The sequence below is a fragment of the Salmo salar genome, chromosome ssa03, assembly GCF_905237065.1.
Source record: "Salmo salar chromosome ssa03, Ssal_v3.1, whole genome shotgun sequence".
Lineage (NCBI taxonomy): Eukaryota > Metazoa > Chordata > Actinopteri > Salmoniformes > Salmonidae > Salmo > Salmo salar.
Genome location: NC_059444.1, coordinates 50,945,106 through 51,004,376, shown reverse-complemented (window position 1 = coordinate 51,004,376; position 59,271 = coordinate 50,945,106). Strand labels below are relative to the sequence as shown.

General features: G+C 41.6%; 4 protein-coding genes and 1 long non-coding RNA gene across 10 annotated transcripts in view; 2 read left to right on the top strand and 3 right to left on the bottom strand.

Annotated features, from left to right (window-relative positions):
• mmp25a (matrix metallopeptidase 25a) overlaps nucleotides 1-2,269 on the bottom strand; it is a 37,649-nt gene extending 35,380 nt beyond the window's left edge. The window contains exons 1-2 of the mRNA XM_014192270.2: nucleotides 1,006-2,269; nucleotides 173-305 (exon numbers count right to left, since the gene is read on the bottom strand). Coding sequence (XP_014047745.1) covers nucleotides 173-305; nucleotides 1,006-1,107 — 235 coding nt within the window. The 5' untranslated portion in view covers nucleotides 1,108-2,269. The remainder of the gene's footprint in view (nucleotides 1-172; nucleotides 306-1,005) is intronic.
• Nucleotides 2,270-9,223: 6,954 nt separating this feature from the next.
• si:ch73-248e21.7 (uncharacterized) lies at nucleotides 9,224-17,693 on the top strand. Of its 3 annotated transcripts, XM_045716116.1 has the most exons (3): nucleotides 9,224-9,447; nucleotides 9,805-10,499; nucleotides 15,584-17,693. In XM_045716116.1, exon 3 carries the CDS (start codon nucleotides 16,152-16,154, stop codon nucleotides 17,469-17,471), a length of 1,320 nt encoding a protein of 439 aa, XP_045572072.1. In that variant the 5' UTR covers nucleotides 9,224-9,447; nucleotides 9,805-10,499; nucleotides 15,584-16,151; the 3' UTR covers nucleotides 17,472-17,693. The 3 variants fall into 3 exon arrangements, with proteins under 3 accessions (XP_045572072.1, XP_014047753.1, XP_014047754.1); XM_014192278.2 differs by lacking the exons at nucleotides 9,224-9,447; nucleotides 9,805-10,499 and adding an exon at nucleotides 14,640-14,992; XM_014192279.2 differs by lacking the exons at nucleotides 9,224-9,447; nucleotides 9,805-10,499 and adding an exon at nucleotides 14,640-14,996.
• A 938-nt stretch (nucleotides 17,694-18,631) lies between these two features.
• tspan4b (tetraspanin 4b) lies at nucleotides 18,632-27,385 on the top strand. 2 transcript variants are annotated; one of them, XM_014192305.2, is made up of 8 exons: nucleotides 18,633-19,150; nucleotides 20,152-20,221; nucleotides 21,357-21,548; nucleotides 21,745-21,819; nucleotides 22,098-22,193; nucleotides 25,110-25,223; nucleotides 25,616-25,699; nucleotides 26,558-27,385. In XM_014192305.2, the coding sequence occupies exons 2-8, from the start codon at nucleotides 20,153-20,155 to the stop codon at nucleotides 26,624-26,626; spliced, it is 699 nt and encodes a 232-aa protein (XP_014047780.1). In that variant the 5' UTR covers nucleotides 18,633-19,150; nucleotide 20,152; the 3' UTR covers nucleotides 26,627-27,385. The 2 variants fall into 2 exon arrangements, with proteins under 2 accessions (XP_014047782.1, XP_014047780.1); XM_014192307.2 differs by lacking the exon at nucleotides 25,110-25,223 and having other exon boundaries at nucleotides 18,632-19,150.
• Nucleotides 27,386-27,740: 355 nt separating this feature from the next.
• Nucleotides 27,741-49,990, bottom strand: bcl2l12 (BCL2 like 12). Of its 2 annotated transcripts, none has more exons than XM_014192281.2 (8): nucleotides 49,410-49,990; nucleotides 37,506-37,689; nucleotides 37,065-37,323; nucleotides 33,717-33,930; nucleotides 29,419-29,553; nucleotides 29,274-29,347; nucleotides 28,812-29,078; nucleotides 27,741-28,072 (listed from the first exon to the last, which is right to left on the bottom strand). In XM_014192281.2, the coding sequence occupies exons 2-8, from the start codon at nucleotides 37,685-37,687 to the stop codon at nucleotides 28,031-28,033; spliced, it is 1,173 nt and encodes a 390-aa protein (XP_014047756.1). In that variant the 5' UTR covers nucleotides 37,688-37,689; nucleotides 49,410-49,990; the 3' UTR covers nucleotides 27,741-28,030. The 2 variants fall into 2 exon arrangements, with proteins under 2 accessions (XP_014047756.1, XP_014047757.1); XM_014192282.2 differs by lacking the exon at nucleotides 49,410-49,990 and adding an exon at nucleotides 48,805-49,087.
• An 8,143-nt stretch (nucleotides 49,991-58,133) lies between these two features.
• LOC106600729 (uncharacterized) overlaps nucleotides 58,134-59,271 on the bottom strand; it is a 2,293-nt gene continuing 1,155 nt past the window's right edge. The window contains exons 2-3 of one of the 2 annotated variants that reach the window (XR_001327886.2): nucleotides 59,221-59,271; nucleotides 58,134-58,581 (exon numbers count right to left, since the gene is read on the bottom strand). The exon at nucleotides 59,221-59,271 is cut by the window's right edge and continues 82 nt beyond it. This is a non-coding gene — a long non-coding RNA (uncharacterized lncRNA). The other variant, XR_006769392.1, reaches the window with a different exon arrangement.

The window sequence follows — 59,271 nt, the reverse complement described above, 5'->3', positions numbered from 1 at the left end:
TGAAAATGGGAACGATTTTTTTTCAAAATGCGCTGTGGCGCCCCCTATCCTAGGGTATCCTCAAGAGGTTAATAACATTTAGGTATTTTGTCCATTTAGCAATAATAAATAAAAAATTCTCCAATTAAACATAATTAGACTCAGGGATGCAAAAGTATGCTAAAGAGTTTACCCAGTGTTCCTGTCTCTTCTAGCCCAGCAAACCTCTGCATCTGGCGGAGAGCTTTCTGTATGCCCTCCCTGGTCTGGAGCCTCTCTGTGCGGGGGTCCGGAGGGGGCAGGTACCCATACCGACTCAGCCAGTCCTCCACAGAAAGAGAGAGACACACACACATGCACAGAGTGATTCCTAATTCCTTTATATATTACAGAATATTTTCCACAATAATGTGAAGAAAGCATTTTTTAAAAGAAGTGATTGAGTGCGTTTGTGTGTGTATATGTGGAAGAAACAAAAAGACAGCTCAAGAATGACACCATACACACACACATGCATGTACACACTTTGTATACACACTCTCTCACACACACACACACTGTGAAACTATCTCCAGTATGCATATACACTGGCCTCAGTTCCAAGGAATATTGTAAACATGCATAACTTTATGCAATTTATTGCTAAACATTAGCCAGCCCACATTTATTTGAGTCTAATGAGCTTTTCTTTTGTTTAAAACACATAACTAACATGAGTTTTCTTTACATTTAAAACACATAACTGAAACATAACATTTACGGGCAACACCACAGTCAAATAATTCATTGCAAATGGCAGTATGGATCTAGTGTAAATCATTAGTAGGGTCCCAATACTAGCATTGAACATAGTATGCCAATCTGGATATTTGAACAATGCCTATGTATAAAAACGTATTTAATATCTAATGTGTACATCTTACATGTCATATGAATCTGAGGGAATGTCATAAATGCAAATAATGAAGGTTATTAAATTGGTTGTCATTATTGGACTGGAAAAAGAGTGCAGGGTTTCCTACTTACCACTCCACGAGAGTACTGGTCAGCCGTTGGGGCACACAGCCCGATGGAGATTGTTAGAAGGAGCCCTGCTCCGCTCACCAAGAGCAGACGATTATAACACATAACTAACCTGAAAATGCGTTTGCTCACCACGATCTCTCGTAAAGATGGGCTACACAGGATGTCCGTTTCATTCCACAGAGTGTGTGACCACTTAAGCAGTCAAATGCTTGGCTCATAACCGCTGGCTTCTCGTAGGCTACTCAACCTGAAACCTTTGCAGCTCTCTGGATAACTCTGATGAATCAAATAAATAAATAGATATAAAAAACCTTTTTCCAGAGTAAGCAGAGAAAGCACAAGATGGAGAACAGTTCCTCAGAATAGTTGAAGATGCTTCTTTAGCAGAGCTCTGTCTCTGTCTGTTTTTCTCTTGCAACATCCCCTGAGACTAGGCTGGGCCTGCGCATGGATGGACATACTGTATAGATCAATAGGACGCACTTATAGTCAGTCAGCAGCCCCACCCCACCCTTTTTTTTCTGGGTTCATTTTCTCATCCACTCCATTCTGGTAAACACACACACATACACTTTCTGTTTCCTCTCACTCTGCAGAGCACTTGTTTAGAAGGTGGACATGTAAACAGCTTGTCCTGTATATTGCTCTTTATACCCCATCCTGAAAAGGAGCTGTCCCACACTGCATCGAACCCATACCCCGCCTCTGATCTGGGGATGATAAGTTCAAGAGTTCAAACATCTTCATAGAGTATGTCCAAATTGATGTCAAACGATGATATCATCGGCGTACAGAGGCGACGGCAAACCGGCAAGAGAACTGACCCTGTGTCATACACATACCCGCATGAATTCAGCAGAACCCACGACACAGACAGTAACAGTATTCACCACGCATTTTTCATTCAAAGCAGAGAGATGTGTATCTTTTTGTGTCACCGCTGTAAAGGGCCAGACGAGATGAAGGAGAGAGGAGGGATGGAATGTAAGAAATAATCAATAGAGGGTCTGAGAGAGGATATGAATGGGGGCGAAGTATGGAAAGTGGGGGGGTGATGAGGTCCTGAAACAGTGGGTTCCACTCCTTCCTGTTTGCTGGGACTGATGTTTGACACCCCCTGGGAGAATTCCAACCTGTTGAGTATTGTGTTTCTAAAAATAGATTAGATAGAGGATGTTTATGAGGAAGATTAAAACAGAGGAAGACAGCTGGGGATTTACGGAAAGAGAGAACGCAATACATACACTACATGACCAAAAGTATGTGGACACCTGCTTGTCAAACATCTCATTTGAAAAATAATGGGTTTTTATGGAGTTGGTCCCCCCTTTCCTGCTATTACAGCCTCCACTCTTCTGCGAAGGCTTTCCACTAGATGTTGGAACATTGCTGCAGGGACTTGCTTCCATTTAACCACAAGCGCATTAGTGAGATCGGGCACTGATGTTGGGTGATTAGGACTGGCTCACAGTTGGCATTCCAATTCATCCCAACGGTGTTTGATGGGGTTGAGGTCAGGGCTCTCTGCAGGCCAGTCAAGTTCTTCCACACCGATCTCAACAAACCATTTCTGTATAGACTTTGCCTTGTGCACGGGGCATTGTCATGCTGAAACAGGAAATGGCATTCCCCAAACTGTTGCCATAAATTTGGAATCACAGAATCGTCTAGAATGTCATTGTACGCTGTAGCGTTAAGATTTCCCTTTACTGGAACTAAGGGCCCGAGCCCGAACCATGAAAACAGCCCAAGACCATTATTCCTCCTCCACCAAACTTTACAGTTGCAACTATGCATTCGGGCAGGTAGCGTTCTCCTGGCATCTCATGTTGCTCAAATAAACAGCAAATTTGGTTTAAAAAAAAACAGATAAAGCAACACATCATGGCAAAACGCCTCTCCACTATTTGACCAAAATAGTTTCTGTGTATGCATTGATATGTAGGCTGTGTGCCTTTACATTTTTTTTATGTAGTTCTGTCCTTGAGCTGTTCTTGTCTATTCATGTTTTGTATTATGTCATTCTGTATTATGTTTTATGTGAACCCCAGGAAGAGTAGCTGCTGATGGGGATCCTAATAAAATACCAAACCCAGATTTGTCTGTCGGACTGCCAGATGGTGAAGCGTGATTCATCACTCCAGAGAACTTGTTTCCATTGCTACATAGTCCAATGGCAGTGAGTTTACACCACTTCAGCCGACGCTTGGCATTGCGCATGGTGATGTTAGGCTTGTGTGCGGCAAATCGGCCATGGAAACACATTTCATGAAGCTCCAGTCTGCATGTGTGTTTGTATTTAATATCTTATTCTAGAACACAAATGGAAAATTTTAATTGGAATAAGAATCAACCACCTTTATGCCTATAATTTGATTTCCATGTACTGTACCTTACTGAACTCTCGAGCAGGTGACTTGATGGTTTGGTGTGCTATGTTTAGGGATAAAAAAAACGACCTCCTATGCCACTGACTCTAGAGCACAGCAGTGTGTATGTGTGTGTGCATTAGGGATGCAACAGTACAGTGGGCTCACGGTTCGGTATGTATCACGATTTGTGGGCCACGGTAACGGTACGGTATCTTTATATTTAAGAAAAAAGAACACATCACCCTTTAAACAATGAACTCTTTATTTTTCCTATAGACAAATAAAACTTTCCATTCAGAAAATGGCAGCGTGACTGGCTAGGGGAGTCAAGGGGAGAAAAACAAAATTAAAAGTGCTTCTTAGCTTTGACAACCTGTAGGTGCTTTGCCTTCTCTATTTTAAATAAACAGGGTACATACTTGTATAGGCAATACAATCTTTGGCTGTGAATACTCACACTGCTTTTGTTATTTCTTTATGTTTTGTTGTTGGAAGGCAGCAGCGAGAGATTGTTGTGTTTTCGCTAACGAGTGGACTCCCCTTGCTCCAGCTCCACCTGCAAGGGATACGGCCGGGTGAGGGCGACGTAAACGACACATCATGCTAGAAGTGTTTCCACTCGAGTAGCCGACAGTGGCAAAGCAATGCTTGCAGACTGTATTTTGTTTGTTTACGGTCTTCTTACCCTCGTCATCGTATTGAACGCTGAATCCAAAATGTTCCCACACAGCGGATTTGAAAGACGACAGTGCTTCTTCAAATTTACTTCTCTCGGTCTCGCTAGCGCTCAACATTATCACCTTGTAGCTGAGAGAATATTCGTTTTTAGTTTCCCATTTCTTCATGGGGCCCATTTAGGGAGGTTTCTTACTGAGATGTCATTGCAAATCGTCCATTGGTTGTTTAATTATGGGGGGTTGCCACATTTTGAGACATTGCTGTGGATTAAAGTTTGTCAGCCCTCAGGAGCCCCATAACGGCTTGGTGTCCCAAGCAGTTGCCTGCCAAGCCTGTTCACAAGCTGCAAGTCTAGTTATGTGGATTTGAATGTACAACGTGCGGGTAGTCTGCAACGCAATAAACACATTTTGGTAATTATAGGAAAATGACAGGCATATCGTAATTCCGCGGTTCACATGTGCGTATTGAACCATAGGGGGCGTACCGAACCGTTTGACAACATACTGTGTACCGTTGCATCCCTAGTGAGCATGCATATATATGTGCCTCCATGTCTGCCTCCAGGTCAGGTAGACTGTAGATGTGTTCACAGGTGTTCCTGCTGTAGGGGTTGCAGTAGCCGATCTCAAAGTCAAAAGGTCTTGAGGATCAGGTCTCTGAAGTCGTGCCTCTCTATCAGACGAAACAGCTCACTACCCTGCTGCCCACCGTAAACTCTAGTCTGAGAGAGAACGCCAGACAGACGTTAATATACACACAGAGCTTAGACATACAGTACAGTCGTTCACAGTCACATGCAGGCAAACACAATTTCAGCTACATCATCAGTACTTACATTAACACAATGTTCACTCCTACATTAACACAAACACTCATAACAAAACACATACACATGCTCACATAGACGCATCCACATCTCACATTGATTAACTGCTACTTGAATGAGTCATTATTCACTCATTTTACAGATATAAAAGTCAATATCAAAGGGATAGACTTATGTTGCTCCTATCTCCCTTAGGGTCAGAAAATGTGCGGTGAAACGATACTGCATGAATCTCCTTGGATCAAATTCCATCAAGTCTTACATTTCTGGCAGTGAGAGAAAGTGAGAAAAAGATAGAGAGAGAAAGAGATGTGGATAGAAAGAGATTGTTTAAACTTGAATGTAGCAAGAACCATTGAATAACCAAAAATACTTTACATTACATTATTTAAGTAATAAAAAACTATTTCAGTAATACTTCAAGAATTGGAAATTGTTTTTATTGTCCCAATTCCCTACTTCCCTTCACTACCATCCTATCTTCTCTGTATCATTCCAATTTCATTTTTTCGCACAGTGTGAGAACAAAAAGGAACACTTCACATATTAATTGGTGGTTGCACACCAGTCATAATTTTCCTGCATACTTGACTCATAACCCGCAGTCCCCAAGGTTATATCCGCAGGGCGGCAGATTTAGGGTCATAAAATATTGTGTTGATGAAGGGTGGGTGGGTGGGTGGCGGGAGGATTGAATAAAGAGAGAACAATACCTTAAATACATAAATATATCTATAGGCTACGGGTTATAGGTTTTTCTTTCATTATTTTAGGCTATCTCGCATTAGTGCGGTAAGCCTAAGCTTTAGGGCCTGACATAGGCTTACAAGTGCCAAATAGCCTACCCAATCGCCAAATGCTTTGTGGAATGGTTAGAAAAAGTTAATGTTATCCACTGAGGCAAAAAGGACAATGTCAGTGGTTAATTCAAGAGAAAAGCTGCAAATGGAGAGTTAAAAATAGAGAGAAGGGAGGGCCAGAAAAGTCATGTTTGGGAAAGATTTGGTAAAGTGGTAAAAGAGGATGATAGAAGCACCGGTACCGGTAGAAGCACCGGTGTGCTGGTACGTCAAGGGAACTGTTGCTTACTGTTCAGATGTGTTAAATGGAAACTGAAATCTAGACACTGACTGTGGGTCTATAACCTCTTTCAAAATACAGAAATCATCTCCGTATGAGCAATTTGCATCATATGATGCAAAACGCAGCATCATATGGCGCAAAATGCATCATACTGGATCATTTCTGTATTTTGAAAGTTACATATCTTGACAACTTGATTGCTGATAAGCCCAAGAAAAAGGGGACTACGTCAACAATGGACTAATGAAACAAATACCAAAAGATTTTTGAGGTGGAGTTTTCCTTTAATATTAACTTTTGCAGAGTTAAGCATTTCACGCAGTAAAAGAATATGTCGTGGAAAATTGTCTTAAGAATAACACTTCTTACAAGAATTTGTAAATTCAATATAGACTTTAATACAGAGTAATAAAGCCGAGCCGGTCCGCGGACAACAACTGCCTTCCTTAGGCCCCGGCTCTGCTTTTATGCATATACAATACATAGGTCCATCCTTTATGTAAATGAAGTAAAACCTCCTATGCGTTCTGCCACCTTTTTCTTTCAACCCAATGGATAACGCCCATATCGGCTTTTAGCTCTAGCATATTGATGGCTAGACTCTCCTCATATGGATATGAAAATAATGCATGCATTGCAGGCTTACGCATGGCATATATTTAGTCATGGCCATACATACAGCTTGCCTGGCCGTTCCGTGGTTCCTACTTGGGGATGTATGGCCACCTGTTTTCTCCACTCAGGGTCAGCTGTCAGTCTCCTCTTTTGTTAGCTAATGTATTTCTATTTTTCTTCCCTCAGCAAGTCTACCTTTCTCCCACAGATACACCAAATGTAGGCAACATTTTTACTCAGGAACAGGAATGGAGAAATATGATTTAATACTTTCAGCATCTTGAGAGAATGCGAATGTGCTGTAGATACCATCTGTAGAGGTGCTATCTTTATCAGCATGATAAAAGCTGATATGATGAGACACGAGGTCAGTTGTTCACATGTGAAACCATGTTCACATGTTTTCAAATACCTTCAGAAAGTATTCACACCCCTTGACTTTTTCCACATTTTGTTGTGTTACAGTGGGATTCAAATACATGGAATTGTCTTTTTCTTGTCAATGATCTACACAAAATACTTTGTAATGTCAAAGAGAAAGAAAAGAAAAATCAAACAGTAATATATATTGACTAGATAAGTATTTAACCAACTGAGTCAGTCAATACATGTTAGAATCACTTTTGGCAGCAATTACAGCTGTGAGTCTTTCTGGGTAAGTCTCTAAGAGTTTTCCCCATCTGAATTGTGCAACAATTGCGCATTATTCTTTTCAAAATTCTTCATGCTCTTTCAAATTGGTTGTTGATCATTTTCAGGTCTTGCCATAGATTTTCAAGCAGATTTAAGTCAAAACTGTGACTCGGCCACTCAGGAACATTCACTGTCTTCTTGGTAAGCAACTCCAGCCTTGTGTTTTAGGTTATTGTCCTAATGAAAGGTGAATTAATCTCCCAGTATCTGGTGCAGAGCAGACTGAACCAGGTTTTCCTCTAGGATTTTGCATGTGCTTAGGAAGTGTACGTTATTTATAATAAGGGTTACCTGGAAAAAATCAGATCTCTGAAATTAAAATGGTTGGCCCTCCCTTCAGCAAAATATATTTTAACTAAACCCTCCATGAACACTTGAAAAAAACAAGTGACCCTCCCCTATACCCAAAATAATGAAAACATACAGTGCATTCAGGAAAGTATTCAGACCCCTTCACTTTTTGTTACATTACAACCTTAGTTTAAAATGGGTTACATTTTTTATTTTATTTAACCTTTATTTAACCAGGTAGGCCAGTTGAGAACAAGTTCTCATTTACAACTGCAACCTGGCCAAGATAAAGCGAAGCAGTGCGACAAAAACAACAACACAGAGTAACACATAAACAAACATACAGTCAATAACACAAAAGAAAAGAGAAATAGAAAAATATATGTACAGTGTGTGCAAATGTAGAAGAGCAGGGAGTTAGGCAATAAATAGGCCCTAGAGGCAAAAATAATTACAATTTAGCATTAATACTGGAGTGATAGATGTGCAGATGATGATGTGCAAGTAGAGATACTGGGGGGCAAAAGAGCAAGAGGGTAAGTAACACTATGGGGATGACTTAGTCTGGTGTGCTATTTACAGATTCACTGTACCTGTACATGTACATAGCCATCGGTAAGCTGCTCAGACAGCTGATGCTTAAAGTTAGAGAGGGAGATATAAGACTCCAGCTTCAGAGATTTTTGCAATTTGTTCCAGTCATTGGCAGCAGAGAACTGGAAGGAAAGGCGGCCAAAGGAAGTGTTGGCTTTGGGGATGACCAGTGAAATATAGGACACAAATGACCGAGTCACCCGCTGGTTCCTGTCCTTACAGCGATTCTCTTTCTCTGTCATCCACAGGTCGAGGGCCCAGCACGGCAATGCGGACGCCCTATCCTGGAGGGATGCAAAACTAGCCCTTAGCATGCCCCCCTCCAAGTCAGGGCTAAGGGGGGTGGGGGTGGGGGGTATCCCAGGAGGTCTATCCCGGGGGATGGTAATAGAGGGGAGGTACGTGAGGCGACGTTGGCTCCCTCTGCTGGGAATACGGGAGCTGGGCACCCCGACACGGACAGCTCTAAGTGGAGGTAATTAGAGGAAAGTGCCAACCAGCCGTGGAGGCCAAATAAAAGGAGCACAGTGGCACATCGCGAGAGAGACCGACACCAAGCCACAGTAGAGAAGAACGACCGAGCCAAACCTAAGTGATTTTCTTTGTTAAGTTTATTTTCTGTGTTAGTAAAGTTGTTTTTGCGGACTAAAGCCTCCCAGTCTGTGTCAATTTCTGCACGCTCAACCCAACACCCCACGGTTTACCACAAATGTAATTTACACATCCTGTATACGTATGTTTATAAATTCATCATCCATGGAAAATCATTTTACAGATGACCATGATGGTGTTAAAAAAAATCCCCTAATCTGCACTGGATACTTTTTTTGTCAAGCAGGCATGATGAATAATCAGTATGTTTAAATCACTTTACATTATGAGTAAAGTGTTTGACATCACTGTTGACCTCAATGGCAAAAAAACGATAATTACAGACTTGAATGCTGTCTATCACTTTTCGCGCCAAACGTTCACTCATCACTTTGAATCTGTAACGTGTGAGATGAATTGAGTCAACAGGAAGCGGGGTGTAACTCGTGTTTTTATTCCAAACTGCCATCTAAGGGGACTGAGCATTGGAGGATTGGCCATGTCATACCACATCATCATACCACAACTTGCACCATATAGCTCTGTTGCCACGGCAATCAAACAGACCATTTCCTCATGTCAACTTCGAGTGGGAGGCTTGTGGTTAGAGCAGGGTGCGATGATGAGTGGCGCCGTAGAAGAGGAAATCGCGGATAAAGGGGAAGAGGCAGTGAGATGAGAAAGCTGGACAATTAGGTACGTGTACTTTTCTGTTTATTTGCATAGATATTTTATTATCCATGTTGAGCAGAGTTATTGGTTTCTAATTGTATGAAATCGCTAGATGCACAACTTTTTCATTGAGAACTGACAACTTACTGGGTATGAGACTGAGTGGCAATGGGAAGCAATGGGAGAGTTTTAAAAAGTGTGCTACAGTACTACAAGCAAAACAAAGTCATCTGATTAGCTGGATGCCTCTGTCTCTCTCTCGTTTTCACTCTCTCTCTCACACTGTCTTTTTTTCTAATTTTCTTTCTCTCTCCCTCTCTCTATTACTCTCTCTTTCCCACTATTTATATCTTTCTCTGTCCCCCTCTGTCTCGCACACAGACATGATGAGAGGGACTCTGATTTCCCTTGCCCTGTGCCTTCCATTCCACCATTGTGGCTTCACCGAGCGCCACAGAAACCACAACAACAGTTCTAGACCTTAGTATCAGCACTCCAACGTCAGACCCCCTGATGCTTCCACTCTCCACAACTGAAAACCACCCTGGTAGGACTAGCGGCACGTTCAAAACACAATTGAAGAAAAGCACTAGCTTAGCAGCTGTCAACAACTCAGGCAGAACGACTCAAGGAAGAGGCATTCTCAGAACAGGAACTGCCACTTACGCCACCACAGCCGTACAGAAGAGCAACAGGCACACAACTGCAGGAGACTTGAGGAAGGAAACAGAGAGCCACAATCACCATGAGACTCTTCCCTTCAGCAGACACACAGCCTCACCCACAACTGACCACCCCAGCACCACCACTCTCCCCAAGCAGGAAGGGACTGAGTATCATGACAGCAGCAACACTGAAATAGCCAGAGAAACTGAACACACCAAATTTCATAGAGACATGGGCTGCTGACACCAGTAATGACTCCAGGCTAGCGAAGCCACACTTAAACAGGTCACAAGCAGCAGACCAGCACACTGCTACACAAGGACTAGAGACTGCTTCAGGAGATTACTACACAACAAAGAGAGACTTCTTCACAATCACCCCAACTAGTAGAGTGACAGGTTTGAACAGAGGTAAACAAAGTAAGGCCTACAGCGTCGCAACAATAACGATGGTTTCACCTACGTACACAGTCACATATCCTGGTTTGTATGAGCACATGACCGTGACTTACAGGGCTACTAGCTACAAAACACAACCTGACGACACAAGCCAGTCTAAGGACAACGCCACAGTTTCAATCCCCCATGCTGACAATAGCACAACTCCATATATAAATGCAAACACATTTACAGATAACATAGACAACTACACAAACACACTTTCATACAGTAATACCACAACCTCTAATAATCGTAACACAACAGTACATTTGAATAAGAAAACTCATACTCATTCACTCAGACACAACCACACAGTCTCAGGCTATGACAACAGGCTGAACAACACAACTGAAAACAATGTGCATTATCGTCCTGAGTGCGGAGAGGCAGATGAAAGGTCCCCATCATTGCCTCCTGGCTCTACTAGACTGGTCTGTTTCATTGTTCTGTGGGCTCTGGGATTAACTGCTTCAGTCTTCCTTGGTCTCACTGTCTTCCTATCGGTGCGTTTGTCAGTCCAGAGAGAGAGGGAAAGGAGAGCGAGGAGAGGAGGTGTCAGGGGTGAATCTGGAGAACCTGTGGGTTGACCAGATATTATCGGTGGAGGAGAGGGTGGAATTGTGGTACGCCAACGGCTCCACCATGGGACCTGACCATAAACGGAGGGAGAGAGGGAGGGAGAGGGTGAAGGAGAGGGTGAGGAGGGAGCAGCGGAGGCAGAAAGGGATAGAGTGTGACAACCTGTGGATTCAACCCAAAGTGACACTGGAGGACATCACTTATTTCTGGTATGCAAATGGTAGCGCGGTACCAGAAGAAACTACAGACCAAACATTGTTGGAGACCTGCGTATGATTTAGTTTTTTGTACTACAGTACTACAATTTACCTGGAATTACTTTGGAGAGAAATGTTCATACTTAGTTTACCAATTCCATGGCAGATTTGAAAACTATAATCCTGACAGAGTTTAAACATTTACAATATGAATTGATAATCTGTATGTTTATTGGCTGTAACAAAAGTATAAGATCTACATAAGTCTACTGAAAGACAGATTAAGCCTGGGTCTGATCAGAGAGAAAGAGAGAGAGGAATAGAGACAGAGATTAGAACAACATGTCTAACTGGAAATAACACTTGATAAGAGAGTTCCCATTTTAAGACAATTCAGACCTTGTTAGTGACACATCATCGTCATGTGTCAAACAGCAACGAGGAGAAAGGTGCCATTTCTACAAACACACTGAGACAAATACTGTTGACTCCTAATACTGTACATGCACTGTTATCAGGAGCTCGTCAAATAAAAAGGATTGGTGAACTGCACTGGGCGTAAACAATTTAGCTTAATTTATCTGACTGACCACGTTTACATGCGTACTGTATTCCAGATAATAGCTCATATCCTAGTTAAGGTCTTATTATAGATAAGCTGTTTAAATACAACTTTATTTGATTTGAAAGGTGTATGTCACATTCACGTGTTTAGCAGATGTTATTGCAGGTATAGCGAAATGCTTGTGTTTCTAGTTCCAATAGTGCAGTAATATCTAACAAGTAATATCTAACAATACACACATTCTAAGGTAAAGGAATGGAATGAAGAAAATATAAATATTTGGAGTGGTATAGACTAAGATACAGTAGAATATGATAGAATATAGTATTTACATATGAGATGAGTAATGCAAAATATGTAAACATTATTAAAGTGGCTAGTGCGGGGGGGAAGGGGGATGCTCCCATGCTCTCTATGCTGTTTCCTGAAGTCCGCGATCAGCTTATTGGTTCTGTTGACGTTACGTGAGAGGTTATTTTCCTGGCACCACACTCCCAGGGCCTCCACTTCCTCCCTGTAGGTTGTCATGGGTGAACAGGGAGTACAGGAGGGGGCTGAGCACGCATCCTTGTGGAGACCCAGTGTTGAGGATCAGCGAAGTGGAGGTGTTGTTTCCTACCTTCACCGCCTGGGGGCAGCCCGTCAGGAAGTCCAGAACCCATTTGCACAGGGCGGGGTTCAGACCCAGGGCCTCAAGCTTAATGATGAGCTTGGAGGGTACTATGGTGTTGAATGCTGAGCTATAGTCAATGAACAGCATTCTTACATAGGTATTCCTCTTGTCCAGATGGGATAGGGCAGTGTGCAGTGCGATGGTGATTGTACCGTCTGTGGACCTATTAGGGCGGTAAGCAAATTGAAGTGGGTCTAGGGTGTCAGGTAAGGTAGAGGTGAAATGATCCTTGACTAGTCTCTCAAATCACTTCATGATGACAGAAGTGATTGCTACGGGGCGATAGTCATTTAGTTCAGTTACCTTTGCTTTCTTGGGTAGAGGAACAATAGTGGACATCTTGAAGTATGTGGGGACAACCGACTGGGATAGGGAGAGACTCACTATGTCCATAAACACTCCAGCCAGCTGGTCTGCCCATGCTCTGATGACGCGGCTAGGGATGCCGTCTGGGCCGGCATCTCCTATACACTTCATGATAATCCCAGTCACCCTATCAGTGTATTCGTCTATGTTGTTCTCGGAGGCTACCTGGAACATGTCCCAGATTCTGATTGGTCAGACCAGCGTTGAATAGTCCTTAGCACGTGTACTTCCTCTTTCAGTTTCTGCCTATAGGAAGGGAGGAGCAAAATGGAGTCATGATCAGATTTGCCGAAGGGAGTACGGGGGAGGGCCTTGTAGGCATCCCGGAAGTTGGAGTAGCAGTGGTCGAGTGTTTTACTACAGGCGATGTGTTGATAGAACTTCGGTAACGTTTTCCTCAAATTTGCTTTGCTAAAATCCCCAGCTACAATAAATGTGGCCTCAGCATATGTGGTTTCCAGTTTGCATAAAGTCCAGTGAAGTAATTTGAGGGCCGTCGTGGTATCGGCTTGAGGAGGAATATACACGGCTGTGACTATAACCAAAGACAATTCTGTTGGGAGGTAATACGGTTGGCATTTGATTGTGAGGTATTCTAAGTTGGGTAAACAAAAAGACTTGAGTTCCTGTATGTTATCACAATTACACCATGAGTAATTAATCATGAAACATACCCTTCTTCTTCCCGGAGAGATCTTTATTCTTGTCTGCGCGATGAACTGAGAACCCAACTGGCTGAACGGACTCAGAGAGTATATCCCGAGAGAGTCATGAATATGTTACAATCCCTGATGTCTCTCTGGAAGGAAATCCTTGACCTGAGCTCGTCAACTTTATAATCCAGAGACTAAACATTAGCAAGTAATATACTCAGAATCGGTGGGTGGTGTGTGCGCCTCCTGAGTCGAACTAAAAGTCAGCTCCGAGTATCTCTTTTCCGCCAGCGGAGTTTTGTAACAGCCTCTTGGATCAGTTCAATTGCCCTGAGGGCTACAAACAAAGGATCCGATTTGATATTTTATACTGCAAAGTTTCCTAAGAACTTGAAGCACGACAGCCCTATCCGTCTATCCGCCGCTTACGATTATCCCTGTATAAACAGAATATTCCTAAATTTAACCATGATACTATGCGAAACTGAGCCTGTACAAATCATGTAAAACAACAGTGAACGGAATAAGATGTTTACATGCCACATTATCCCATCTACGATCAGCATATCCCAGGCATCTTAACTGGGTTTCTCATAACTGGGATACAAGTTTATTCGGGTTATTGTAAACAGGAATACTTGAGTATCCCAAATAATAACGGAATATTGGTGTGCATCTGAACATGGTAACTGGAATCGACTATAGGCCTACCTCACAATTGATAATGGATCGGGCCATTTGATCAATAATGTATAGCTGTAAATACAGTAGAAAATCTACCCCTTTTGAATGTAATACCTGACCAGCTGAAGTTTGACATATAATGTCCCAAGACGTGAAAACAACATGGACTGACATAATAAAATGGCATTTTCATCATACTCTGTCTACTTTGAATTCTCACGCTTTGACAACCTACGCCCTTTGACTGCCAGCTCCCCGCACACACAGAAACACATGCACACCGTCAAACACACACACATCCAAGTAGGCCTGTGTGTAGGCGTGCAAACGCACCCAGGCTCAAACATTTCAACACACACACAGATTCTTCATAGGACCAACTTCTCCTTTTTCCTCAAGAAAACAAGCACATGACACAGCAACCAAAATTAAGCTACTCTTAAGTTACTTGGCATCTCTCCAACCCCACCTATCCACCTATCTCTCTTTTGTAGTTAACAAAACTGTTTTATGAAGAATTTGATACTCTGAAGGGAAGAGATAGAGAGAGCCAACTAGAGAGAATAAGGGAGGGGTTAGAGAAAGAAGGGAGTGAACAGGAGGGAGGGACGGAGGAAGAGAGCGAGAGAAAGGTGTTTTATACATGCACTAGTGCAGGAGACGTCATCCACACAGTACAGGAGTTAAAGCCTATGCCTTTATGGTGGATTCATAACTTCAACCCAACCGTTCTCTCCAAGAAACATGTGGGTAAGTAAGATTGAAAATCTCATGGCACACATTGATATATGTCTGATCTTAACAGACACTGATCTGGATAATAATAGACAGAATATGACTTTGTAACGGTGACTGTGTAAGGAGACAAGAAAAAGGAGGGAAAGAGATGTTTCAAAAATACAATCAGAGGAACTTTCATAGGCTTGTGTTACATTTACTGACATGCTCTTGTAGTAAGAGGGTCCTCCTAATGTATCTCTTCATAATTCCTTTTAAATACATTTTTCAATTTCTTAAATATGTTTTTTTTTAAGTCTTCATTTATTTATAATTTTTAAGACAGGCCTACTTGCTTTTAGACACTAATTTAGAAATAAAATTTCAATGGATGGTGACATCGCGGACAAGAATAAACAACATGAAGTAGTGTTGGTAACTTCCTTAATTTTGTAGGCGTGTACTAAGCAAGCATTTTACATCTACAGCGGTCCAGACAGTGGATGCTGTGAGGAGGTAAATGTATTATACAGCACATGTGGGAATGTACGCATAAAATAACCTCTTCATTCCTTCTTCCATTTCTTCCTTTACCCTTCAATCTATCCTTTTCTCTATAGGTCTCGTGACTTTTTTGGTTCACCATTGCTGCAATCTCTTACGCTGCACCTGAAATAGACAGCTGATATACAGAAAAGTAGAGTGAAGTGCAGGGGAGGAGAAAACGGAAGAGCGAGAGAGGAAGAGAAGGCTTGTGTCTTTCCGGCCTATTTGCACACAAGTACACCCTAGTTAACCACAAGCCCAGCAACCAGGAGAGACAGCAAGAGAACAAAAGTTTGACTACGTAAATGCACTTCTAATGCTTAACACTCAGTCAAACCTTAGATTTTTAACAAGAGCAAGGCCTGAAAGAAAGGGAAAATCTGAGAGCAGTGAAGATCAAAGCCCGACACTTAATCCTAGTCAAACCAAGAACCCCGGTAGCTGATGACGGATACTGCTTTTCTTTTCTAGAATGTGCATTTTTCTGCTCTAGACTTGTAAAACAAACCTCCAATACCTTTCAAGCCACAAGGCTGTCGCTGACGCACCTCAGAGAGAGGAAGACAAACGTAATCTGAGAGAGGTCAGCAAAACCCTTTAGTGACGGTTGACCTCCGTGACCCCTCTCAGTTCTTGCCCAGTATGGAGTGGGTACGACTGATGCTCGGGGCTCTACTCCTCTCCCTCTCTCTACGCAGTCTCCCTGCCCAAGATAATGTCCCCATACCTGAAAATGTCAGCATGGCAGCACCAACTACTGAGGACGGCACGATGGCAGCCTCTTCACCTGAGGCCACCACCAAGACAACGACTGCTCCTGTGATTGTCACTACAGCACAGCCTGTCACTGAAATCACCCCGGTAACTTCTGTTCCAGTATTTACCATAGATGCCATCACTATAGTAATAACAGACCCTGAGATCACAACCATTCAGGAGCCCACCTCTGATGCACCAACTACTACTTCAGAGGCTGAGACGATGACACCATCCCCTGTGATCACTGAAGGGCCTGTAGATACGACCACTCCACCTGGTCCTAAACCCATCCTCTCCCAAGACGTCCTGACTACCACCTCTTATCTCCCAACCACATCCCAGGACCACCTGACTTCTGTTATCCCAGTCTGGCCCCTCCACACCACCCCTCGTCTGACCAAGGACTCCTTTCCTACACTTGAACCTATCCACACTGCCTCAGAGAGTACTGACAGCCACACAGAGGGACTTACCCCTGCACCCACCTCCCCATCAGTCAACAGCACTCCCAGCCATTTCACAACCCCTGCTACGACCCACACCTCCACAGATCCAGACTCTACGGCGGGCAGGGTCGAGCGAAGTCCGCTCAGCTTGTTCTGGGTCATCATCGTCGGTCTCCTGGTCTGGGTTATATGCCTGGGAATGGTCTACTGCATATATCTGGGCGTCAGACGAAAGAGGCAGTGCCGCACCGAGTACTTTGGGTCCAGCGTCCGGAACGGGAAGAGTTCCAAGCGGAAGAAAGGAGCAGAGGACGATGCCTGGGCGGGGCCAGTGAAGCTAGGGGGTGGGGACAGGGAGGAGGGTGAGGGCGGGGAGGAGGGAGGGAGCCCAGAGGATAACAAGAGAGAGGGGGCTGGAACAGATGTGGTGCTAAGCACATTCATAGCCAACGAGACTGAGGGAGAGAGGGGTGGGCCTGATGGGGCAGTTGGAGTGGCTGGGAGCAAGGAGGCGGAGAAATGGGAGGAGAAGGAGCCTCTGTTGTACATTGATGAGGGAGTGGAGGAGGGGCTGGAGAAAATGACTCCTCCTTCCCTTTCAAAATCTAACTCTGAGAAAAAGGTAGGAGGGGGCAACAGAGAGGGGGAAAGTGAAAAAGAGATGGAGAGGGGAGAAGGGAATGGAAAGAAAGAAAATGAGAGTGAAAGAGGTGAGCAGAATGGAGGAGCATCATTCTGTCTAACCACTGCCGTTTAAAAAAAAAGTTTTTCCATAAAAAAAGTTTTTCTATGTGATAATTGTAAAGGTTTCTAATATTTTTGTACTACTGAAAAGGCCTTTAACATTGTATTGATCTGTGATTGTGTGCTCTATCAAAATAACTAATGGTTGTGTGTATAGCCATAAGTTTTACCAGTTGTATTTTGTATGGTGTTTTTTCTTAACTGTTTGCAGTTTAATAAAGTTTTAGGATGTGGAGAGAATGTGCTAGAATGAAGTTGTTGAACGTGACAGAATATGAATACTTTTTGCTTAATCATTTGCTCTCCGCAAATGCACTTTACTTCTGGAACTGCTTGACTCAATAGCACTCAATTCATAGGGAGGAATCTTAACTTCCACTGAAGTTGAATATTCACTTAGTCTCCCATTGACATCAATGCATGATTAAGTGAATATTCGACTTCAGTAGAAGTTAGGATTTGTCCCATAGTTAGGCTTTGATTTTATGTGTTGCCGGTTATGGCCACTAGGTTGTGCCCTTTCCCTATCTTTATGATCAGAGAACAGTTCAATTATGTGACCTGCAGTAAAGAGCTGGTGTGGTGGTGACGCACAGGTCTTCCGTTCTATTGGTCTGTTTTGCTCAGTTGCATCTGTTGCAAACATCTAGCAGAAAAACAACAGGTACCTCAAGCAGAGATCAAACACAGTTTTTCAGGCAAACAGCTAAATCAGGGAATGTCATGTGATGTGATCACACATGAAACCTAGATATAACAACAAGCACTTTTACTAAGATTGATCACTGTAAAGGCAATGTCCTTGGTAGGACATGTTACGTACGTAAGCCAAAATGTTATATTTTATCCTGGTCATAACTCCACTACACCCCTCAACCTCCCTCGACCATTTGTTCAGGAAGGGGAGGAAGTGTGTGTGTGTGTGTGTGTGTGTTGGGGGGAGGGGGGTGCATACAACAGAATCAGAGGAAAAGGAAGAGAAAAAACTGTTTCTATGGCAAATGAATGCCTTAAATGTCTCTCTGCTGAATAGGATAATCTGACAGAGAATGTTTGTTTAGAGAGGGAGAATGAGTGTGAGAGAGGAAGGGAGGGCGAGAGAGAGATATGTTGTGAGTAAGGGGATGGGGGTGAGGAGGAAGAGGCGATGGAGGAGGGACGGCAAAAATAATGAGGGGAGGAGGGGGAGCGAGCGAGAGAGAATAGAGAGCGGCAACAACACAGTCACATCTGGAAGTTATTGAGAAGAGAAAGAACTGCATTGTAATAGAAAAGAGGGAGAAAGGATAAACAAACTCTAGATGTAGGGATAGACTTATTAAATGTATCAACTGAGTTAAAGATTTAAGGGAGGACAGTTTATCTAAAGGTTGACAAGAATTCTACAGTGGACAGAGAGAAAGGAATTGAGGAAAAGAAAGAGAGAGCGCAAGAAACTGGAATTCTATCCTAAGAACAATCCATACCGAGGCGGGGAGGACGACAAAGAGGGAAAACTCAAATGTAGCTTTCTAATCTGGAGGACCATTTAAAACAGAACAAAGGGGACTGAATCCAAACATATGTTATTGAGTTGAAATAAAATCAACTCAACAAAGAAGAAGAGCCAAGAGAACAAAAGAGGATTCCTAGCCTGGAATTCTTCTACTCATTTGTTTGTATATCAAGCCTGTGGAGCCAACCGTCTTACAGGTACAGTAGTCTTAATTAAAACACACACACGTTAAAAGTCTCCGCCATGGCAGGTATGCCTTGACTGTGTATGCATGAATCCTAGTAATGCCGTATATTGATTTATGACAATTTGGTTGTCTAAGACTGAATAATTTATATTTAAAATAATTTACAGCAGAACTTAAGCCAAAGTAGTTTTCTTCTTCTTCTGTAAGCCTGCCTCCATTTATGTCCATTCTAAGTGGTGAACAAGTAATAACGCATAAAATACTTTGGCATTGTTCACACTGCCAACATCAATGTCGTTTCGCTTGATCAAGAATTCTTCCCCATTTTCAAAGACCGCCACTTATTGTACATCTATTAACAAAAGAAGCACTCCTCTGTTTCATTCTGTTATTTTTAAGTATATTCTACCACACTATTCTGCACTCTAGCATCAGCATGCCTTTAGAATGAGCTCCACTTCTAGTTGTGTTATGAGTCATGTTTATCCTGTCTGTGGCTGGTCATGGTAACCTTCCACGACCGCCCCACATGAGTTCAATTAGCAAGCACACACACAATTAGCAGTCCAGCAGGAGAAGGGAGGTTCCTTCCTGTGCTCTGACAAACTGACTTCCTGTGTGTGGAACAGGTCACTTGATTCCACCACAGTGACTGTGTGACTTATCCGACCCACAGGCTAGAGAGCAAGTCCACCATACAAACTGTACTGGCTGGCTAAGAACACTACAACACAGGCACAGACTCCACCCCCCCCCCACACACACACAAACACACACACACACACAAACTAACCACAGACACGCCATATTAAATACCTTAACAACAAAACTAACCACAATGCACAAAACCATCTGCCACCACAATCACACCTCGAATGTGCTATATTCCCAAGGTATACTTGAGTGGAGTTAAGTCGATTAAACTTCTCAAGTCTTGTCCTGAACTTGTTATAACCCAATTAGCTTGAACTTGATATTAGTGTATAGAATACTTTGTTCTCTCTCTGTCAGGATGTCAGCCTCTCGGAGGTGCCTGTGCTGCGTGAAATACCTCATGTTCGTCTTCAACCTCATCTTCTGGGTCAGTACCTTTCCATCTCTGTCCTTTGGCATGCCTCAGTTTTTTAAAGGCACAATCTGTATGATTTTCTGCTGCCCAATAGTCATTGAAATAAATGACATACAGTACGCTATACCCATTGTTTGAATCTTGAAGAATATAGATTACCAAACAAAGCGGGAGGGTCAGGCTGTTTGAAATCACAGATTGGGCTTTTAAGCTCCGATTCCAGTTCTGATCTGTTTCTGGTCTTTGTCTAGTCCTGTTTGTGTGGTTCTATTGCGGTGTTCTTCTAGCTCTCTTCTTGTCCTGTTCTGGCTCAGTTCTGATCTGTTCTGGCCTGTTCCATTCTACATACCATAAGAGATTGTACATTCTGGTCTTAAACTAGTCTGATTCCAATCTGACCTTGTTCTAGTTTTGTTGTGGTCCTGTTTCTATTATGTTCAAGTTTGGTCTATTTATTTGTCTCCCAAATGAATATATTTGTGATCCCAGATTAACGTGAACGTGACCTTAGGCTGGGGAACAAGTTCACCATGCACCACACGTAATGTACAGTATGGGCTAACAACGCTAGGATGTGAATACAAACTCTGAACTAGATATCATAAAGTGCAAAGTCATAACGGGCCATGGAGTTAAAAAAAGAGAAAAAGGGTCATGATAAAGCCTCTGGTTGGCGGCACCAAGACATAAAACGACACTCCAATAACTCTGGACATATGTTAGTTGGTAGGAACATATGGAAACACGCTCAACAGTAAGACTCCAAATCTCGACTTATGTAGGTCAAGCATGCAGCATTGATGATTTTGCTCTGTTTTAGCTTTTAAAATGCACAACTTAAAACACAGGGTAGCCTTGTCCCATCTGTAAGTGCTTTTACACATGTAAACACATACAGATCTGGGACCAGTCACAAAAGGCAGGGTGAGTCCCAATGCAAAAACTTGCTTCCTTTCCCATGTCCTATCTTCTAACTATGGAGGCAACTACCTCTGACAGTTCACTCGGAAATCTAAGTTTGTCCGACAAATAGATGACTTTTGAGGACTATAAAACATGGTTCAAACTTTGATTTAGGAATAAACTACCACTTTACGTATTGAGATTCACCGTAAGTCACCTTTTGTGTCTCCTGTCTCCTCTGTAGCTGGGAGGGTGTGGCCTGTTTGGAGTGGGAGTGTGGCTATCATTCACCCAGTCCGAGTTCTCCTCCCTCCCGCTGTCTTTTCCCTCACTCTCCGCAGCAAACCTACTTCTGGTCGCTGGAGGCGTCACCATGGTGACAGGCTTCCTGGGTTGCCTTGGTGCCCTGAAGGAGCAGCGCTGCCTGCTGATGACGGTGAGTCCCCATGACATCACAAAACATGGGTCCACCTCAACCATGTTAAATACCTTTACAAGTCAACTTACCACAACACAGAAAACCACACACACGCACAGGTCCAAAGGATTAAACATCTAACCCATCCCTCTCTCCCATCTCTCTCTCTCTCTTTCCCATCCCTCTCTCTCTCTCCCTCCCTCCCTCCACACAGTTCTTTGTAATCCTTTTGCTCCTGGTCTTGACAGAGGTGACTCTAACCCTGGTCCTCCATATCTTTCACAAAGAGGTGAGTCCAGTCTACCATCCATCTACAAACCTCCTGGCCACTCATAAAGATCCAGTTTCACCTACTGATGTTTAACAACCCCAAATGAGGGTCATTAGTAAAGTTTTACCACTATATTACCACTAAATTAACAACCAGTGTTTAAAAAAAAGTATATACAAGTACAGTCTACATTATAGAAGCCTTCTGTACATCTACATTATCCCCTATATCTGTCTCATCTGCTGCAAGTATATCAAGGCCCACACTTCATCTTCATCTCTATCTCTCTCACACAGCTGGACACGAAAGCGCAGGATGAGTTAAAGGAGGGGATGAAGGATTACTTGACAGACGAAGGACTGAAGAAGTCATGGGACAATGTGCAGAAAATGGTAGAGGGGGGATGGGGGTTAGGGGAAACCCACCAATCTCTAGTCTGTTACCTTATATGGTGCTTCTGTCTGTTCAGTGTGGATTTTGTGATAAATCACTTAAACTGACTGACGATGATAGTAAGGACTTACTGATCATACAAAACATTAATAACACCTGCTCGTTCCATGACATAGACTGACCCGGGGAATCGAAGGGGATGAGACAGGTTAAAGGAAGATTTTTAAGCCTTGTATGTGTGCCAGTCAGAGGATGAATGAGGCAAGAAAATATTTAAGTGCCTTTGAACGGGGTATGGTAGTAGTTGCCAGGCGCAGCGGTTTGTGTCAAGAACTGCAATGCTGCTGGGTTTTTCACACTCAAAAGTTTCCCATGTGTATCAAGAATGGTCATCTAGCCAATTTGACAAGCAGCCTGGTGCGGTAGACTATTGCGTACACTACCATGGGATGCACTGAGTCGCTTTAGACTGATAGAAATCCTTATTTCGTGAAATGATTTTCAATTTGTGTCATTATTTCTCGTTTTGAACTTCTAATGGGAGTGGAACGGGTGTGGCTCCGTGACAACTACACGAGCAGACGCTCACTGATTTGATAGCACTAATGCAGTTACACATCCGACATCGCCAAAACACCGGGGGCGCGTTCAGTTCACTTGAATGTTTGCTACGTTGTGGAACAGCTTGTACTGAATGACACGTTTCCCCAACATGTTCTTGAACAGACATTGAGGTACGTTTGCGTTGTTCGGTGGGTGTGCCGGTGTGTGGCTTGAAGCAATGGCTGACGTATTTAAAAGGCAGAGGTGCATTTTGAAGTCAGAACCCAACCCCACCCTGTACAGCACAGTTTATGTTCAATTTAACATTCTATTATGTTTAATCTAGTGCATGCAGCCCAGCTATGCGGGTGTAGGCCATCCTGGCCTTAGTGATCATTAATGGGCCAATCCGCAGTTTTTGTTTTTTGGAAATCGGTTAACTTCCTGCATTTCAACACATTTTGGCATGGCGCAGAGAGAAACATTTGCAGTTTTATAATGCTATTCTACACATTTTGTCTTGAGGCTAAGATAAAATGTTGCAGTTTTAAAGCAAACTTCCTGCAATTCTACACGTTTGCTGTTTTATAGCTCTCCACTGAGCACAGACTTCAATTCAAACATCTATTCCATGTTGGTTCAACGTGGAAACAAGCTTGATTCAACCAGCGCGTGATTCAACCAGCGCATCATTTTGTTCACATTTTACCATGAGACAGAAAAAAATGGTGCAGTTGTACAGCTTAATTTCCTGCAATTCTACAAATTTTGCTATCATATGCTATCTGGGGGACCCCAACCTCCAGGTGGGCCCCAAAACCCCCAAAATAAAATTGTTTTGGAGGGGGGGTTGGGGGCCCGGGGCATGTGCCCTGAATGCCCGTCCTGTAATCCGGCCCTGTTCCCTCTCCCATTTCAGGAAAAAGCGGAATGATGGGCTGGAGAAACATAACCACTCTCAAATTCATAGAGCCATGGATGCCAGAGGGGTATCCTACAAGGCACGTTAGATCTACTCAGAGTTTTCTAAAGCTAACCAGCTTCAGTTAGCTTCACATTCCAGCTCAGGCTTCATCCATACTACAACAGTGGATATTGCTCGGCCGGCTGTAGCTAACTCTAGCAGGCTTGTAACTGCGCATGCATGTCGCACATGGCTAGCCGAACACCAGACTTTTCATTAAGACAATGCTGAAACGTCAATCCATGGGCGAGTCAGTGCCACATTTTCAATTGTGCTGAAACCAAAATGAAAAAAAAGTTATCTTGCAAATTCAGCAGTGTGAAATAGGCTTTTAGAAGTACAGTTATTTTATTACTTATCGTTATTGCAGTCGTTGGTGTCCTATCAATAGTTATTAAGTCATATTCTATCAATAGTTATTAAGTCATACAAAAGTGTTACATTGCGTGAAGTTGCATTCTGTCATTACATTGCATTCTGTCATTACTAAATGTGTAATTTGATATTTTAACCAAAACATTTTATACACAAAAAACATTTGATTAATAAAATATTTAACCAGTCGACATCCTCAAATGAAGGGGATGATGCAATCTTTGCCAGAGGGAGGGATCTGGTCCTCAACTCGCGGCTCAAGTCATTTCATTCAGGGTAAGTGGAGTTAGCCGTGAGTTCTGAAGGATTCGTTGCCATAGAAATTTGCCTGGCTAAAAGATGAGCCACGCTTGTATGACGGTAATACCTAGTTGAACTCAAAGTTGACATAAGCTACCTCCTAACTCCTTCAACCTGCTCCGTAGTATACCCCTCGGGAACTGACAATCCATTGTTTTACTTTGTTTACAAACATTGGAGTAAAACAAGCTTATATTTTGGGTGGTTCTGGTGTGGTATGACAGTTGAACTAAGCTCATGAGGCATTTATAAGTTATATTCTTCAAGAATCAATGGCTACATATCATTCATTTTATATATATATATATATCCATCCAAATATGGATGTAGCAATTGCAGATTGACCCTTGAAAGGGCCCTTACTTAACCAGAGTCAGCATGCTACTGTAGCTGTTCCAGTAGACTTCCAGCCATTGTGCGAACATTAGTTAGCATTGGCTCGCAAAGATACCTTCCTTCATACTGGACAGAGACATAAAAATAGCATCCATGAGTTCATCTGACTCTGCGTAAGTAGAAAAAGGGCCAACATCTGGCACTATCGCTTTAAATCTCCTTGATTGGCTAGAAATGTACATCCATGTACATACAGCATCAGTGAGTCTGAGGGGCTGTGCAGTTGCTGATCCAGGGACACATTTTTAGAGGCACATTTTCAGACAAACTAACTAACGATCTGACAGAGTCAGAGACCAACAGAAATAATAACAAATATGCAATATTTGTTTCTTAGTTCAAGTGCTGCGGCGTCACCAACAAAACAGATTGGTACCTCGTGATCAATGGAACGCTCCCCTTTTCCTGCTGCTCCGGTGGGATGGACCAATGTGTTGAAGGATGGATCGAGGTCAGACCACTTCTCAAATGTAGGGGGGGACGGGGGGGAGAGTCAGGGGAGTCAAGGTTCAACAGCCTGCGCACAAGACATTTCCCAGCTGCCTACATGTCTTGCTAACAGAGTCCAGATCTGCATGTGCGCTCACACTTACAAGAGTGTAAAGAATGATCCTGTGACAATACAATTCATTTTCTCGACTGCATTCTTTCAACACCCAATTCTCATCAACATATTGCTCTGCTTCTCTCCAACATCTGTCCTCCACTCTTCTCCCCCCCCTACCCAACCCCCATCTCCCTCTCTGTCCCCCACCCTCCCCTACTGCTCCTTTGCCCTTCCCCATTTCCTCTCACATTTCCCTCTCCTCCTTCCCCTTTGTCCTTCTCTCTTCCCTCTCTCAGCCGTGTTATCAGAAGGCCAGACAGTGGCTCCTGGACAACATCCTCTCTGTCCTGGTGTTTGGAGTCTGCCTTGGTATTGTCCAGGTAATTACAACATATTAATAGATCAATCAATGAATCACAATCAATAAGCCAGGGTTGTATTCCACCAAGCAGGATCATTGTTAGTCAATTAAATTTGATCAACAGCCAGAGATAAATTAACTTGCATGTTTATAAAGAAAGCTTGAATCTTGCAGTGGTGGAAAACGTACTCAAGTGTCATACTTGAGTAAAAGTAAAGATACCTTAACAGAAAATAACTCAGGTAAAAGTGAAAGTTACCCAGTAAAATACTACTTGAGTAAAAGTATCTAGTTTTAAATGTACTTAAGTGCAATAGGAGAAAAAGTACTAAATTGTCACACTTGAGTAAAAGTAAATGCTATACATAAAATTCCTTATATTAAGCAAACTAAACAGCACTATTCTCGTATTAATTTTAATTACGGACAGAAAGAGGCACACTCCAACACTCAGACATAATTTACACAGTAGTTGTGTTTTGGGAGTCCGCCAGATCAGACAGTAGGGATGACAAAGAGTTATATTGATAGGTGCCATAATTCTGTCCTGCATGAGCATTCTAAATGTAATGAGTAAAAAATTTTACTTTGGAAAAGTAAAAGTTGTCAAAAATGTATAGTGAAGTACAGATACCCCAAAAAACTACAAAAGTATTTTTACTTAAAAGTACTTTACACCACTGGAATCTGGTTTATTGAGAATATTGAGTGTTGTAACATATCTAAAATCGATAAACTAAGAAATATGAGCTCTCTCAGTGAACTAAGAAATATGAGCTACACATATTGAAGTTAAAAAAATGTAATCATTTAGGAAACTTATCTGGCAAACATTTCACCATTTGTATAACTCAAATACATTCTCTTGTCGTTTCAGATCCTGGCCCTGATTTTCTCCCTGCTGATGTACTGCCAGATCCTCCGTGCTGAGAAGTACCTGGACTGATCTGGGACTGGTCCTTCACAGACAAGAGAGGCTGAATGAGAGACTCCCTAGCTGGCACAGAGAGTTCATGTCACGTTCCCTTAAGGTTTTCCTTTGGTTATTTGAAAAATAACTTCCCCACATCGATGTGGGAACTAAAAAGTGTTAGCTGGGTTCTGAATGTGATAACAGCTGCTGGGGATGGTTTTTCAGAACATTAAATCCAGATCATCCTTTTGTGTTCAATTCTGTTAAGTTTGAATAAAATATATTTGAATGAGCACACACATTTGAAAGGTTATTTTCATCTGGATTGATGGTTCTTAGAACACTGCACTAAAAACCATGGGGCACATTCCAGCTCTGGATAAGAGCGTCTGCTAAATGACATAAATGTAAATCTTCATTGCAGTCATGTTGCTCAGATCTCACAACGCCTGGAGAAGTGTAATTAAATTGTCTTTTAGAGATCTGATCATCTGCACAACACGACCGCAATACAGCCATTTACTTATCCTGTATAAGGAATGACATTATTTGTAACTATTGGGGACTACATGCTACTTGTCACTTTTACTATTAGGCGATACAAATGATATTGTTTAGTAGTGAAAATGTAAAGTGCTTGCTCTGATGCCCATGGACAAGCAGTGAGATTTGCCCCAAAGAAACAGTTACAGTATTCTGTTCAACTGCAGCATCTTTTAACCAGAAGTCTAAACTATATGTTTAAAAGTGAGCCTTACCAAAGCAAATAAAATGTAAATCCATTGTAATTTGTATGCTTGTGAAGTGGTATTTGTTTTGTGAACTTGCACATTTTGTAAAATACACTTAACCAAATGTATGAATCTCTGATTATGAATGTGGTAATAGTTCCAACAACTTGTTTCCATATTGTGCGTATGAATTCACTTCTCTTATAGTTCTGAGAGGAGCCTATGCTTTCATATACTTATTGCTGTCCAATAGACAACTGAAGAGGTCATTGACTTGCAACAGGGTTCGTCATTCTAATGAAATAAATATCTCATATCATTATAAATTGACTATCAGAGTACACCATTTAATTATGATCTCCAGTCATAACACCAAGTAATGAAACCCAAACCACAGACCACACTGTAAACATCAGTTTTTGTAAAACATGTTTATAGAAAAACATTGATAAAAACATTTTTTTTTAAATTGTACAAGTACACGTGATTCTCAGACATAAATACAAGTGACATAATTCACGTGTCGTAGAGTTATAAAAAGCTAATGCCTTCTCAGTCTCTCACCAAAGGAGAGACTGATGTCAGGAAGGCCCTTGAGTTGTACCTGACCTGATAGGAAACAACTCCAGGCCTTAGTCAGAGATTAGAGTTCACCGTTAAAAGGAAGTAGTGAGGATTTCCGAGCTGCCTTGATGGTGTAGGGTTGTCAGTCGCACTCCAAAATCTCTTCCAACTGGACAATACTTTCCTGCAGAAGGAAAATGGGAGATGTGGGATTTAGAAATTGAGGGAAAATCAGCACCAGATGCCTGCTGTGGTCAGTGACTTCTTCTGCCTCCTGGTGGTTGTGTTTGGAAACAACCTTTAATCTTTAGAACATTTTTACATTTTTTAAAAGATGGGTTAGCTTACAATGTCACGAAAACGTTTCACACGCTTCAATGGTGCAGAAGTCCATGTGTTGTTGCGATTCTGGATGGCCAAAGGCTAGCAACAATGACAAGATGCCGCCAGGTGGGGAATCGTACGTGGCTCGTTTCAGCTAGTTTTATCTTGTTCTTGATACCATGTCTTGCTTTGAGGTGTTTTGACTGATGTCACTTCAATGCTAATATGTCCAGAATTCACTAGCTAGCTAACCAACAACACAAAAATAGTGCTCGTTGTGCAACTTTATGTTTTCAATAAACATTGGAGATGAAATATAGTTTATATGTTGTCAACAAACTAAGTGAACCCCGTCTGATTTCCCCCATAGTTGCGCACATGTCGGTTTTGTTGCTCAACAACCAACCAGTCTACACAACCAAACAAGTTACTCTTATCAAATACATGTATATATTCTTCATATATTTAGCTGATTAGGAGAAATGGAAAACAAACACTAAGCTAAATCTGCATTAAAAGTTAGGGCCAACTTGCATTTTGCAAAAATAGTTTAGAGAGAGAGTTCTGATAGGGACAGGGCAATTGGAGCAAACACTCACCCATCCTCCTTGGCTCTTCACCCAGGGGGCAAAGTTCTCCATATAGCGCTCTGCGTAGCCCTGCATGCGCTGCATCCCTGTCGCCGTGACGACACGCCGCGACACCTCCATGGTGACGGCCACTCGTCTCAGCGTGGGGCTGCTAGCAGGAGACGGCAAAGGTGAGGGCGTGGCCTGTTCCTGGCTGGCGAAGGTGTCCAGGAGCTTGGCGAAGGACGGGTATGAGAGACGGTTCAGTGTAGAGCGCAGGAAGGGGTCCGACTGGATCTGAGGGGGCACACACAATACAAGGGTAGGTAGTTAGTAAAGGTGTGCATAGTAAAGGTGTACTTAGTAGAGGTGTAGTTAGTTTGTAATGGTGTAGGTAGTTCGTAAAGGTGTACGTAGGTAGTTAAACTGTGTAGGTAGTTAGAAACTGCAGTGTCAGGTGATCTAGATCTAGTCCTACACCAGAAGCCTTACCTTGTAGTTGATGGCGTCCCCTTCCATAGACAGTACCTGGACCAGCTGGCGCACCATTCCTTCTTTGTCAGGTTCTGAGGACAGGAGAGATGGATAAAAATAAAGAATAGCCATACAGCAGCATAGCATGTGTGTTTCCACTCACCAGGGGGAGGTTTGACCGGGGTGGTAGCAGGGCTGGGTCGTGGGCTGGACCTTTGGGGTCTCTTCATACTGTGGGACCGCTGAGCAATCCTGTCCAGAGTCTCAGCCACCTCCTCATAGAACTCAGGAGGGTGAGCTACAGAGAGGGATGGGAGGAGAGAACAGTAGGAATGTAATAGAATGGGCCTCCAACTCTGGTCCTGGAGAGCTACTGGATGTTGCAGGCTTTAATTCCAGCTTTTGATCCAACACTCATGTTTGAAATAATCAACTAAAAACATGCATTGTCTTCAGTCTGGACATTCAACTTTGAATCAGGTGTGTTGAAGTGTTAATTTCGTCAACAATAACTATGACGAAAAATAGTCGTCAACAACCTATTGTTCCTGACAAACTAAATTACGATAACGAGACGCTCTGAAAAAAAAAACGAACTCTTACCAATTGCTTTTCATTTTAGTTGACTAAATTTGTAACAAGACGAGAAGTCCACGTGAGACTAATAGACATTCACTTCGGCATGAAGCTCATTTTCATCTGTTTTGTCCAATCATAAGCATGCATAGCTGTGTAGAATACATAATGCAATCCTCTCATTGATCGATAACATGTTTCTGTTGCGCGAGCTGATTGTGTTGATCTGGCTCTCCCACACACAGCTCCCAGCAGTGGTGGAAAAAGTACCCAATTGTCATACTGGATTAAAAGTATAGATACCTTAATAAAAAGTTACTCAAGTAAAAGTGGAAGTCGCCCAGTAAAATACTACTTGAGTAAAAGTCTAAAAGTATTTGATTCTAAATATACTTAAGTATCAAAAGTAAAAATAATTTCAAATCACTTTATTAAGCAAAGCAGACGGCACCATTTTCTTGTTTTTAAAATGTACGGATAGCCAGGGGCACACTCCAACACTCAGACATAATTTACAAAAGATGCATTTGTGTTTATTAAGTCCACCAGATGAGAGGCTGTAGGGATGGACAGGGATGTTCTTTTGATAAGTGCATGAATTGGACAATTTTCCTGTCCTGTTAAGTATTCAAAATGTAACAAGTACTTTTGGGTGTCATGGAAAATGTAGGGTGTAAAAAGTACGTTATTTTCTTTAGGAATGTAGTGAAGTAAAAGTGGCCCAAAATATCAATAGTAAAGTAAAGTACAGATACCCCCAAAAACCACTTAAGTAGTACTTTAAAGTATTTTACACCACTGGTTCCCGGTCACTTCAATCACTCTTTCTTTTGAGCTGATGCACAGCAAGAACACTTCAATTGTAACAAACTAACCATTTTGCTCAGATCACATCCAGTTCTATTTTGCCATAAGCGTTATTTTCATCTATGGCAATAGCGAGTTGCGGTTGCTTTTTCAGATTGGAAAAACACATGATTTCTGCTGAATATTATGAGTACAGTAATAATTCTGGCATTGTTGTAAAGCTCATATTCTCCCCTTTTCAAGGAAGTCACTTATTTACCCCCCTCCGACAATTATGATGGGGAGAAAATCAGAGCTAAATTGTTTAACCTGTGGGCTTAATATCCTATAGCAGCCGATGGTTAATTACATGTAAGGCTGGCATTGGTTACAATGTTGCCAGCTAAGGTATACGAGGTGATTGATAGTAGACCTAGTTGGACAAGGCTATCTGAATGTGCACATGATGCACATAAGAGGTAAATATTATTTAAGGTCCCACAGTTGACAGTGCATGTCAGAGCAAAAACCAAGCGATGAGGTTGAAGGAATTGTTCGTAGAGCTCCGAGACATGATTGTGTGGAGGCATAGTTCTGGGGAAGGGTACCAAAACATTTCTGCAGCATTGAAGGTCCCCAAGAACACAGTGGACTCCATTCTTAAATGGAAGAAGTTTGGAACCACCAAGACTCTTGCTAGAGCTGGCTGCCCGCCCGTCCAAACTGAGCAATACAGGGAGAAGAGCCTTAGTCGGGGAGGTGACCAAGAACACGATGGTCACAGAGAGCTCCAGAGTTCCTCTGTGGAGACGGGAGAACCATCGCTGCAGCACTCCACCTATCAGGCCTTTATGGTAGAGTAGCCAGACAGAAGCTACTCCTCAGTTTAAGGCACATGACAGCCTGCTTTGAGTTTGCCAAAAGACACCTAAAGGACTCTCAGAACATGAGAAACAAGTTTCCCTGGTCTGATGAAACCAAGATTGAACTCTTTGGCCTGAATGCCAAGCATCACATCTGGAGGAAACCTGGAACCATCCCTACGGTGAAACATGGTGGTGGCAGCATCATGCTATGGGGATGTTTTTCAGCGGCAGGGACTGGGAGACCAGTCAGGATCGAGGGAAAGAAGAATGGAGTAAAGTACAAAGAGATCCTTGATGAAAACTTGCTTAGGACCTCAGACTAGGGCGAAGGTTCACCTTCCAACAGGACAACGAAACTAAGCACACAGCCAAGACAACACAGGAGTGGCTTCAGGACAAGATTCTGAATGTCCTTGAGTGGCCCAGCCAGAGCCCGAACCCGATCAAACATCTCTGGAGAGACCTGAAAGTAGCTGTGTAGTGATGCTCACCATCCAACCTGACAGAGCTTGAGAGGATCTGCAGAGGAATTGGAGAAACTCCCCAAATACAGGTGTGCCAAGCTTGTAGCGTCATACCCAAGAAGACTCGAGGCTGTAATCTCTGCCAAAAGGTGCTTCAACAAAGTACTGAGTAAAGGGTCTGCATACTTATGTACATGTAATGTTATTTTTATTTTTAATACGTTAGAAAAAAATTCAAAACCTGTTTTTGCTTTGTTATTATGGTGTGTAGATTGATGAGGGAAAAAAATATTTAATTCATTTTAGAATAAGGCTGTAACGTAAGAAAATGTGGAAGCGGTCTGAATACTTTCCAAATGCACTGTATGGATACATATCTTCAAACTCATATTTTCAAAGACTCTAGCTGAAACAACATGGGCTCTATGAGCTTGCATTAATGTTTTTTTCCCATCCAACAGTGCAATAATGTGAACAAACTCAACCATACTTTAAAAAAAGGTTAGCTAGTCTTATATCCTTTTGAATGGATGCTAATTTCATTACTGAGTCAAACAGATCAAGAGATATGGAAATGTGCCTATTATAGTGCCACCGTGTGGTTGATATGAAGGTGCTTGGATATGTTGAGCCTTGACAGAGTTTGCAAAATATGTACCAAGTTTTGTTACAATATGAATATCCGTGACTGATTTATAGACCTTTATGTGTGAGACCATGCCCACATGTTTATTGGTCAATAGGTACTAGTTGTTTTAGGTTGTAGTCTGAACTATTTTTACGTTGAGAGACGTAAATAGATGCCACATGTCAAGTTTCATGCAGATTGGTCATTCGGTGCCAGAGAAGTAGCGTTTTAATTGTTAACAAAATTCAAAATGGCAAAAAAAATGGATCATGGCGGACCTCATGGGTACCGAATTTCAGGACTCTAGCTCAAACGGGGTGAGGGGCATGAGCTTTCAAATGTAGAATTTTCAATTGTTTGTTATAGTGCCACCATTCGGCCAATTGGCATTGCATGAGAGGGTGTGGCCAATGGCCTTTACCATCATGCAATCTTTCATCCTCCTAAGCCTTATTATCATACAGGAATGTACATGTTAATTTTCCTTGACAGAAGATGTATAATAATAATAATAATAACAATAATGAACGCCAGCAAAAACAACAGGGTTTCACCCAGCTTCGCTGCTTGAACCCCTAACATGAATAATAATAAGTATAGCTGCAAATAGCAATGACGTGGCTCAAGTTGCGGGCCCACTGTGCCCCTTGGATGAGCTACCACTGTACTAATTTTCAGGCTTGTCCAATATCAAAACTCAACATCGAACAGATCATGCAATGTGCTTTGATGTATTTTGGACTATTTTTAATTATGTACTTTAAAGCGTCTACTTCACCAGAACCGCTAGACCGATTGATACTAAATTTGGTATATAGCATCTATGTGGTCCTGTGTGGCTCAGTTGGTAGAGCATGGTGTTTGCAACGCCAGGGTTGTGGGTTCGTTTCCCACTGGGGGACCAGTACGGAGAAAAAAAATGTATGAAATGTATGCATTCACTACTCTAAGTCGCTCTGGATAAGAGCGTCTGCTAAATGACTAAAATGTAATGTAAATGTACTCATTTCTTCAACCAGGACTCCAGCTCAAACAATATGGCCACTATGAGCCAATGGTGTTCGCTGCTGAACCCCTAATAAATATCATACTTTGAGGCAAACATTTATTGCTGCCGACTGTTCGGTTCCAAAATACTTACTGGGAGAGATGACTGGCACCCCGGGTACTGGCCCTACGTCGATGGTCAGTGTGGATGGCCTCTGAAGACGCGTTTCATCCTTGTCTTTATCCTTTTCTGGCTTCTTTTTTATGCTGAAGAAAGAGGAGAGCTGGCTCTTCAACTTCTTTGACTTTTTCTGCTGTTTCGGATCGTTCCCTTCTTCATCTGACGTGGAGGGGAACCTAATGTCTTCCTGAGGTAATAGTAAGAATGATGGATAATGTATGTATGTGTATATCAACACACACACACACACACACACACACACATCTTTGTACATATCATAAGTTGTGGAATGTGGTTATTACATTCCATAGTTTTCTGCTAGATTTCAGAGCAGCAGTTTTGCTCTAGGACCGATGTGGTCTTGTCTAGAATTTAAAATAGCAGCTAAAAATCGGTCACAGGTCTTCTGTCTGACCTAAAACCCAACAAAACTCTTAAAATGTGGGATTGGGATACCAGCCAATTACAGTACCAGTCAAAAGTTTGGACATCTACTCATTCAAGGGTTTTTCTTTATTTGTACTATTTTCTACATTGTAGAATAATAGTGAAGACAATAAAACTATGAAAAAACACACATGGAATCATGTAGTAACCAAAAAAAGTGTTAAACAAATCAAAATATATATTTAGACTCTTCAAAGGAGCCACCATTTACCTCAATGACAGCTCTGCACACTCTTGGCATTCTCTCAACCAGCTTCACCTGGAATGCTTTTCCAACAGTCTTGAAGGAGTTCCCACATACGCTGAACACTTGTTGGCTGCTTTTCCTTCACTCTGCGGTCCAACTCATCCCAAACCATCTCAATTGGGTTGAGATCAGGTAATTGTGGAGGCCAGGTCATCTGATGCAGCACTCCATCATGGATGGCGTTTCGCTGAAGAATGCTGTGGTAGCAATGCTGGTTAAATCACTGACAGTGTCACCAGCAAAGCACCCCATCATACCTCCTTCTCCATGCTTCACGGTGGGAAGCACACATGCAGAGATCATCTGTTCGCCTACTCTGCGTCTCACAAAGACAGAGGTTGGAACCAAAATCTTCTTTTAATTGGTGTAGTGGTTTCTTCGCAGCAATTCGACCATGAATGCCTGATTCACGCAGTCTCCTCTGAACAGTTGATGTTGAGATGTGTCTTTTACTTGAACTCTGTGAAGCATTTATTTTCGATGCAATTTCTGAGGCTGGTAACTCTAATGAACTTATCCTCAGCAGCAGAGGTAACTCTGGGTCTTCCTTTCCTGTGGCGGTCCTCATGAGAGCCAGTTTCACATAGCGCTTTATGGTTTTTGCGACTGCACTTGAAGAAAGTGTAAAGTTCTTGAAATGTTCCGTATTGACTGACCTTCATGTCTTAAAGTAATGATGGACTGTCGTTTCTCTTTGCTTATTTGAGCTGGTCTTGCCATAATATGGATTTGGTCTTTTACCAAATAGGGCTATCTTCTGTATACCACCCCTACCTTGTCACAACACAACTGATTGGCTCAAATGTATTAACCTGTCAGGGCTAGGGGGCAGTATTGACACGGCTGGATAAAAAAACATACCCGATTTAATCTGGTTACCACTCCTACCCAGTAACTAGAATATGCATATACTTATTACATATGGATAGAAAACACCCTAAATTTTCTAAAACTGTTTGAATGGTGTCTGTGAGTATAACAGAACTCATTTGGCAGGCAAAACCCTGAGACATTTTCTGACAGGAAGTGGATACCTGATGTGTTGTATTGCCTTTAAACCTATCCCATTGAAAAACACAGGGGCTGAGGAATATTTTGGCACTTCCTATTGCTTCCACTAGATGTCACCAGCCTTTACAAAGTGTTTTGAGTCTTCTGGAGGGAGATCTGACCGAACAAGAGCCATGGAACGATGATGTCCCATTAGACACCTGTTCATGTTGGGTACCCTCGTTCCAATACGTTATAAAAGAGTATGCATTCGTCCACCTTGAATATTATTCATGTTCTGGTTAAAAAAGGCCCTAATGATTTATGCTATACAACGTTTGACATGTTTGAACGAACGTAAATATATTTTTTCCCCTCGTTCATGACGAGAAGTCCGGCTGGCTTAGATCATGTGCTAACAAGACGGAGATTTTTGGACATAAATTATGAGCTTTTTTGAACAAAACTACATTCGTTATGGACCTGTGATACCTGGAAGTGACATCTGATGAAGAGAATCAAAGGTAATGGATTATTTACATAGTATTTTCGATTTTAGATCTCCCCAACATGACGTCTAGTCTGTATCGCGAACGCGTATTTTTCTGGGCGCAGTGCTCAGATTATTGCAAAGTGTGATTTCCCAGTAAGGTTATTTTTAAATCTGGCAAGTTGATTGCGTTCAAGAGATGTAAATCTATAATTCTTTAAATGACAATATAATATTTTACCAATGTTTTCTAATTTTAATTATTTAATTTGTGACGCTGACTTGACTGCCGGTTATTGGAGGGAAACGATTTCCTCAACATCAATGCCATAGTAAAACGCTGTTTTTGGATATAAATATGAACTTGATAGAACAAAAAATGCATGCATTGTCTAACATAATGTCCTAGGAGTGTCATCTGATGGAGATTGTAAAAGGTTAGTGCATCATTTTAGCTGGTTTTATGGTTTTGGTGACCCTGTCTTTGAATTGACAAAACATTACACACAACTCTTGTAAATGTACTGTCCTAACATACTCTAAATTTATGCTTTCGCCGTAAAACCTTTTTGAAATCGTAAAACGTGGTTAGATTAAGGAGATGTTTATCTTTCAAAGGGTGTAAAATAGTTGTATGTTTGAAAAATTTGAATTTTGACATTTATTTGGATTCAAATTTGCCGCTCTTGAAATGCACCTGCTGTTGATGGAGTGCACCACGGGTGGCACGCTAGCGTCCCACCTAGCCCATAGAGGTTAAGGAAAGAAATTCAACAAATTAACTTTTAACAAGGCACACCTGGTAATTGAAATGTATTCCAGGTGACTACCTCATGAAGCTGGTTGAGAGAATGCCAAGAGTGTGCAAAACTGTCATCAAGGCAAAGGGTGGCTACTTTGAAGAATCTCAAATATAAAATATATTTGGATTTGTCTAACACTTTTTTGGTTACTGCATGATTCCATGTGTTATTTCCCAGTTTTGATGTTGTCACTAGTATTCTACAATGTAGAAAATAGTAAAAATAATGAAAAACCCTTGAATGAGTAGGTGTGTCTAAACCTTTGACTGGTACTGTATGTGACATGTAATTTCTTAGTACATTTTGAATAATGCATTGTGATTAACAACGTGAATCCATCTCACCTCGAGTTGGTCTCTGAAGAAGCCTGGCAGGCCTGGGTTGGTTCGGTTTGGTCTTCCGTCCTTCTCCAAGGAGCCACCATTATGTGTCTGGTCTGCACCGCTGTCTTTAGCTGAGCGACGGAGAGGCAGGGTGGAGGGCCGTGGCTGCAGTCGTCTCTTAATGAGGTCCTTCAAGCCGTGTTTCTTCTCCTCCACTGAGCTGATTGCTTCATCCAGAGAGTCCCAGCCATTGTCCGGCCGCTTCCTAGACTCCTTTTCACTGGAAGGAAGAGACAGGGGAGATGGATAAAGAGGTAGGATGGTTGGATTGATTGCAACAAAAAAAAGATACCATTAAAAATAAAAGGTTAAAGGATATTGGGTGGCATTTTTAAAACATACAACTGGGGTGAGGGTGAATGGCAGGGATGTGAGGTGACGGGGATGTGAGAGAGTTGTTACCTGTACTTGTTGTGGTCTTTGTAGCTTCCACCCACCGTCCCAAGCCGCTCGGCCGAAGGATTAGAGAGTGCGCTGCGGAGGAAAGCTTTCAGCACCAGACGAGTGTCTGCCTTGATCTCAACCAGAGAGATGGACGAGACAGAGGGGTTGGGAGAGGAAGGGTTGAGCGCATCAGTTGACATCACTGAGAGAGAGAGAGAGAAATGTTATTGGCCTATACCTGACATTTTTTGTGTCTTAGTATGCAGTATAGCAACTCCTACAAGTGCATGTTTAAAGTCAACTCCAAAGGCAGCCCCAACCTAAAGACACCAACCCTTTCATTAGTCAAGGGATTTGATTTTAACTTCTATGGCTTTTATTGACCGACAGACAGACTGACCGTATGCAGCCTAGATCTGTCATGCTTCCACAGATGGGTTCGCTGACAATGTCACTAAAACGATGTGCATGCTTTAATGGGGCAGAAGTCAGTGAGTTGTGATTCTGGATGGCCAAATAGTTACCAAAAATTACAAGAAACTGCTTTGTGGGGAATCGTAAGTGACACATTTCAGCTAGCTTCATCTTGTTCTTGATACCATGTCTTGTTTTGAATGATTTCATGACAATGCTAATATGGCAAAACATTTGCTAGCTAACTAACCAACAACTGTAACAATGTATTTGAGACAACAAGTGCAAATGTATTGATGTTTTCAATAAACGTTGGAGAAGAAATATAGTTTACAGTCTGTTTTTCCCCATAGTTGCGCAAGTGTCGGTTGTGTTAATAATGGAACAGTCTTTGTTTCTACCTGAATACGTCAGTGACAAACACCATGGCTGATGCCATGGCACTCATAGGGAAGTGAAAGCAATGCCGTACACAAACACACGGCTGGAGAATCCAGTCTATCCACATTTCAATCATTCTACACACAAGAGTTCGAACACTTCCGCCTCGAACACCAGTGTCGCTAACATTTACACATACATACATGTTTTAGTCATTAAATCTATGCAACCTACTCAAATCAGGGAAGTCCGAGTTCCTGAATTCCTAATCAGACCTTGTAGTGGTGGCAGATAATATTCACAATTTTAGTGACTTTAATATTCACATGGAAAGTCCACAGACCAACTCCAAAAGGCTTTCGGAGCCATCGACTCAGTGGGTTTTGTCCAACATGTCTCCAGACCTACACATTGCCACAGTCATACTCTGGATCTAGTTTTGTCCCGTGGATAAATATTGTGGATCTAAAATGTTTTTCCTCAAAATCCTGGACTAAATCGGACCACCATTTTATTACATTTGCAACAAATAAACTCCTCAGACCCCAACCAAGGATCATCAAAAGACATGCTATAAATTCTCGGACAACCCAAAGATTGCTAGATGACCTTCCAGACTCCCTCTACCTACCCAAGAACGTCAGAGTAAAAAAAAAAAAAAAAAAAACGTTTTATTAAATTGGTTAACCTGTTAGGGCTAGGGGGCAGCATTTGCACGTCTGGATAAAAAAAATGTACCCGATTTAATCTGGTTACTAATCCTACCCAGTAACTAGAATATGCATATACACTTATTATATATGGATAGAAAACACTCTAAAGTTTCTAAAACTGTTTGAATGGTGTCTGTGAGTATAACAGAACTCATTTGGCAGGCAAAACCCTGAGACATTTTCTGACAGGAAGTGGATACCTGATGTGTTGTATTGACTTTAAACCTATCCCATTGAAAAACACAGGGGCTGAGGAATATTTTGGCACTTCCTATTGCTTCCACTAGATGTCACCAGCCTTTACAAAGTGTTTTGAGTCTTCTGGAGGGAGATCTGACCGAACAAGAGCCATGGAACGATGATGTCCCATTAGACACCTGGCGCGCGAGTTCATGTTGGGTACCCTCGTTCCAATACGTTATAAAAGAGTATGCATTCGTCCACCTTGAATATTATTCATGTTCTGGTTAAAAAAGGCCCTAATGATTTATGCTATACAACGTTTGACATGTTTGAACGAACGGAAATATATTTTTTCCCCTCGTTCATGACGAGAAGTCCGGCTGGCTTAGATCATGTGCTAACAAGACGGAGATTTTTCGACATAAATGATGAGCTTTTTTGAACAAAACTACATTCGTTATGGACCTGTGATACCTGGAAGTGACATCTGATGAAGAGAATCAAAGGTAATGGATTATTTACATAGTATTTTCGATTTTAGATCTCCCCAACATGACGTCTAGTCTGTATCGCAACGCGTATTTTTCTGGGCGCAGTGCTCAGATTATTGCAAAGTGTGATTTCCCAGTAAGGTTATTTTTAAATCTGGCAAGTTGATTGCGTTCAAGAGATGTAAATCTATAATTCTTTAAATGACAATATAATATTTTACCAATGTTTTCTAATTTTAATTATTTAATTTGTGACGCTGACTTGACTGCCGGTTATTGGAGGAAACGATTTCCTCAAAATCAATGCCATAGTAAAACGCTGTTTTTGGATATAAATATGAACTTGATAGAACTAAAAATGCATGCATTGTCTAACATAATGTCCTAGGAGTGTCATCTGATGGAGATTGTAAAAGGTTAGTGCATCATTTTAGCTGGTTTTATGGTTTTGGTGACCCTGTCTTTGACTTGACAAAACATTACACACAACTCTTGTAAATGTACTGTCCTAACATACTCTAAATTTATGCTTTCGCCGTAAAACCTTTTTGAAATCGTAAAACGTGGTTAGATTAAGGAGATGTTTATCTTTCAAATGGTGTAAAATAGTTGTATTTTTGAAAAATTTGAATTTTGACATTTATTTGGATTCAAATTTGCCGCTCTTGAAATGCACCTGCTGTTGATGGAGTGCACCACGGGTGGCACGCTAGCGTCCCACCTAGCCCATAGAGGTTAACCACCTAACTGGGAATCTAAATTGAACCTTTAATACCCGAGCCCTGAAGCAAGCTTCCAGAAAATAGGAAAGTCTTCCAACTAGCTTGGAAAGACAGAACCATGCAATATTGAAGAGCCCTCACCGCTGCTCGATTATCCTATTTTTTCAACTTAATTGAGGAGAATAAGAACAATGCAAAATGTATTTTTGATACGGTCGCAAAGCTAACTAAAGAGCAGCATTCCCCAAGAGAAGATGGCTTTCACATCAGCAGTGATGAATTCATGAACTTCAATGAAAAGTTCATGATCGTTAGAAAGCAAATTACGGACTACTTTTTGAATTTATATTTTCCATAACTCAGTTGTCCTGAGTCTGCATAAATCTGCCAGGACCTAGAATAAATGGAGACAAGTTCTTTAATCCTGTATGTCTTGACACATTTATGGCAATAGTCATGGCCTCTAAAACTTCCAGCTGCATACTATTCCAACTAAACTACTGAAAGAGCTACTTCCTGTGCTTGGCCCTCCTATGTTGAACATAATAAATGGCTCCCTACCCACCGGATGTGTACCACATCACTAAAAGTGCTAGTAATAAAGCCTGTCGTGAAAAAGCCAAACCTTGACCGAAAAAATGTATTTAAAAAAAATATATATATATATAAAAAAAAATTAAAAAAATTGTATTAAATAGGCCTATCTCAAATCTCCAATTGCTCTCAACATTTAAAAAAAAAGCTGTTGCCCAGCAACTCACTGCCATCCTGAAGACAAATTGTGTATACGAAAACGCTTCAGTCTGGTTTTACAGCCCATCATAGCACCGAGACTGCACTCGTGAAGGTGGTAAATTACTTTTAATGGCGCCAGACCAAGGCTCTGCATCGGTCCTCGTGCTCCTAGACGTTAGCGCTGCTTTTGACACCATCGATCACCACATTCTTTTGGAGAGATTGGAAACCCTAATTGGTCTACATGGACATGTTCTTGCCTGGTTTAGATCTTATCTGTCGGAAAGATATCTATTTGTCTATGTGTATGGTTTATCCTCTGACAAATCAATTATAAAAGTTTCAGTGTTCCTCAAGGTTCCATTTTAGGACCACTATTGTTTACACTATAAATTCTACTTCTTGGTGATGTCATTCAGAAACACAATGTCAACTTTCACTGCTATGCGGACGACACACAGTTGTACATTTCGATGAAACATGGTGAAGCCCCAAAATTGCCCTCCCTGGAAGCCTGTGTTTCAGACATAAGGAAGTGGATGGAAGCACATGTTTTACTTTTAAACTCAGACAAAACAAAGATGATAGTTCTAGGTCCCAAGAAATAAAGTGAATTGCTGTTGGATCTGACAATTAATATTGATGGTTGTACAGTCATCTCAAATAAAACTGAAAAACCTCTGCGTTACTCTAGACCCTGAGTTCTCTTTTGACGAACATATAAGGAATATTTCAAGAACAGCTTTTTTCCATCTGGTAACATTGGAAAAATCTAACTTTTTGTCCAAAAATTACGCAGAAAAGCTCATCCATGATTTTGTCACTTCTAGATTAGTCTACTGTAGTGCTCTAATCTCTGGCTACATGGATAAGGGCACTAAACAAACTTCAGTTAGTGCTAAACACTGCTGCTAGAATCTTGACTAGAACCAAAACATTTGATCATATTACTCTAGTGCTAGCCTCTCTACACTGGCTTCCTGTTAAGGCTAGGGCTGATTTCAAGGTCCGGATTTGCGTCCCGTCAGGCTCATGCGGTGGAGGAGATCTTTGTGGGCTATACTCAGCCTTGTCTCAGGGTATTAAGTTGGTGGTCTGTTGATATCCCTCTATTGGTGTGGGGGCTGTGCTTTGGCAAAGTGGGTGGGGTTATATCCTGCCTGTTTGGCCCTGTCCGGGTGTATCGTCGGACAGGGCCACAGTGTCCCCCGACTCAGCCTCCATTATCTATGCTGCAATAGTTTGTGCCGGGGGGCAAGGGTCAGTCTGTTATATCTGGTGTAATTCTCCTGTCTTACCTGGTGTCCTGTGTGAATTTATGGTATGCTCCCTCTAACTCTCTCTCTCCCTCCCTCCCCTCCCGGAGGATCTGAGCCCTAGGACCATGCCTCAGGACTAGCTGGCCTGATGGACTGTGGACAGGAAGGAGTCATCTCGTCATGTTGCTGCTGCAGTTTCAACTATTCTGCCTGCGGCTATGGAACCCTGACCTGTTCACCGGACGTGCTACCTGTTGTTTTTGATTCTCTCTCTCTACCGCACCTGCTGTCTCAACCTCTGATTGACCCTGCTGGTCATCTATGAACAGGAAGGAGTCATCTCGTCGTGTTGCTGCTGCAGTTTCAACTATTCTGCCTGCGGCTATGGAACCCTGACCTGTTCACCGGACGTGCTACCTGTTGTTTTTGATTCTCTCTCTCTACCGCACCTGCTGTCTCAACCTCTGATTGACCCTGCTGGTCATCTATGAACATGTTGAAGAACAATCTGGCCTTAAAACCTCTCTAGGCTAGGGGGCGGTATTTTCACGTCCAGATGAAAAGCGTGCTCAAAGTAAACTGCCTGCTACTCAGGCCTAGAAGCTAGGATATGCATATTATTAGTAGATTTGGATAGAAAACACTGAAGTTTCTAAAACTGTTTGAATGATGTCTGTGAGTATAACAGAACTTATTTGGCAGGTGAAACCCCGAGGACAAACCATCCAGGAATGTTTTTTTGAGGTCACTCTCTTTTCAATGGGTTTTCTATGGGGATCTAGATTTAAGGCACTTGCTTGCGGTTTCTATCGCTTCCACTGGATGTCAACAGTCTTTAGAAATTGGTTGATGTTTTTCCTTTGAGTAATGAAGAAGTATTGCTGTTCAGAACGAGGGTCGAGTGAAGTGTACTGTTTGTTAGGGGCGCGCAACCTGAAAGCTCGCTCCACTTTGTTTTTATCCGCTATTGAACGCAGTTTATCCCGCCTTAAATAGTATTGATTATTTACATTAACAAATACCTAAAGTTGTATTAGGAAAGTTGTTTGAAATGTTTAGACAAAGATTACCGGTAATTTATTAGATATTCTGTAGTCATGTTGCTCGAGTTGGAACCGGTGTTTTTCTGGATCAAATGCGCCAAATAAATGGACATTTTGGATATATAACGACGGAATTAATCGAACAAAAGGACCATTTGTGATGTTTATGGGACATATTGGAGTGCCAACAGAAGAAGCTCGTCAAAGGTAAGGCATGAATTATATCGTTATTTCTGAGTTTTGTGTCACGCCTGGCGGGATGAAATATGATTGTCTGTTTGTTTGATGGGGTGCTGTCCTCAGATAAAAGCATGGTTTACTTTCGCCGTAAAGCCTTTTTGAAATCTGACACGGTGGCTGGATTAACAAGAAGTAAAGCTTTAATTTGGTGTATTGCACTTGTGATTGTATGAAAGTTAAATATTTCTAATAATTGAATTTGGCACTCTGCCATTTCACCGGATGTTGTCAAATCGATCCCATTAACAGGATTTGATCCCTAAGAAGTTAATGGCCATGTACTATCTCCACCCAGCACAGCCAGAAGAGCACTGGCCACCCCCCATTATATTGTATATAATGTTGTTGTTTTTTATTACCGAAACCAGTTATTTTAATAATCGAACTGAAACGACTAATCGCTCAGCACTATCGGTGTGTATGTGTGGTTGTTTGATTAATCTAATGGCCAGGGGCGCAACTGTCACCCCACATTCTAAAATTGCATGTGCCCCCCTCAGTGTTATCATTACACTGTGATACAAAAAATGCTATCGGTGAGCTTTAGAAACATCTGGGCGCCTCAGAGTGGTCAGGTAGGCGGTTTCAGCCGGCTGGATTTAGGACCACGCAGACACCACAGAGCTTGCGGACAGGCTGTGTGAAGGCAAAGCTTCTGACCAGCATGGTGCTGCTGTCTGCGGCTGCTGTCTCTGTGTGTTGCGCGTTTTCTCAGAGTTGTAAAAGCAGAGCAGAGCAGAAACAGGCTACTCTTTATTTGACTGATGTAGCTGGCAAGGCAACTGCTGTTTGACTTAACAGAAAAAAAGTATTTATTCCCAGTGATGATCTAAAAGTGTAACTGACATGTAATGTTAGCTAATGTTTCAACCCTCTCGACTGAAGGTCTGTCTGAAGAGAATTAACTAGCTAGTGGGCTACCACAGCCAGTTAAGCTCTAGCCATCTGTCAGATAGATACTGCTAACAGCTGTTGTGTGTATGGAAATGTTTTGATGGCTTTTTGTCCCGTTTCAACAGAAGTAAATTAACTTGGATAGTTTTTGCCAGTTGAAGCACCATTAGAGCTAGCAAAAAGTTGGCTTAAATGAATCACACTAGACCTGAAAGCAGACAATGAAACCTGCGGGCAAATGATTGAAAACCGATATACTGACATTTGACAGCGCAATATTTTATTTGAGTCAGTATAGCAATGTAACATTATTGATCTGTCAATTATCCTAGCTAATTCCCTACTTTTCACACTGACACGGTATAAACAGCCCTAACGGTATAAACAGCTCTAATTCTACTGCTGGCAACAATTTAATTAAGTTCTCTTGCCAGCGTTTACTGACACCGGCCATATTCAACGGTTGTTAAGCGTTTGTAAATCCGTCAGTTACTCTGCTCTGTAAATCGGAGTAGATAAATTTACCATCTCTGTCTATCAACAGTCGCAGTGGCATTTTATTGAAATGGTTACTTGAACAGGAGTCTTTTGTTAAGACGTGAAGCTAGCTAGCTGAATAATGAACCATAATCCCAACTCATGTTACTAACCTGCATGAATCTGCAGGTAGCTAACCAACCAGGTTCATGTTAGCTAGCTAACATTAGGCTATAACTAGCAAAGCAAATGACTCTGAGATACGAATAATAAGATCATACACATAACATTAGCTAGTGAGCCAGCCAGCTAATGCTAGCTAGCGAGCAAACAGTACACTAACTAGAAATGAAAATGACTAACAATTACAAACTTGTAATATCTGAAAAAGTAGCTAGCTAGACTATCTAATCCGTATAAATCATGGATGGATGCCTCTCCCTGTCATGGAGGCCGTGGTTGCCCTTACTTTGAAGATGTAATCCGGAGACAGGTGTTTTCTCCATCTCCTCAGCTATCATACTCTAATTGCCCTGATTTCAAAACTCGGTCCTCCAGAAAGTGGAGAGCAACACTTATGCAGTTTTAATACACAATATATATTTTTTTAAGGACAGGATTACCTACACATACTAACCAGCTCAAATTGACATAAGCGTGCTATATGGCAGACCAATCCAAACTCATCCCGCGGCATGTCAAGCCCACTCATTAGGTTATTTTTCTGTGGTTAAAACAACTAGGCTCGTAATTTTATTTGTAATTACAGATGACATACAAGTATGTTAATAAGGCACATGAAAGTTCACATGTTCCAGAAGGCATTTCTGCCAAAAAATGCATTTAGAATTTTTTTTTTTTAAGTTTACGTTCAAATGGCTCTCCTGTGATGTAGTGACCCGCGACATACGCCTAGTTTCCTGAAACGAGTCAAATGTACATAAGTATTCAGACCATGTACTCAGTACTTTGTTGAAGCACATTGGGCAGCGATTAAAGCCTTTTAGTCTTCTTGGGTATGACGCTACAAACTTGACACACGTGTATTTGGGGAGTTTCTCTGATTCTGCTCTGCAGATCCTCTCAAGCTGTCAGGTTGGATGGGGAGTGTTGCTGCACAGCTATTTTCAGTTCTCTTCAGAGATGTTCAAATCGGGTTCAAGTCCAGGCTCTGGCTGGGCCACTCAAGGACATTCAGAGACTTGTCCCGAAGCCACTCCTGCGTTGTCTGGGCTGTGTGCTTAGGGTCATTGTCCTGTTGGAAGGGTAACCTTCGCCCCATTCTGAAGTCCTAAGCCTTCTGGAGTAGGTTTTCAACAAGGATCTCTGTACTTTGCTCCGTTTACCTTTCCCTCGATCCTGATTAGTCTCCCAGTCCCTGCCGCTGAAAAACATCCCCACAGCATGATGCTGCCACCACCATGCTTCACTGTAGGGATGGTGCCAGGTTTCCTCCAGATGTGACACTTGGCATTCAGGCCAAAGAGTTCAATCTTGGTTTCATTAGACAAGGGAAACTTGTTTCTCATGTTCTGAGAGTCCTTTAGGTGCCTTTTGGCAAACTCCAAGCAGGCTGTCATGTGCCTTTTACTGAGGAGTGGCCACTCTACCATAAAGGCATGATGGAGTGCTGCAGAGATGGTTCTTCTTCTGGAAGATTCTCCCATCTCCACAGAGGAACTCTGGAGCTCTGCCAGAGTGACCATCAGGTTCTTGGTCACCTCCCTGACTAAGGCCCTTCTCCCCCGATTCCTCAGTTTGGCCGGGCGGCGAGCTCTAGGAATAGTCTGGGTGGTTCCAAACTTCTTCCATATAAGAATGATGGAGGCCACTGTGTTCTTGGGGACCTTCAATGCTGCAGAAATGTTTTGGTACCCTTCCCCAGATCTGTGAACTGACAATCCTGTCTCGAAGCTACGGACAAGTCCTTCAACCTCATGGCTTGGTTTTTGCTCTGACATGCACTGTCAACTGTGGGACCTTAAATAGACAGGTGTGTGCCTTTCCAAATCATGTCCAATCAATGGAATTTACCACAGGTGGACTCCAATCAAGTTGTAGAAACAATGGAAAAAGGATGCACCTGAGCTCAATTTCAAGTCTCATAGAAAAGGGTCTCAATACTTATGTAAATAAGGTATTCCTGTTTTTTATTCTAAAAGCCTGTTATCGCTTTGTCATTATGGGGTATTGTGTATAGATTGATGAGAAATGTTTCATTTAATCAATTTTAGAATACGGCTGTAACGTAACAAAATGTGGAAAAAGGGAAGGGGTCTGAATACTTTCCGAATGCACTGTATTTGCATATGTTATGATCTTGAGCAGGCTGGCTGAATTCTGGCAAAGAGTATGTTATTTTAGCTCAGCATGTCTAAAGATTCTCTATTTTCCCTGTTTTTGTTTGCTTGGAAATGTTGATACTGGAGACTTATCAGAAGAAACTGTTTAAGCTAGCATTTATAGCAGCAAAAAAATGCATGGCAGAAATGCCACGTTATGAATCACTAGATTTGATTTATTACAAGATTAAGGGTATACTGTGCAACTTTCATGGCACACGAGACACCTGTTTTATTTGCGCCTGTCTCAGTGGATTAATCCATTGAGGAGGCTGCGGAGATGCCACGGTCCAAGAATATAGGGATTATGGCTCAGAGGCACGTCTCTCCAGAATGCGCTCTCGCATGCAATTTTGTGGGTATTCATTGTTTCATAGACATAACTTCATTATGTGCATTGTTTGCTATCAATTAGCCATTACATACTGTACATCACCAATAGTAGCCTACATTTACCGTTAATTCCCATTATTTCTAAATCTGCAATGTGTGTTTGGTTATGGTTATTTCTGTTAATGCATTAAATATATTAGTCATTTACCGTTTGTTCTCATTGTCGGAGTGGACAAGTTTTTGTTTTTTTCATTACATTTACGAGTTGTCAAATTATTTATTGTCTTTTGTTTGAAACCCTCCTGTCAATGTTGAGTAAGGACGCGCATCTGATTATGCATATAGACGTAGGACATGGCTACATGGCCTGCGTGCAAATGTAGACCAATACATGTGCCCATTTGGGGATGTCTGATAGTATTTCTGATTGTCTTAACTCACCACCACTAATGAGCTGTGGAGCTTCTCAAAGTAATGTCTCTTCACCTCAAACAGCAAGTAAACAAAGTCTGTTTTTAGAATCAACTTAGAAAGACTATAGTTCCTCAAAGTATTTGAACAACATTTCCAGCTCTCTCCCTTTCGATAACCACTCGGCATGAAAGGGAAAAATGTAATGCTCTGATCCAGTGGAAACGTCATAAAATACCTGATTACTTATTTCCCTTTACACAAATAGCCTAGGTCCTGAGCTCACTGGCATGGGAAACTGAGGGCCCAGAATATTTTATACAATGTTCCAAGTTTGCTAGCACGAGTTTTGGGGAGACCCAGTTGATACAATGTTTCAAGACAATTGCAGACAGGCCATGCGTAGCCAATGTGATTTATAGGATATTTATTTTTATCAGGATATTTTCTACCTGCAGGCTGCAATGTTGGCTTTATGTTGGTTATTATTACATATTTGGCAATGTAGATTAACCACAGACAATGATTTTGAGATACAAAGACTACTATAAATTAAATGAAACTGTTCCACAAAAATGTGCATATGAAAATCATAACTGGCACGCAGATTGGTATAAACGGCAAGATAAATTGGCACTTCAAATGGAAAAGGTTTCCGACCACTGATATAGCCTATTACCGGCAACTTCAGGAGCGAAGGCCAGCAGCAACGGGTGAAGGACGGTCGGGAATAGGTTTTTTTTCCTTCTGGTTCGGATCTCTCTGGCTCCCTCGAGTCAGTACATACAGTTGATTTTGTTAAAACACACAGGGTGTGTCTATAAATGGAAAAATACACGTCTTTTTTTTGTCGGGGAAAGCCTTAGTAGAAACGCAGGAAATTAGCTTTAGATGCACAAACAAATTCTGAGGGAGGACCCCATGCCCCCCACTTCTAAAACCAAAGTTGCCCACTTCTAAAACCAAAGTTGCGCCCCTGCTAACGGCTGTAGTAAATACGGATATTACTTAGTCCAAGAACTTCGTGCCAGCATCTTATCAGACTGTCACCACGCCCTCTCCTTTCTTTAGTCATGGCATGCAAGTATCAGTTCAGGTGGTATTTGTGGCATGAATGTTCACAAGGTTACACTTGACTTACTTCATCTTTTCAAAAATGGAAATGTGCAACTCTACATTGGTCATCGGCACACCACTAAAACCCACTGATGTTTGAATGGCTGAACACCGGACCGAAAGTCGACTTTCCCTCAAAATATGCGGCCACTTAAATATTAACGTTACCTGTGGTGGGTCGGTCTCACTGCTCAACGCCACGCCAAATCGGAGTCCTCATAAGCAAAACTTCCCAGTGGAGTAATATTAACTTTTCTAAAATATAACTTAAAAAAAAAAATATATATATATATATATATAGTGCTAAGCGTTCGTCTCCTCTCCACTTTTTCAACTTCAAGCTAGTAACAGCAGGCTAACGTTAGCTAGCTATCGCTGTAAAGTTGTATTGATTCGATAGAACACTTTAAGACATATTTAGCTAGCTAACGTTACATGTTTTAATTCGCTTCCACGATTGTCAGTCCTCACAGACCGCTCTTTAAATTTGTCTACTTCTTATCCAGTCTTGCTAGCTACTTTTGTGGGTCAATTTCAAGTCAACCGCTCTTGACCAAATGAAACTCGAAGTTCCAGCTTTCCGCATATCCAAGGTGAGACAAATTTACGTCAAAGACAGTACAGTATGAAGATAGGCAGAAATTGCTTCTCCAATAGAAATCCCCGATCCCCACTTGAGCCGCGTTCAACTACTAGTCGAAACTAGGAAACTCGGAAATGTCAAAAATGCTACAACCACAGATAGAACAATGAGACAGATAATTCACTGAACGTATAAATATGAAGCACCCGCATGGCGTTTCCACTCACTACCAAATATAGTAGTAATAAGAAGCCAATTGGCCGGCAGTGGGAGAATATAGAACGAGATGGATTTTGGCCGACGTTCTGCAAATGTTCTCATCAATGAAACATTCGATCTCAATACAGTTTTCTGTCACCAAAACTAGAATCCGTGCTGAACAGAGTGGACAACGTTTTGCAAACTTTTACTCAAAACAATAACAGCTGTTTAGAAGGAGTGCCAAAGCGAATTGTGTTATTGCACACGCTCACTTCAAAGAGGCGTTCCCTGACGGAAATATGCAAATGTTGCAAGAACGCGCCAATAGGATCTCGCTAGCTCGTGCTTGGCTCTGCCCACCTCCTTGCTTGTTCTGCCCACTATGACTAATTTGTTCCCGTTGGAAACAACAGGCTGTGGTCTATCTTAGTTGTAAAAATCTTTGATAAAACTGGTTGTAGTTATACATGTGCCTCGTTCAATGAATCAGCAAGTTGGAAATGAGCTTCCTAGTTCCGACTAGCATTGAACGCGGCATTATAGGACGTCATTGTGAAGTTGGCTAGCTAATGGTGCTTTCAAGACAACTGTGAACTCGGAAAAAAACAAATTCGGAAAGTCAGAGCTCTAGAAAAAGGCCAGAGTTCCCAATTTGAGGTTCCGAGTTGGATAAGCATTCAAAACGAATTTTCTCAGTCGGAGGTTGTTTTTTTCAGAGTTCACAGTGGTCTTGGATGCACTGAAGATGGAAGTCGGAGATTTCCCAGTTCCGAGTTCATGCGTAGACCATAGGCGGAAATCCCAGGGGGGACACGACCCCCCATCCTGGGAAAAATATGATTTGTCCCCCCCAATATATTACTGTAAACATAAATAATTTAAATAATATTAATAGTACGCAATGAAAGCACTTGTCCTGATTATAGACACTTAATAGCGCGTTTTTGTTTCAAAAGATTGTGGCCCCCCGCCCTTTGCTTCACAATGGTTTGATCCACTGCCTCTCACCCCCCAGCCCTCAGCAGTGGCACATGATGCAGGTACGGTGCATGTGTGGGAATCTGACATTGGGTCTGTCGTTGGTGGCTGACATCCAGTAAGTAGTTCAAACAAAGGATATGTTAGACATTTCTTTACTTCTACCACTCAACACGAGAAAACACATTTATAACCGTCACCAGTCTTCATTTTCGCTGCATTAAATTACAGGTCACTCGTTATGTTAGCTAGTGGGTTAGGTGACGTTTGCTAGCTAGCAACAGTAAGGCCACCAGACTGTTAAACAGACATCACTAACATAGAGAGGCTGCTGTCAACATACAGACTCAAATCTATGGCCACTTTAATAAATGGACTTAATAAAGGTATCACCAGTCACCTTAAATAACGCTACTTTAATCATGTTTACATATCCTACATTACTAATCTCATGTATATACTGTTCTATACCATCTACTGCGTCTTGCCTATGCCTATCATTAGTCACTTTAAATAACGCCACTTTAATAATATTTACATATCCTACATCACTCATCTCATATGTATATACTGCTCTATACCATCTACTGCATCTTGCCTATGCCGCACGGCCATCACTCATCCATATATTTATATGTACATATTCTTATTCATCCCTTACATTTAAGGTAATTGTTGTGAATTTGTTTGATTACTTGTTAGACATTACGGCATTGTCGGAACTAGAAGCACAAGCATTTCGCTACACTCGAATTAACATCTGCTAACCATGTGTATGTGACCAATAAAATTTTATTTTATTTGAACATCAACCAATGTTTGCTGCTGTTTGATATGGAACGCCGTTTGGGTCTTAAAGAACATGGTCAAAACGCAACCAGGTTTGAATAATCAGTGTACAGTCACTTTGATGCAACAACACCACAATTGAAGATGGCGAGAAGAAACTTCCTTATCCGAAGCAAACAGACCCTAAATGACTGCACTCGTTAATCCTGGACTTGATGCCCTTGAGTCCACGTTAACAAGGTTGATTATTTTTAAATACTATTATTAATCATAAAGTTGATCCGCACACCCCGGCCATCGCCGCAGTGAAGGGTGCAGTCTTGTAACCTTTTTACAGCCCTGCTAGCAACATAAATGTGATTTATTGTCGAGGAGTACCGACGTGATACATGTTTTGTATTTTTAAGCAATTTTTGTATTTTCAGGTATTTTTAGGCTGGCTAACTATAATTGCAATGCCACCTAGCCTTAGCTGCGCTAGCTCGCCATTAGCATGAAAGCATTTACAAAACTCACATAAAGCTCATTTGACCTAAGACAACCCTGTAAAAACTTAGCTAATATCTACAACATACCAGCTTTCCAACAGCACATATATTACTTTTGAATACCCTTTGAAATGTTTATATTTCATCTAAGCCTATGATGCAGAAATTAACAACTTCAGAACCAGGAACGTTAACCTGTCTGGGATAGGGGGCAGTATTTTCACGGCCGGATAAAAAACGTACCCAATTTAAACTGGTTACTACTCTTGCCCAGAAACGAGAATATGCATATAATTAGTAGATTTGCATAGAAAACACTCTAACGTTTCTAAAACTGTTTGAATGGAGTCTGTGAGTATAACAGAACTCATATGGCAGGCAAAAACCTGAGAAGATTCCAAGCAGGAAGTGGCCTTTCTGCGTATTTGTAGTCCTTCTGTTGCTTGTCTATCGAAACTACAGTATCTGAGCTGTTACGTAAACATTTCTAAGGCTTCCATTGGCTCTCTAAAGCCTTCAGAAACTGGATTGATGCGTCTCCTGTCTCTGGGCAGATAACAGCAGCACAGTTTGTCAGTGGACTGCCTGGTGACAGAGAGACTGGAGATGCGCGTTCACAAGACCTCGCCATTTTTTCTCTTCCTTTTTGAATGAATACAGCATTGTCCGGTTGGAATATTATCGCTATTTTACGAGAAAAATACCATAAAAATTGATTTTAAACAGCGTTTGACATGCTTCTAAGTACGGTAAAGGAACATTTTGAAATGTTTTGTCTCAATGCGCTTGTGCGTTACCTTTTGGATAGTGACCTGAACGCACGAACAAAACGGGGGTATTTGCACATAACTATGGATTATTTGGAACAAAAACAACATTTGTTGTGGAAGTAGCAGTCCTGGGAGTGCATCCTGACAAAGAACAGCAAAGGTAATGCAATTTTTCTAATAGTAATTCTGAGTTTAGGTTGCCTCGAACTTGGCGGTTGTTAAATTAGCTAGTCGTGATGGCTGAGCTATGTACTCAGAATATTGCAAAATGTGCTTTCGCCGAAAATCTATTTTAAAATCTGACATAGCGATTGCATAAAGGAGTTCTGTATCTATAATTCTTAAAATAATTGTTATGTATTTTGTCAACGTTTATGATGAGTAATTTAGTAAATTCACCGGAAGTTTTGGGTGGGAATGCTAGTTCTGAACGTCACATGCTAATGTAAAAAGCTGTTTTTTGATATAAATATGAACTTGATTGAACAAAACATGCATGTATTGTATAACATAATGTCCTAGGAGTGTCATCTGATGAAGATCATCAAAGGTTAGTGCTGCATTTAGCTGTGTTACGTGTTTTTGTGACATATATGCTTGCTTTGAAAATGACTGTGTGATTATTTTTGGCTGTGTACTCTCCTAACATAATCTAATGTTTTGCTTTCGCTGTAAAGCCTTTTTGAAATCGGACAATGTGGTTGGATTAACGAGAGTCTTATCTTTCAAATGGTGTAATATTGTCGTATGGTTGAAAAATAAAAATTATTGCATTTTTTAGGTATTTGTATTTGGATATTTAGCGAGGCGTTCCGCTAGCGGAACGTCTAGATGCAAGAGTTAACGTTAGTACTATGGCACTGTTTTAGCATGGTCTCTATTTTCCCCAAACTGTCGTCTTGCAGAATGGAAACCATGCAGAGGAGCCTTGACTGGGCTAGGGGGAGGCTAATAAATGTTGCTTCAGCAGATGACCTAATTGATCAAGTATCTCAGTTCATTCAGGAGATTTTTTCCTCTGGCTGGCATGCACAACAAGGTAAGCAGCATTGTAGTGGGTGTAGTTGGGTTTACTGTTGTTTTTTTCACTCTTCCTTCTCCTGCTGCCCATTGTATTTGTTCTTGGTTAACATTTCTATTTATGTCTTGGCTTTAAAATCCAATATTATAAAAACATTACTTGGCAACAATTTGTGACAGTTACTATAATTTCAAAGTGTTTTTGGAATGAGGGGTCGGGTGGTGTGACAATACAATAAGTGTTATTGTTACAGCCAGTTCCGGTTACCAGGCTCCTCAGACTTGGAGAGGAGCTAGAGGTGCACCTTGTTTATGCCATCACTCAAGAGCAACTGAGGTTTCTGATGTCCTGTGCTTTCAGTGTGTCTCAGATGGCAGATATTCTACATGTGTCCCGATCAACACTCAAACGTCGTTTAAGGTCAGTTGTTCTTGGGCGTAAGGCTATAAACTACAGACTTTAGATGCATGGTTTCCAGTTTCTTACCAATCAAACAATTTTAGAATGACTACAATCAAGACAGGACTTTAAAATGACTATGATGATATACATTATCTCATCCCTGTCCATTGTTACAATTTTTTTCCCCAGACACTTCAATCTGTCACATGCACCGTTATATTCTGACATGTCAGACTTGGCTCTGGATGAAAAGATTAAGGACTTGGTGGCTGGGAACGACGACCTTGGACCAGAGGCTGTTCGAGCACAATTAAGGGCATTGGGAATCCGGATGCAGAGACGCAGAGTGAGGGACAGCATGATTCCTGTTAACCCGAGGGCGGCTGCCCTCAGAGCCATGTCGCAGAGGCTGCATAGGTCATACCGTGTTGCTGGACCAAACTCGTTATGGCATTATGATGGAAACCACAAACTGATAAGATAGATGTATCTTTGTGATAGACACAATTATCTATATCACTGGTGAGAAGTGTTACATTGTAACATCTCAAATTGTTCATCAACTTGTTCATCAACAACTAACAGTTCAGTTTAGCAAGCAATGGACCAATATGTCAATCATGTGGATAATTGTTTTGTGTTTCTGCTACTTCTGTGATCGATAGAATATCTGCATCATGAAATTAACAAACATGCTTATATTGAGGACATACTGAGTCAAAAACGATTGGAACAAAGTATTTGTGTCTAAGTGTGAACAACAGGAGAGTCTGTCCTCTTGACTCATTAACATTGTTCCACATTTTGGATGTTAATTTAATATCTGGTCTGCTGCTTTGTTATATACTGCAGGAACCTGATGCAGCATCTAAGTGGTAAAGGAAGATGGTGATGTTTGTATATTTCATGTGTTCAGCTTTTGTATCAACCAATGCTTTGTTTTCTGATTTAGGTGGATGATAGTCATACATGGTGGCATTGATGGGTGCAGCCGCTTCGTTGTGTTTCTTCGTGCTTCCAGCAACAATCGCAGCAGTACTGTAATGGATTGCTTCATGAATGCTGTCTCCAGATATGGCGTTCCCTCCAAAGTTAGGACGGGCCATGGAGGAGAAAACAACACTGTCTGCTTGTTGAATGTAATACATATTGAAAATATTATTTAAAAAAATAGAGCTACACACATCCTTAAAATGTCTTCTTGACCTACACATTGATTACATTCTATAGTGAGTGATGCATGCGGCTACATTTTTTTTCCTGGAAATCATTTTCAGAACGCAATCACATTATGTTTGACAGCTTTATTGCTTTCTCCATGTTTTTGAAATGTATAAGCCTTTAAATGACCTTTTACCGACTACGTCTACAAACGAGGCTACACTTGTGGCAGCACCTATTCCTGTGGCACCACTTCTTGTGGCCCCCCTCCACCTATACCACTTCCTGTGGCCTCCCCTCCACCATTCCCTGAGGCTTATCGCCCACCTTCACCAGACTCTTCTGTTGATGTTGGTGATGACAATGAGTAAGTCATCCCTGTAAATAATGAAATGTCTTGTTATTACAGATGAATTGTGGGAAGTATCTGAGCTTTGTTATTCTGAATGTCTCTTAGTGGTGACCTCCAAACACTGCTGAAGTTAATGAGATGCCAACCAAATTACCGTGATGAGGGACAACGTTTATGATTGTGCAATGAGAGGCTTTAAGAAAGGCCGCTTTAATCTGGAGGCAAAAATAGACATGGTTTTTAGGGATGCTGACGGAAAAGGGGCAGCTGATGAGGGTGGTCCCTCAAGAGAATTTCTCCGGCTGCTAATGAGTGCCATCCATTCCTCTGCAATATTTGAGGGACCTGATTGACAAAAAGGCCTTTCTTACAACTCAAGGTGAGTTACACTTTTACACCAACAAAGACATTTGTTTATGGCAATATATATGACTTGAGTAAGACATTTGATTTTTGTATGTAATGTGTCCTTTTATTTACTGTTTGTCTTCTGTGTGACAGCAACATCGGGGTGTAGAGCCCAATTTTTTCAGAGGCTATACAGGCAAGTGTGTGGCCTACAACCTCCTGTGCCAGAACTGAAAGAAATTGCGGAATATGACTTCAGAGAGAAGTTGGAGAAGGTAAGTACTTTATACTGTGATGGATGTTATGTTACTGTTAATTTGCACTAAGTTTGAAAAAATGTTGGGTTGTAGTTCATGACAACTTTTCCACATGGATTAAGTTTCTTTTTGTTGGCAGTCAATCTTTAAGGGTAGTGATAATCAGTTTTATTGTTTTGCTAATTTGTCCCAAAACACAGTTCAATAAACAATCTAAGATCCAGTTAGCACAAACTGTTGACGAGGCAGAGGAAGTGGTCATGTTGGGTCCAGTGCGATACATTCGTACATTGGAGAGGAATACCCTGGTGGAGTCAGCCACAAAGTTCTTCTTAGAAAGCAGGATACGGGATGCTCTTGAGTAGTGTTTCCATATATCTAAGGAATCTGAAGTTTAGTTAAATTCTTCAGGGCAAATTCATACTTATTTTTACTTTATAGATTCAAAGAGGGTCTGGAGTGTCTAGGTCTCCTGCCTTACATGAATAGACACTCAAGCCTCTTCAGAGAGGTTTTCATCTACACTGAGAAACCTCTTTTGGCCAAAGACATAGCTTCTCTCTTCAAAGCAGAGCGCTCCCCACCTGGTACCAATCAAAGAGCAAGAGTCATATGTTTCTGGAGGGACTGACTTCTGGAGGTGGAAGGTTAGATGCAAAACCATGATCATTGAAGTAACACGGCCCACATCAGTAAAACATCACCTAATCACTCTCACAACTGTGGAACAGCATTTTGTAGCCTTATTCTTCCATGGGCCCCCTAATGCAATAAATTAAATCCCAAACTACTTTCACTTAAGAGTATTGTGTTCTCCAACAAGTGTTACTTATGGACTTTAATGTCCCCCCCTTTCCTTTTTTCAGGGGGGAACACATACCCTTTAACCATGGAGGTTTTCTTTTTCACTTCGGGGGCTTCAGCATTCCTAGGCTGGGATTGCCAGTGGAGCCACAGCTACAGTTCTCTGCAACTGCACGGCAAGCGGTACCAGAGCGCAAAGTCTAGGTCCAAGAGGCTTCTAAACAGATTCTACCCCCAAGTCATTAGACTACTGAACATCTAATCAAATGGCTACCCAGACTATTTGCTGCTACTCTATCTATGCATAGTCACTTTAATATCTCTACCTACATGTATATATTAACTCAACTAACAAGTGCCCCCGTACATTCTCTGTACCGGTATCCCCTGTATATAGGCTCGCTATTGTTATTTTACTGATGATCTTTAATTATTTACTTTTCTTGTAACTGCATTGTTGGTTAGGGGCTTGTAAGTAAGCATTTCACTGTAAGGTCTACAGCTGTTGTATTTGGCGCATGTGACAAATACAATTTGATTTAAATAATTCATTTAAGTGGAATTATCCAAAACGTTTATTGCATGACCACCTAGTAAGTTCGGAATACTGCAGCCAATGTTAATTGATATGTCCCAAAATAATTGATATTATGAACGTTTCCGACAGGATTGTCCATCAGCAAAAAAAGTTGTGTAGTGAAAGTTTTCAAAAACATTACAACCAACCAGAATCAATAGTACAGTAATACATAATGCAGCTTTAATATTTAAATAAATGTATGATTTCTTAGTGGGTAAACTGAGCATTATGCAAAGTAGTTAAGTCATGTATGTCAAGGGACTGTTACAATATGTGCAATGTTACATAAATCTTACAGTAAATATGGACATTTCATTTACATGTTATGGCAATAAGACACTGTAGTTTGTACACAGGTCGTGGTGCAGCAAGTTTGAGGGTAGTGGAGAAGCACAAGTGGGACTTTGAGTGAAGTAACTGAGGGAAGAAAAGGATATCAGGGTGCCCAGGAACTTGAAGCTGCTGATCATTTCCATGTACAGTAGATGGGAGAATGGTCAAGTATCACCATCTACTTTGTTTATGCTGAGACTTGTCCCATCATCATTGTCAGGTCCCACAGCTCCTTCATGTACTCATGTGTACCATGGTAGTGTCGGGTCCATTCTAGGGATACACATTCTTATAATGTAAAAAATCGAATGTGTTATTACAGGATTTACACCCAGAGCCTGCTAACCAGTTTGTGGGTAAGGATGGTGTTGAAAGCAGAGCTATAAAAGAAAATGCACTCTGACGTATTTAAAAATGTATAATTGACATTTGTTGGGACAATATGCAATCTGGAGGTGTACATAGTGTAGCACTATTATTATTATTATATATATTTTTTTAATCGATATCGACTGGGCTGCAGTGGAGACGTAAAAAGCTTCAATATCATGGGGACCTAACTTCTAACGTCCTTTCCTGGTACACCCACAAACACTGCAGTCAAATGCCAACCAGCGGCTCTCCGTCCTATGGTGGCTGAAGACATTTTGCCTGATGTCAAACATTAAGAGTGTCAGATTGAAGTGTCTGGATAAAATGTAAACAGAACCTTAGAGCAGATTACTTTTATCTTTACTGGCACAGTTTTAAAATGTCTAATTGTAGTCACTTTCAATTGATTCATTGACTCCCAAGAACCATAGATTGTTTGTAGTTCATAACATTAACACAACTGACAAACGTTGCTTGACTGTAAATTGGGATACATGTTTTAATAACATTGGATATTTGTTTGGGCTTAACGTTGCATACCTTGTCGTGTTGTGCATGCATGCCAACCAGGTGAGAATCACCTAAATGAAT

What these genes read in the sequence shown, in the direction of transcription:
- si:ch73-248e21.7 (XM_045716116.1), top strand. Translation starts at nt 16,152, where the DNA reads ATGGAGTGGGTACGACTGATGCTCGGGGCTCTACTCCTCTCCCTCTCT.
- tspan4b (XM_014192305.2), top strand. Translation starts at nt 20,153, where the DNA reads ATGTCAGCCTCTCGGAGGTGCCTGTGCTGCGTGAAATACCTCATGTTC. An exon ending in AGCGCTGCCTGCTGATGACG is followed by an intron (nt 21,549 to 21,744) that starts GTGAGTCCCCAT and finishes CCCTCCACACAG; the next exon opens with TTCTTTGTAATCCTTTTGCT. An exon ending in TCTGCCTTGGTATTGTCCAG is followed by an intron (nt 25,700 to 26,557) that starts GTAATTACAACA and finishes TTGTCGTTTCAG; the next exon opens with ATCCTGGCCCTGATTTTCTC.
- bcl2l12 (XM_014192281.2), bottom strand. Translation starts at nt 37,687, where the DNA reads ATGTCAACTGATGCGCTCAACCCTTCCTCTCCCAACCCCTCTGTCTCG. An exon ending in AAAGACCACAACAAGTACAG is followed by an intron (nt 37,324 to 37,505) that starts GTAACAACTCTC and finishes TCTTCCTTCCAG; the next exon opens with TGAAAAGGAGTCTAGGAAGC. An exon ending in GGTGCCAGTCATCTCTCCCA is followed by an intron (nt 29,554 to 33,716) that starts GTAAGTATTTTG and finishes CCCTCTCTGTAG; the next exon opens with CTCACCCTCCTGAGTTCTAT.